Source organism: Phragmites australis, chromosome 9 (assembly GCF_958298935.1).
Source record: "Phragmites australis chromosome 9, lpPhrAust1.1, whole genome shotgun sequence".
Taxonomy (NCBI): Eukaryota; Viridiplantae; Streptophyta; class Magnoliopsida; order Poales; family Poaceae; genus Phragmites; species Phragmites australis.
In genome coordinates this window covers 5037179-5108839 of record NC_084929.1, presented here as the reverse complement: position 1 = coordinate 5108839, position 71661 = coordinate 5037179, and the positions used below count along the sequence as shown (strand labels likewise).

At 47.8% G+C, this 71661-nt stretch overlaps 3 protein-coding genes and 1 non-coding gene across 5 annotated transcripts in view; 3 read left to right on the top strand and 1 right to left on the bottom strand.

Annotated features, from left to right (window-relative positions):
• LOC133928513 (arginine--tRNA ligase, chloroplastic/mitochondrial-like) overlaps positions 1–976 on the bottom strand; it is a 6922-nt gene extending 5946 nt beyond the window's left edge. Inside the window, exons 1-3 of one of the 2 annotated variants that reach the window (XM_062374861.1) lie at positions 819–976; positions 200–312; positions 1–93 (exon numbers count right to left, since the gene is read on the bottom strand). The exon at positions 1–93 is cut by the window's left edge and continues 32 nt beyond it. In XM_062374861.1, coding sequence (XP_062230845.1) covers positions 1–93; positions 200–312; positions 819–906 — 294 coding nt within the window. In that variant the 5' untranslated portion in view covers positions 907–976. Of the gene's footprint in view, positions 94–199; positions 317–818 lie in introns of both variants that reach the window. The other variant, XM_062374862.1, reaches the window with a different exon arrangement.
• Positions 977–3632: 2656 nt separating this feature from the next.
• LOC133928512 (protein REVEILLE 6-like) lies at positions 3633–4913 on the top strand. The gene is made up of 4 exons (XM_062374860.1): positions 3633–3863; positions 3998–4404; positions 4499–4623; positions 4785–4913. The coding sequence occupies exons 1-4, from the start codon at positions 3763–3765 to the stop codon at positions 4827–4829; spliced, it is 678 nt and encodes a 225-aa protein (XP_062230844.1). The 5' UTR covers positions 3633–3762; the 3' UTR covers positions 4830–4913.
• Positions 4914–5586: 673 nt separating this feature from the next.
• LOC133929971 (small nucleolar RNA Z247) lies at positions 5587–5725 on the top strand. The gene has a single exon (XR_009911692.1). It is a non-coding gene; the product is annotated as a small nucleolar RNA Z247 (small nucleolar RNA).
• A 45800-nt stretch (positions 5726–51525) lies between these two features.
• On the top strand, positions 51526–52105 carry LOC133929682 (pathogenesis-related protein PRB1-2-like). Its single transcript, XM_062376468.1, has one exon. The coding sequence runs from the start codon at positions 51579–51581 to the stop codon at positions 52092–52094; it is 516 nt and encodes a 171-aa protein (XP_062232452.1). The 5' UTR covers positions 51526–51578; the 3' UTR covers positions 52095–52105.
• The last annotated feature ends 19556 nt before the right edge of the window (positions 52106–71661 follow it).

Below are 71661 nucleotides of genomic sequence, written 5' to 3'. Positions count from 1 at the left end.
TTCAACCATCGGTTCTACATCCACTTCAGGCACTGTTGTGCGGAGGGATGATGCGACCAACTTGGAGAGCTGTTGCTTGACGCTCCCAGCACCCTGCGCATCCCAACAACAGGCTTGTAAATTTCCATCACAAGCAATCAAGGAAAGCCTAAAATGCACGTGACACAATCATCTCCAGAGCCAGCAACCAGACACTGACCTCCACAGGTTCCTGCAACTTGGCGGGAACCGAAGTCGAGGTTTCGTCTCCCATGGTGGTCGCGCTGCAGGCGCTCCTCGGTAGCCTTGCGGAAGAAGCTGCTCTACAGTGACCTAGCTAGGTGGACAGAAGCACAATGAGCAAACAAGTTCAAATTAAGCAAAAAAGGATGCACTCTTGATTTAATTGAAGAGTGTAACAAGCGCAAAGTCCCTGACGAGGAGTCCCAATCCCACAGCTATAATCTGAACCTAGCATGCTCCATCAATTTATAAGCAACATGGGCCATAAACCGCACCTTTTTCACCGAAAATTCCACAATTTTTCTCAAGCCACGCCCAACACCAAGCTGACGCGGAGAGGCATGCAAATATTCAGACGCAGAGCGTCCCTAGAAATCCACTGCAACCACACGGTTCCTCCCGAATCCCAACATCAGCTGGCCCCAACCCAAAACCCCAAACCGCGGCACACCAAAACAAACCCTAAAATCCCCCTGTTTTCCCGAAGTAAAAAATCGGGCGTCGCGACCGCTGCCAGGGGGCGGGGCGCGGGCCGCGCGGCTAGAGCAGCGGATTTGGGGAGGGAAATGAGGAAGGGAAAAAGGCCGAGGGCTCACCGGAGCGCGGGGCGCGCGGAAGACGGAGGCGGAGGCGCGCGGGGGTAGGCGCCGCCACTGCAGTTGCTGCTGCCGCGAGAGCTCGCATCCTCCCCTCGCCTTGCCCCGTCAGTTAAATACTCTCTCTCTCTCTCTCTCTCTCTCTCCCAACGTTGGAGGCGAGCGGAGGGTTTCCTTATCGGGCCGCCTGGTCCGGTCCCGTCGTCGTGCGAGACGGGCGGGTCTTGGATTTGGGCCGGTCTCCGCTCGACCGTCGATTCCAACCGCATCGTGGGCCCGCCTCCGCTCGAGGTTCCTAGAGCCGTTGATTTCCAATCTGAGGCGTCGGATTGTGTTCCAATGGCTAGGATCGGACCAAGCTCCCACATTTGATGTCAGCGGGCTTTAGGGTTTGTTTGTTTGAGTTTCTGTTTTTAAGTTTTTTTGAAAAGCTGTGTTTTTGTTTTGTCTGAAAAGCTGTTTTTGAAATAGGTTGTTGGCTTCTACAACAAATTTTTGACTTCTTAGTACGTAGTTTCTCAGAAAAACGTCTCTCAGCGAGTTTCTTAGCTTTAATTTATTTTCCTAAGAAGCAGGCTTCTGGCTTCTCCAGAAACCACTTCTCCAGAATCCCCATTTATTCTGACTTCTGGCTTCTGACAGTAGCAGAAGTAGAACTAGAAGAAAAAACAAGCACGCCCTTAGTTATCGAGCTTCACTTATCTGACACATACTTGAGCTTATGTTGTCATACGCATTTTCGTGGTGAAACTTATCCATCTGGATTCGAGCCTCAAACTTGGTGTGAGTATTCTTATTTTTCTTAAGATTAAATCTCAAGAAGGAACAGTATACCCACTCGGGGGTGGTTTAATAATAAAGTGTGTGTTTACGCTATGTAAGGTTAGATCTATTTTAGACGTACGCTAGAACGCACTCAACGTGAGTGTGTATCCATGAGTGTAGTGTATGTGTGCCTTTGACCGTAAGGATGGTGATATAGGGGTAAATTAGCGTTTTTAAATACTATTCAGCTCAAATTAACAAATAAACGTAAATCAATTTCTATCTAAATGTGATCTAGATTTATCTGATATGGCTACTCTATCATAACAACAAATTTTTGCGCCTTCGATTCCAATTATAGCAACTAAACATTCAATTATAGGAAAGATAAATATGAAAGATAAAACAGAGTTATATAAAAGTGTGGAATGTAAATGAGTTAGAGAACACAAACTCGGCTCGATGACTTTTTCCATTAGTATTGGTGAGTTGGCTCTCACTACTACTCCATGTTAGATCCTCTCGTAAGAGCTAAGCTATCTAGTCGAATAACTCCTCGATTCTTACCATTAAAGCTCTCCACACACCAATGTGTCTCCCATCATGCACATTCGGATCTTCAATAAAATAGTACATCGCCACTCTAGCATGGGTCACTCCTCCCACTTACAATGTTTGCAACTGCTTCATAAACTTAGTTGAAAGGTCTCACAAGACTCACCGCCACCGAGCCATTTAAGTGTAGGCAAATACTAAGAGTAACAAAGTATAGATCACTTACTTGATCTAACTCTAGACTAATCGCTTAGCTAGATACACACGACCTAAACTAGCACTAGCCAAGTTATTAATCTTGAGTTAATTGCATTGATCTTCAATATCTTCATTTTGGTGGCAAGAGCTCTCAAATTTGTGTGGCAACACTCCCTTTAGCTCCAGCTACATTCAAATGGCAGGGGTGAAGTATTTATAGGATTAACTCTAAAAACTAGCTGTTAAAAAAATCTATCCAAAAATCCAATCAACATATGAAACGCACAGTATGATATAGTGACTGGCATCATATGATACGGTGGCCCCCTTCCAATGATCAGAAATTCAACTGTTAGGGCCTATCAGTATCTCACCATATGATCACCATATGATACAGTAACCTACCATATGATACGGTGACCTTTAATCTTCAAGTGGCCACTCTCTACAAACATAGTGTTGTGAGCACCGTCTTATTCCGCTGTATGATATGGTGACTCTCACCATATGGTACGATGACTTGATCTCCTCGGACACCACTTTAACAAACTCCTTGTCTCGTGGTACAGCGACATCATCGTATGATATAATGACCTATTTTTCAAAGAAGACTTGTCCAATTCAAACTAACTCAAGTCGTGGTTCTTCATCTGATCTATTAGAGTTAGCCAAACAATAGATCACATGTCTAAACAATAGATCCGCATATCTTCATGAAATTTTTCTTTAACCTTGATGTTCATCTCTTTGAGAAGTTCAAGATAGTGGATACTGAGGGAGGGAGAGAGAGGAGGAATGTGGAGGCTAGGGAGATTAGATCGGAAGGCACGGTTGCACTCCATGTGGGTTTAACAGGGAAGGATAATGTGTAGGATCGGTTTTTTTAAACTAAATATTTCAAAAGTTATTATTAATCAAAGTTTTAAAATTTTGATCGATTTTTTTTAAAACGATATGTATATGTAACACACCACGAATGCCGCAGAAAAGCCTAAAATCGTGTCTCCAATTCTATTGCGCCTAACCCTTGGTCCTCCTGGATGCATCGGCCCGCCTAACCACCCCACGCCCCCAACAAGGGCCAAGACAGCGACTTTAGCTCTCGATCGCCTAATTCCCCACGTTTTTTTTAGGGAATAATTCCCCACGTTGAGCACGCGCGTTGCACGCAGCCAGCTCGGTTCCAGTGCTCCACAGCCATGCATCGCCCTCGTCCCGCACGTGCTGCATTCCTGCAACGCGAAGGTCACTCGTGCTCCTATCCTGGTCGGCGCTCGTATATATATGGACTGCACACTGACAAGAACGAACTCGATCACAAGCCACGACTCGATCTCGTTATCTCGTACCTGCTCTGCTGCAAGAAAGCTAGAGAGAGAGAGAGAGAGAGAGAGAGAGAGAGAGAGAGAGAGAGAGCTACTGCGGGATGGCGGCGGGAAAGAAGCTCCGGAAGCCGTACACGATCACGAGGCCGCGGGAGAAGTGGACCGCCGACGAGCACGACCGCTTCCTCCACGCCCTGCTGCTGTGAGCACCGCCCTCACTCATTTCACATAGCTAGCTCAGCTCACTTCTGGACCTGCCTTTGATCCGATCGATCTTCCAGAATTCAGCTTACCGATCGACGAGACACTCACACGCCCTCCTTGTTTGGTTTGCAGGTTTGGCCGCGATTGGAAAAGGATCGAGCAGCTCGTCGTCACCAAGACGGCCACGCAGATACGCAGCCACGCCCAGAAGTATTTCCTCAAGGCTCAGAAGCTAGGCCTCGCGATGGCGCTGCCGCCGCCTCACCCTCGCCGTGCCCCCGTGCTTCCACGGCCACCCAGCTACCAAGACAACGCCGCTGCTGGTATGCCGCCGCCGCAGTGGTCATCCTCCGCAGCTCCGCCGCCGATGAACTCCATCGGCTGCACGGTTCCCTCCGGCGTGCAGCAGAGCGCGGACTGGGCGTGCGCCTCAGCTGGAGCTCGCTGGCCAGGCTGCAATGGCGAACCAAGTGAAGCCTGGATTGCTGACGCCATGTTCCAGGACGAGGACGAGACGATCCAGCTTCCGTTGTCGCCAGGCACTGACTACTGAACTATCACGTCACGTGCGGTTTCACCTGCTACGGTGATTGCGGGGTTTGTAGCTGGAAATTGATCTGCTTCTTGCTGCAGACGATCTGCGCTTCGCTCAGGTGTACAGGTTCGTCGGCGACGTCTTCGGCTCCGGCGCGCCGCGGCCGGTGGAGGCGCAGCTGCAGAGACTGCAGGAGGGCATGGATCCCGTCGTCGTCGAGGCGGTAAGCACCAGCTAGTTCCTCAGCCGTCCATCAGTACTGCAGCATCCTGTAACCATGCATGTCTTGGTCTAATCTGATGCATACATGTGCATGTTGCTAGCAGCCTTATCATCAGTTCTGTTCCCTGGCTAATTTGTTCTCTGTTGCTTAATTCTGAGCAGATATTACTGGTGCTAAGGAATCTTGAAGACAACATATGTGCTTAGGACTTTACCATGACATGGTTTCTTGACGGAGAATAAGTGGCACAGAATTGCAGGTCCATGTTAAGAGAATGAGTTGTACACGGTATCTGCATGACATCGTAACCATGTCAGTTTGGTTATTGTGTGAGATCTGCATGTTGGTTGCAGTTTGTTATAATCTGAGCTTGCCGTGTATAAATACAACAGCCTGCCCTCCTATTGCGGTGTGGCTTTCTCTCTAATTCTCTTTCATGGTATCCAGAGCCTCTCTTCTACCCAATGTTGACAACTAGTGCCAACACCTCTTCAACGGCGACGTCGTCCATCGTCTCTTCCACCGCATGCCTCCTTCCCACGCCCTCATTTGGGCACTTGGTGAATGTCAATCTCACGCGTGATAATTATCTCCTTTGGCAAACACATATGTTGCCGTATCTCAGGGGGCAACAACTCCTGGGATCTGTAGATGGTTTGCTCCCGGTGCCGCTAGAAACCATGGAGCAGAAGGTCATAGAAGAAACACGACGAGTTCCCAATCTAGAGTACAAGTCATGGATCATGCAAGATGAGTTAGTGCTCAGTACCCTCATTGCATCTCTATCTACTTAAGTTCTCTCCCAGATGTTGTTCATGTCCTCTGCAGTGGAGGTCTGGGCAGCACTACGACTTCAATATCCATCATCAGCTTGCAATGGTGTGCAAAAGCAACCTGTCCATGGCCGACTACTTCAACAACAAGGTCAAAGGGTATGCTGATGCGTTGGCGGCGGCTAGACAACCAGTCAAGGAAGATGAACTGGTGACGTACATCCTGACAGGGCTCGACAGTGAATATGATCCGCTTGTTACATCGATTATGATGCAGGCGGACTCGCTTGGGCCTGATGATCTTTATGCTCACATGCTGAGCTATGAGGTTGGACAACAACAACATAATGTGCAAGTCGACCTCTCTGGCCCATCGGCTAATGTGCTTGTCGGAGGATTAACTCCTGTCGCAGGGATCCCGAGAGACTCCTTTTTAGAGATTCGACCGGGGGATGATCCTGAATAAGTTCGTCGGAGAAATAAATGGAAGTAGAAATAAATGCAACGGCCGGTGGTGGGGGATGATCGACTTAGTGCAAAGGGAAGTAAATGCACCGGAGTTTAGACAGGTTCGGGCCGCACGGGGGCGTAATACCCTACTCCTGTATGGATGCAATAACTTTCCCTGAGGGGGATCCCTCAGGGATATATCTGGTTACAAGGATATACTGTCTACTAAGAGCTTGAGGCTCCTTGTTCTAGCTCTGCTCAGGCTTGCTTGCGATGTTTTCGCCTGGGTGTGGCACGGTCGACGGCTTGGGCTTGTCTCTTTTTTGTTTGTTCTCTCCTCCGATGTTTCGATGTTTCGATCGTTTTTTCGATTGTTTTCTTCTCTCTGTATGCCGATCCTTTTATGCACTCGCCGGCCGCAACATACCCGAACGGGAAGGAAGGGGCACAAGTTCCAAGACGCCACGACTGAGAAAGGCGTCATCATTTCCTCTGGACGAAGTGACAGGGGCGGTGGAAAAACGCGGCGCGCATCCGGTCACTCGTCACTGTGGACGCCCTGGCGACGAGCGCCGTTGAGAGGGCCCACCGAGCAGCCACAGAGGCACCCAGCGTGCCCGCCCTGTCTTGTTCCTCTGCCACGGCAGGGCGGCAGGCGGAACGTCTTGATCCTGGCAACATTATCCCGAGATACACCGGATGATACGGGACGGGACCCGTGTAATTAATGGCCCCACGCCTCCCTGCCAAAGCATGGCAGGGACTGACATTGCGGCGGGAGCAGTTGGGAATGTCAGGCCGCGCACGCCCATTAAATGCGGCCTTGGACCTCTTGACTGGTTGACACCTCATCGGCGGGCCCCTCGGGGGCCCTTCTGGATCGTCGGGGCACCGAGTACTCGGGGGGTACTGTTCATCTCCCTGAGCACTCTCGCACGAACCTTCGGGGAACCGAGTGCTCGGGGGCTGCCACGTGCAACCCCGAGTACTTTTGCACTGACCCTTCGGGGAACCGAGTGCTCGGGGGCTGCCACGTGCAACCCCGGGCACTATCTCTCGAGCACTTTCGCACTGACCCTCGGGGAACCGGGTGCTCAGGGGCTGCCGCGTGCAACCCCGAGCACTCTCTCCCGAGCACTTTCGCACTGACCCTCGGGGGCTGCCGCACGCAGCCCCCCGAGCGCTCTCTCCCGGAACTTAGCTCTTCTGATCGTCGGGGGACTAGGGTGCTCGGGGGCGACCGGGCACCTCCCCGAGCACTTTCTTCCCGGTACTTGGGCTCTGCGGTTCATCGGGGAACTGGGGTGCTCGGGGACCAGAGGTTGTGGCCCCGAGCACCTTCTCCCGGAACTTAGATTTTCCTCATCCCGCAGGAGGGACCTCGCGGGATGGTGACGCGTGGCGGACGGCTGGCCTGGCCTCGGGACTCAGGGACCCCCGGTTCCTGATACACCGACAGTGCTGCCCGAGGACGCGGAAGGAACAGAGGTGGTGGACACGGTGGCAACCATGGACGACACGCCTCTGGAACAACAATGCTGGTAGTGATGGTTCCTGGAGCAACGGTGACAAGGTGTGGCACCAGCTCTGTGGAAGAACAAATCATAATGCGCCCAGATGCTACTACCATTTTGACCACTCGTTCCAACCCGGTGGTGACAACAGAGTCACTGTTGTTGCCACAACAGGGTACATCGTCGACCCAGCATGGTACATGGACTCCGGTGCAACCGACCATATCACCGGAGAGCTCGACAAGATGACAATGTGCGAGAAGTATCATGGCAAGGACCAAGTTCATGCAGTGAATGGATCAGGTATGCTCATAGCTCATGTCAGTCAATCATGCATCACCACTCCTAAACGTACTTTACATCTCAATGATGTCTTACATGTACCACACACCACAAAAAAATCTTCTTTCCGTTCATAAACTTGCTTCTGACAACAATATCTACTTTGAGTTTCACCCAAAGTATTTTCTTATCAAGGACCGAGCAATGACGAAAGTTCTTCTTCACGGTACCAGTAGAGGTGGACTCTATCCTTTACTCCCACGTGATGTTCATCATGTCAAAGAAGCCTTGCCAGTAGCCAAGTTTGATCAACGCTTGTGGCATCGCTAGTTGGGGCACCCCTCTGACCAAGTAGTGCAGCAAGTAGTTAGTAGCAATAATCTTCCATGTGTTAGGGATTCGAATAAAGCTCTAGTATGTGATACTTGTCAACAGGCTAAGAGCTATCAATTGCCATATTTGCATTCATCTCATGTTTCCTTATTACCATTAGAACTTGTACACTTTGATGTTTGGGGTCCCGCCATCACCTCTGTGAATGGCAATAAATACTATGTTTCCTTCATTGATGATTTTAGTAGATTTACTTGGATTTATGTCTTGAAGCACAAGTCCGATGTTGAACGTGTCTTTATTCAATTCCAAGCACATGTTGAACGATTGCTGAATAGGAAAATTGTGTGTATGCAAACTGACTGGGGAGGCGAGTACCAAAAGCTACATCCCTTCTTTAATCATCACGGCATAGTCCATCATGTCTCTTGCCCCCACACTCATAAGCAAAATGGGCTAGATGAGTGGAAACATCGTTACATTGTAGAGGTCAGCCTATCCCTCCTCGCACAAGCATCCATGCCTCTACTGTTTTGGGACGAGGCATTCCAAATAGCTTGTTCTCTTATCAATCACCTACCCAGCAAGACTACCCAGTCTAAAACTCCCATGGGAAAACTATTCGATCACAAACCTGACTATCATCTGCTCAAGGCATTTGGCTGTGCCTGCTGGCCACACCTTTGACCATATAATGATCGAAAGTTTCAATTTCAGTCACAAAGGTGTGTGTTTCTGGGCTACAGTAGCATACACAAGGATTACGATTGTCTTCTCCCCTCTATTGGGCGCATTTACGTCTCACGTGATGTGATATTTGATGAAAATATATTTCCTTTCTATGAAACCAATCCGTCACCTACCACACCTATCAGTGAACATGTTCTTATTTTACCAATTCCATCCTTCTCTATTCCTCAGCCCAATACGGATGGAGGGGGTGATACTGATCACATGACCTCTGAGCATATCACTTCTATTTCTACTGCTAACAGACCTGATGCTTGTGTGGAGGCTCCTAGTGTTGTGCAGGATACAGGCGGAATCACTAAGTCAGTAATTCTGACGAAGCCAATGTTGACGACTCTGCGCCACTTGTTGTTGAACAACCTGGTCTCAATCCAGTATGAGAAGGAGGTACTGGACAGCAGGCTCCAGCGATTCAACAAGTCCCTACATCAGACAATGCACACCCTATGCACACCAGGCTTCGTGACAACATTATAGTACCCAAGAAGTACACAGATGGTACAATACCCTATGGAATTCCCAGGCGACAGCAAGCACATCTTTGTATAGTGGAACATGCAGATCATCTTGAAGCAGTGCAAGATGTAAATTGGAAACATGCTATGGATCATGAATATGAAGCATTATAGAAGAATCACACGTGGCAGCTAGTTCCATACTAGCATGGAATAAATTTTATTGATTCTAAATGGGTGTTCAAGCTGAAATGAAAGGCAGATGGGTCAATTGACAGATACAAGGCATGGCTAGTTGAAGAAGGTTTCAAGCAATGTCATGGTGTGGATTATGATGACACTTTTAGCCCTGTGGTGAAGCCAATCACAATCTGACTCATGCTGTCCTTGGCAGTTTCTAGAGGTTGGAGCTTGAGGCAACTAGATGTCTAGAACATGTTCCTCCATGGCGTTCTAGAAGAGAAGGTGTATATGAAACAACTTCCTAGGTGTGTTAGTAAAGAATTTTTGAACTACATATGCAAGCTCAACAAGGCTATATATGGGTTGAAACAAGCGCCGAGAGAGCATGGTTTTCCAAGCTCAGTTCCAAATTACAAGATCTTGGCTTCACTGCATCGAAAGCAAATATGTCACTGTTTATATACGGGAAAGGAACTATGATGATTTATTTTTTTGATCTACGTTGATGACATAATTGTCACAAGTTCATCAGATAGTGCTATGAGTGAGTTAATCTGCAATTTGAAAACCAAGTTTGCTATCAAAGATCTTGGTGAGCTACACTATTTTTTGGGCATTCAAGTTCAGAAGGAAGCTGATGGGATTATTTTGACACAGTCCAAATATGTATATGATGTGCTGCAACGAGTTGAAATGGAGAAGTGCAGGCTGATGAACACTCCTCTCTCAACTACTGAGAAGCTTTCCAAGTCAGAAGGGGAACTGTTAAGTCAGCCAGATGCAACTAAGTATCGTAACATAGTGGGAGCGCTACAATATTTGACGTTAACTTGACCAGATATTTCCTTTTCCGTAAATAAGGTGTGCCAATTTATGCAGTCACCCACAACACAACACTGGATAGCAGTGAAGTGAATCCTTTGATATCTGAAAGGAACTACAACAATAGGATTGAAGATACATTGCTCGGCATCAACTCTGCTCAGTGCCTTTTTAGATGTGAACTGGGCCGGCTGTCTCGATGATCGGCGGTCCACAAATGGGTTCGCAGTATTCTTTGGTGAGATGTTGATCTCGTGGTGCTCGCGCAAACAAGCCACGGTTTCTCAGTCAAGTACCGAGGTTGAATATAAAGCCCTTGCAAACATCACAGTAGAAGTAATCTGGGTTCAAACGCTATTGGGTGAGCTTGGTATATTTCAGCCTTGAGCACCATGCCTCTGGTGCGTCAATTTAGGTGCAACATACCTTTTGACCAATCCAGTATTCCACGCTAGAACCAAGCACATAGAAGTTGACTTCCATTTTGTGCGAGAGTGAGTTGCTCAGAAGGCGCTGGAAATTCGATTTATTCCATCTAAAGATCAGCTTGCCGATGGGTTTACTAAACCACTACCTGTCCAAGCTTTGATGAAGTTACAACACAATCTCAATTTGCTATCACCTGGTTGAGACTGAGGAGGTGTGTTAAGAGAATGAGTTGTACATGGTAGAATCGTAACCATGTCAGTTTGGTTGTTGCATGAGATCCTGCATGTTGGTTGCAGTTCGTTGTAATCTGAGCTTGTCGTGTATAAATACAACAGCCTGCCCTCATGTTGAGGTGTGGTTTCCTCTCCAATTCTCTTTCAGTCCACATGTCCTGGTGCACATATGTCTAATATCATCTGTCTATTTTTTTCCACCTGATATTCATCCACATGTTGATTCTCTAACATACCCATGATTTTTTCACATATACCTCTTTAGTCTAAATCTCAAGACAAATGAACAGTCTTATAAAGCATGCGTGGACAAATGCTAGTGGATTTTTCCTACCCTAACATGGTGACATGCAGAACTAAGCAGCATTATATATTGTTCACTTCAGAGATAGGTTGTACTTGTAGTATAGTTGTGTATATGTAATAAACTTGATTTGCATGTTTTAGCCAGCTTTGAAACTAGATTAGGTGTTCAACAAGTGTACTCACTACTCACAAGGCAATCACGTGGATGTACACAATTCTTGGGCTATATTTTTAGTTTGTTAATTTCTTGAAGCTATAGTTCTTAGAGTTAGTTTCTTGTAAAAACTTGTGAAAGGGAACCCATTTCTTGGTTGAAATATATTCTTGTCCTTGCAGAGATCTAACATGCTAGGGACTTTTTTTGAAGTCACACTTGTGTTTTAGGGTGTAATATTTCATGCTTAAGGGAGCACGTCGAATGATGCTACGATAAGTGATTGTCTGGTTTATGTCCTATATAACACTTAACAATGTGTTCAAAAATTTGATCACATCAAATTGTTGGTCTAAGGTTTAGCCTAATTTTAGCAAAAAGTAAAAGATATAAAGGCATGCTTTAGCATAATAAAAATTTATCATTAAATTACTTGCCTGACCTCCAAATCTTTTTCGGCAGCTCCGAATGAGAATTAACCTTTTGAAAAGAAAAAAACATGTTGAATGCAAGTTGTGTTCTCAAGTTGTCAACACTTATGTCCCTATTTTTTTTTCTTGGGACGTATCTAAGTGTTGAAAACAAATTGTTGCAATGGTGCTTGTATATGTTTGCAAGCGGTGTTTCGATTTGTTGAAAGCAGTACCTGAAAATAGTGCACAATTTAAATATTGGTGCAACAATGGCACATCATTTTGTTGACTTGCTCAAAGGATACAACTCTTGACTTGCTCTAAATCTCAACTTTACTCTAACCGATGGAAAGTACTTTGGCAGTACAGTAACAATACCTTTGTTCTCAAATTGTAAGTTGAGCGGTTTTGAGATTCCGCGCAACTTAATTAGAGTCTGTTTGGTAGAATTCCAGCTCTTGGATTCTTGTACAATCTGGAGTTTGCAAGCTCAAATATATGGATTTTAATACTTTTGTTTTTAACTTAAAATGTGAACAAGATGACTCATCCAAATACCTCTGATCTACTTACAGCTCCAGCTCAACAAATTTTTAGAGCTAAGGATACACAACTCTAAGAATTCGTAAAGTTGGATATGTCCCAAACAAGCCTTGATTGCTTGATATATCAATTTGCTAGAAATGGACTCAAAGATATTTTAGCATGGTTTTGACCTAGTATTGGCAAAAGAAGTTGCCGCACCATATAGTTCTAGTCGTGGGCATTAACACTGATGTTTCACACCGTAGAACCATTTGTGATGAGTTTAACACAGATGGTTTTCAGGAACAATCAGTGATGTTGTCAAATATAGTGTTTTCTGTAGTAGCACTACTTATGTTGAATAAGAGGTTATAATTGCCTTTTTTCAATTATGTATTATGGATATTTTTAGAGAATAGGAGGGGTAAGCCTCTACTGGTTATATAATATAAGAGAAAAAAGGTTTTTATACAAAAAATAAAGGAAGCGAAAGAAAAAAGAAAAAAAGAGAGTAAAAACAGATTAAGCGATTTGATTAAAAATCACGAATTACTGGGAAATAACTTATTTTCGCATGATGGATGAACATGTCGAATTCATGCTTGAACTTTCCTCACTGTCCAGATACTCCAGCACATCAATAACATCTACAAGAAAGAGACTGCAAGAGTATCTCTGAAGTATACCAAGATATTCATGGGTTCCACTTGCCGGGGCACTTGCAATCCAACTACGTTCCACTGCCAGCATTCCTGCACAAAAGAAGCAATGTAGGAAAAACGATGATCTACAATCTCTTCAGCTTGATTAGCGCAGAGCACACAATCACAAGATTGCAAGTTCATGTTCTTTCGGCGAAGGAGTTCCCGAGTATTCAACCTGTCCCTGAACAATAACCAGAAGAATACTGTTGGATATTAGCAATAATCATTTGGTGGGAAAAAAAATTTAACTAGAGAGGAATCACTCAATGTCAGAATAATTAATGTATCATGTGGAAATGGAGACAGAAGAAACACAGTATACACAGTATTCGGGTTACACTCGTAGCGGTGATCCCGCCGGGCAAGAGAAAAGAGAGCGGTGATCCCGCCGGACATCTCGCCGGACATCTCGTCGGCAGCCGTTTTGGGTCGTCCTCGATCTGGATTGCCGCCGTTCTGGGTCGTCCTTCCTCGTCCTCGGCCGTTCTTGCTCGACCCCCCCCCCCCCGCCCCGCCCTGTGGTCTACGCGCGTTCGCGGCGATCACGCACTTCCGCCCCTCCGCGGGCGCGCCCGTGCGTCGATCATGCAAATGATGAACTAACATTTCTAGGCGGTGCAAACCACGGCCCTGAAATCGGCTTCCGGAATCAATTTGATGGATGGAGTTTCTTCTTCCTCTAATCTGGCGACGTGTGATACTGGCGGTTGTTCCCCTTCGGCCGCAGATATCATACGTGCTGCTCGGTTGGCTGGTTTCTCCGAGGATGAGATCGTCCGAGCTGAAAGAGACGTTGAAGGTCCGCTTGCTGTTCGGATCGTCGAGACAGTAGCAAACCAACTCATCGCTGAAAGCGTGTTCTCGGACGGGGGAGCTGCTCATCGGAAGGATGGATTATCCCCAGATCTTTTATCCAAGGATGTTCCTTCTCTGGGTTTTTCGTCGAGACATTCCAGGACTCATGGATGTCGGGGGAGAGGCCGTGGCTGGCTTATGCGGCCATGGAAAGGGCCGTTGCCAAAATCGCGTCCCCGACCGGTGGTAGTCTTTGGTGAGTTCTTGCCGGCAAAGCTGAAGTCTGAGATCTCTTCCGAACGTCTAAATATTGATTGCCTTAGTGAATTCTCTGTTGGCAAGGATCCCGGTCAGAGATTAATTAGTGGATCGGCTACGGATGTTTCCTCTTTTGAGGCGTCTCACAAGGAAAGATTAGGGAGAAATTGGAAGGATGTGTTTGGTGACATATGGGAAAGAAATGGCTCCATTACAGGACGTTCTTCTCCGTCAGAACCATCTGGGCCAGTTCCACACCATCGTCGTGAGCTGAGGGGTTCTCGGAAGACGTATGCGCAGGTGCTCATGGCCGGACGCGAGGAGGATCAATTCCCTGGCCAGAAGGCTGGTGGATCCAAAGGTGCCTCCCATGTTTCCTCGTCGGTGCAGAACAAAGCAGTCAATATTCTTTTTGGTTGAGGAACTGCTCTTCATTCGTCGGCTTCGATCTTCAATTCCCTCTCCTCCGCCAATGCGGCTGGTGCTGTTGGTGGCTTCGGTGGAAAAGCAGGTCTTGGCTCCGGACAATTTGGCCCTTTCTCTTTTGGAGCTCATGTACAACATGCGTCAGCTGCAGGGTTTCTTAATCGTGCACGTGGTTCTGGCCGAGGACGTGGTAGAACTCAGTCTGCTCTTCCGTCCTCATCAACTGATGTTCCATCCTGGATGAATAAGTGTGCGGCTCCATCTTCTTCGTTGCAGACATCTGATGCTCTGGATGGTTCAGAAAAACTGAAAAAACCTTATTGCTTCCGGTGTAAAACCAAGGGGCATACTGTGGAGTTTTGCATTGCAACTTTATATTGTGAGATTTGCGACAAGAAGGATCATCTGCCAAACAAATATCCGTTGTTACGATTGCCAAAGCCAAACGTGACTCTATTTGGGTTCGGAGGAACCAAACTAGGCTTCTTCCATATATCCGACACCGGGCATAAAGGTATCACTCCTCAATCCTCTCCGACTGCTATTGTCTCTGTCACAGGCGGTCGGGTAACAGCGGATGTGATTCAGAGCGAGTTAAAAAATTTCATTCGCTCGGATTGGAACTGGGAGGCTATTCCTAAGGGGGCGGACACTTTTCTTGTGGCTTTTCCAACATTGGATGAGCTTCACAGGATGATCAAAGTTGAATTCCGTCTTAAAGCACATGGGGTAACACTCTCGTTTGGAGAATGGTTGCCGTCCGATGTGCCTTCCCCTCATTATCAATTGAACAGTGTCTGGGTGCATGTATCTGGAGTCCCACCTGCATACCGACACTATTTGGCCATTTGGGCTATTGGCACAGTGCTTGGCTCTCCGCAAGAAATTGACATGAAATGCTTACGGCAACGAGGCATTATCCGCATGAAGGTTGCGATGATGGATGCTAATTTGTTGCCGGTAAAAACGGACATTGTTTTCGGTCTTGATGGGTATGAAATCACTTTTACTCTTGAAGATCAAAGCTTTTTGGTAGAGGTTGGTGCTGATCCGCCTTTGGGGGGAGATTTCAATGATGATGATAATGACTTACTTGATGAAAGTGATGACCATACCAGCGGATCGAAAGAGCAGTCCAAAAAATCAAAAAAGAATGATTCAATGGCCTCAGACAATATTTCAAGCACTTCAGCTCCTATGCAGGTGGAAAAAAATATGAAAGCGTGTTCTCGACAGATGGAACAGGGGGCAGGCCTTCTACCTTGTTTATCATCACCCATGCCGAGTCACGTTGCGGTCACACCTTTCAACCCGAAACACAAAAGTTTCAATTAGAGTAAATGATGACGTCGGACCTTTTTTTCAAACGAAAAGAGGTCTCCGACAGGGTGATCCCCTTTCTCCTATTTTATTCAATATTGTAGCTGATATGCTTGCGATCCTTATCAAAAGGGCCAAAGCAGATGGCCAATTTAATAGAGTGGTGCCTCATCTCATTGATGATGGTATATCTATACTTCAATATGCAGATGATACAATTCTTTTTATGGATCATGATCTCGAAAAAGCCCGCAATATGAAGCTTCTGCTTTGTGCTTTTGAGCTTGTATCGGGTCTTAAGATCAATTTCCATAAGATTGAGTTGTTTTATTTTGGTGAGGCCCGCTTCATGTCCGATCAGTACACCGAGCTTTTTGGCTGTGGGATTGGTAACCTCCCTATGCGTTATTTAGGAATTCCTATTCATTATAGAAAATTGAGGGATGCGGATTGGAGAGGGGTCGAGGAAAGATTGGAAAAGAGACTTAGTAGTTGAAAAGGAAAGCATCTTTCAACTTGTGGGAGACTGACATTGATAAATTCGGTGCTCAATAGTCTTCCCATGTATATGATGTCCTTCTTTTCTTTACCGAGAGGAGTGCTAAAAAAACTTGACTACTTTAGATCTAGGTTCTATTGGCAAAGTGACGGTCAAAAGAAAAAAATACCGCCTTGCTAAATGGAACATTTTGTGCCGACCCAGAGATCAAGGAGGCCTGGGGATTCAGGATCTAGATACAAAAAATATTGCCTTACTCAGCAAATGGCTCTTTAAGTTGCTCACGTTTGATGGAATGTGGCAACAGCTGATTCGCAATAAATACCTAGGGTCTAAACCCTTATCGCAGGTCCAGTGGAAAACCGGGGATTCTCATTTCTGGGCTAGTCTAATGAAGGTGAAGCGGGATTTTCTACGCTTTGGAACCTTCTCCATCAAAGATGGCTCGCATATCAGATTTTGGGAAGATATTTGGTTGGGAAACTCACCTCTGCGAGAACAATATCCATGTATTTACAATATTGTAAGGAACAAACAGGATACTGTAGCAGAAGTACTTCAAACTTTCCCGCCAAATATTTCCTTTAGAAGAGACCTAATAGGGTAAAAATTAGTAGCTTGGGATGCCGTGCTTTCTCAAACCGCTAATATCGTGCTTACTCATGAGCAAGATGAGTTTCGCTGGAATCTAACACCGAGTGGGATGTTCTCGGTGAAATCTCATTATCTTGCCTTAGTGCATTGTGATATTCCAAATATTAACAACCAACTGTGGAAACTGAAGGTGCCTCTCAAAGTTAGAATCTTCCTTTGGTACTTATGTCAAGGTGTTGTTCTCACTAAAGACAATTTGGCTAGGCGGAATTGGCAAGGTAGTACGAGATGTTGTTTTTGTCACCATGAAGAGACAATTAAACATCTTTTTTTTACTACCGTCTTGCCCATACCGTTTGGTCTATTATACAATCGGCTTCAGGACTTTTCTGACCACGCTGCGTATCACATATGTTTGATACCTGGTTAAATGGTATTAGGAAGGACTTGAAACCGAAAGTCCTGCTAGGGGCGGCGGCTGTATGCTGGTCGCTTTGGTTATGCAGGAATGACATGGTTTTTGACAAAAGATGTATTTCATCTCCTTTGCAGTTTATCTACCTTCGTACACACTGGCTCCGTACCTGGGCAATTTTGCAGAAGCCAGAATCTCGGGTCACGGTTACGGAGGCTTGTCAGTATTTGGAGAGGGTGGTCAAGGATTGTTTTATTAAGGTGTATGGGTGGCGGCCTAGATGGTCAATCGGGGCGTCATAGCATCTCTTGTCTTTGTTCGTTTTAATGTCTTTTGTTTTGGCTGTGTGCACCTTTTGCAGAGGCCGGAAGGTTTCTCAGATTTATTGTATCACCTAGATGTAATTCTCTGAGATCAATAAAATCTTCCTTTATCGCAAAAAAGTGATGTGGAAATGGATCAAAGGCACAGTGTCCTCCTTCGGGACCCCAAAGGCCGTTGGGTGTTCGCACTACGAGGCGATATCCCAGCCTAGCTTTGAGTTCCCCTCGTGGGGTAAATAATGCGTGCCATGCCTTCTTTACAAGGTATTGTTTCGTTCGCAGACGCGAAGATGCCATCATTTCTGTCTGGAGCACCCACAGAGGCAGCGGCTCTTCGGGATCGACCGCTCTATCAGGATCACATGGAAGATCGCACGGAGGATGCAACGCTGGCAGAACCCAGGTGTGAACCCCTTCGGGCCCTAGCTTCGTTATGCTTTAGTTAGCTTGTAGGTCCGAAGCGTAAGTTTGTTATTTTGTAAAGACCTTCGCATCAAAGGTTTATGACGATGTGCAAACTTTATCTCTTAATGAAAAAGTATGTTTACATTTACTTTGCTATTTATATGCTTTCTTCGCATTTCAGCATTTTAAACGTACGGCAGGGCGAGGTTTTCGCCCTCCCCTCGAGCGGGAGAAAACTTTAACGTCGGGGCCTGGGCCAAAGAGTCGGCACTCTTTGCTAGACGTCCCTCCGTTGGCCATAGAACACAATGGCCCCTTCGCAGCCAGTGCAACTTGGCACAGGTTCAAGTGCCAAAATCCTTATAGGGGCTTCGAAGACTACTGGGCGGAGCGCGAGGCCATACAGTCCACCCGTAACATTCACACCAGGGCTTTTTGGGCAAACTTCGACAGCTCGGTGTTGACGGCTTGAAGGCTCGCTCGGCATCCGATTGGAGAGGACCTCTAGATTCCCAAAGAGGAGCCTATAGAAGAGTTGGAGCCCTCCGCTCCTTGCGCCTTCAAGGTATCTTTGTCTTCGAATTCACATTGATCTGAGGATTGGTCAGACAAAGATGTCGATCCCAAGGCACCCTTCGATGCCAAGCATGGATTTGCTTTTCAGTTAGCACGAAGCCATAGATATGCATAGGAGCTCATGCGTGATCCTTTAGATTCCGCAGGGAGCTCCCCGCCTTCATTGTAACTCGTAACTCTTTGTTACTTCATAAAACTCATGTTGTTGGTTATTGTTTGAAGTTATAGAGTCATAGCTTTGAAAAGACATCGGCCATGGGGGAGTACTTAGACCACGACCCCTTCATCATCGTAGGCGAGTCCTTAGGCTCTAGCCTCGAGGAGTCCTTAGACTGCTCGGCGGGGAGCCCTTAGGCTTTGACCCATCTTCTCCGCGAGAAGCCCTTAGGCTTCGATTCGAATTTGGTGGCAAGTCCTTAGACCGTGGCCTCGAGGAGTCCTTAGGCTGCTCGACGGGAATCCCTTAGGTTTCGCCCGTCTTCTCTATGGGAAGCCCTTAGGCTTCGTCCCGAATTCAGCAGCAAGTCCTTAGATTGTGGCCTCAAGGAGTCCTTAGACTGCTCGATGAGGATCCCTTAGGCTTCGACCTGTCTTCTCTGTGGGGAGCCCTTAGGCTTTGACCCGAATTCGGCGGTGAGTCATTAGACTGCAACGATGAGTCCTTAGACTGCTCGGTGGGGAGCCCTTAGGCTTCGGCCCATCTTCTCCTTAGAGAGCCCTTAGGCTTTGACCCGAAGTCGGTGGTGAGTCCTTAGACTCCAGCCTCATTATTATCCCATGCATGTAGAAAGAAACACTTCGGCACATTATAATGCACACACATGGGAAAAATTAAAACTTTAGTACGCTTAAGCCATGCCTGCACATGAAAGGCAAATATTTTGAAGCGCTCATGCAACATATGCATACGAAGAGTAAACATTCCGAAGCGCTCATGCAACTTATGCATACGAAAAGTAAATATTTTGAAGTGCTGATCTAATGCAGTCATGTGCGAAGAGTGAATGCTTTGATGCAACTTCACCATACATGTGACAAGTAAATACTTCGACACAGTTTCATCATGCAATGCACACATATGCAAAGAGAATGCTATGAGGCGTTTACTCTATTTGCACCTTCGTACAATGAATTCTTCAGCGTGTTCATATCATGCTCGCATACTTAACATAAACGTCTCGACATGCCTATAACATGTATGCGTATCAATGCAAATAAATCGGCGCGATTAAGCTAAGCCTGCCTACGAAAAATAAATACCCTAGCCTAGGTGTAGCCTGCAAAGGTTGGGGGTGGCACATGGTCTACTTAGAAGAGGATGAGGCTCTACGAAGTCCCGTGAAGGAGGCGGCTCTTACCGCCTTGTGGAGATGGCAACCTCGCTTAGCCCACGAAGATGGAGGGCGCTTAGGCCTATCGATGTCAGGTCGCCCCTGTCGAAGGTGGGCTGCATCTATTGCTTTGGCTCATTGGTGACTTCGCGCGCTGGTCTGAAGGTGGACAAAGCTCCTGCGTGAAGGTAAGCCTCAAGCGAAGGTGATCCACGAGCACACGGTAGCCCGGAGGCTGCAACTCCAATGCGAAGGTGGGCAATGCCACACCGAAGGTGGCCGTGTGAAGGGTATCTTGACAAAGGGTATCTTGATGAAGGGTGGGCCTATACCGTGTGGTCGTGGGTTCGATCCCCACGGATGGTGCCAAATGTTGGACCTAAATCATAGCATCGTGAACTAGTATTGTTTAGAGAGGGCTAGGATCAACCTCCCCTTTTCATGGCCCTCTCAGGGCCTTATATATACAAGGAGGGGAATGGGTAAATCCCCCTCTTACCCTTGGTGGCATATATGAATTACAACTTGTGCCCTTACAGAACCCTGGCCTGGCGCACTTCGTTATCGTCTCTGGCATTGAAACCCTAACTAGCAGGGCTCGATCTTTGGTGACAGGAGATCCTACGCCGATGTTGTGAGGCGTACTATGGTGGCAATGGGTTTTCCAGCGGCTTTGACGGCGGTAACGAAGGCTTCAACAGTGGTTATGGCAGCGACGAACAGATGAGTCAGGGAGGCGGCAACAAAGATCACATGGAGGTTCATGTGGTAGCCGCTTCCAAGGTGGTGGAGGATACCAGATAGGCGAGTCTGGCTATGGTGGCAGCAGAGGCAATGAAGGCTGACACTACCGTCTGCCGCATGTCTACAACCACCTTAACCATCGATCCAAGGGGCGTGGTGGCCGAGATGGCGATCGTTGTGACAGAGATGGTTGCCCTTACCATGCCGTGGGTAGGGGCCGTGACTTTGGCCGCGGTGACGGCCGTGGATGGCAGGGACTGCGGCGATGACCGTGGTGAAGGCATGGACTGTGGGGAAGGCTGAGGTGATGGCAGGGACCGCGGCGACAGCCATGGTGATGACAAAGGCAGGAACCGTGTTGATGTTCGCGATGATAGCCATGCTGACGGTGTGGCCACGGTCAGAGCTTCCGACGACCAAAAGGGAAAGGGAATAGATGATGTCCCTCGTATGGAGACCAACCTCAACAAATTTTGCTTCTCTTTTAGCAATAAGCTATGATGATATAATAATGCAACAAGGGATGTACACATCATAGGATGCAAAAGGCCAAAACTTTACCCATTTTTAAAAAACATATGATTGGGCTGGCTCTTCACATGGGCCTACACCTAGGCTATTGGGCCATTCCCCTAACATATATAAAAGTGCTGGAGAACGAAGAGCTTCACCTGATCATCTTTCATCGACTTTATCCGCCTTTGAGAACAGAACATTCTTTAGCCTCCATCTTTAGGTACATGACTACTTCTCTAGCTGCATCTATCTCTCGATGTTTATTTGATCTACTTCTCTAGCTGCATCTATCTCCAACAGCTATTATATTTCCTACCTTCTATTACTCTCCCTCTTCTTTCAAACCTACAGTCATCCTCTATGAATAGTGATAGAGATGAGAGTATCAGTAAATATGAGGTAGATGCATCACTGTAGCAGTGAGTACAGTTGCTGGAGACATTTGCTTGCTTTCCATTGACAAAAGGATGGCACGGTGACAGAGATCGGTATTTATGGTAGCTACTGGAGACAGGCCTAACAGTTTAGATCGAGATCTAACTGAGGTTTATGTTGAGAAACCGCTGCTACCGGGTGTAGTCCAACGATCTCTCAAGAAAACAATTACAAAAAGAGACACAAGAGTAGGGAAAAAGTTATCTATTCTTTGTGGGAACCATTGCACTACTTGTTCCAAGGACAATTGTAGTTCGAAGCCTTCTCGCTCCAAGTACAATCCGGACATCCGATGCTCATGTGAGATAGTTGCTGCCATCATCACTTAGCTCAATGAACTCCTTGTTCGTGATACCAGTCATCTACATATTTAATAACACAACCATTACTACTAGTAAAGTTGTATCTTGTTGCTAAATTGGATTACTGCAATTTTTTTAACATTTATACAAATTTTACTGAATTTAAATGCATAACAGACAATTTAAAACAGTAAACATAATAATTAATAGTATATAAACAAAAATAACAGAATTAAGTACTACATAATTGCTAAAATAGGTACAAAATTCGAATTTTAGGGTACTTTTATGTAAAAACAGAGCGTTTGGATAATTTTTAGAACATATAGGGTCTAAACGCAAAATTTCAAGGACTATGCTTAATTAAAGGAAAAAACAGGGGGCTAAATGAAAAACAATTTTTCCTTTTTTTCTTTATTCCCACCTTCCTACTTCTTTATTTGGGCTGGCCCATTAGCATTGAGTCGGCCTAGGGCACTACGGCCCGCCCTCCTCTTCTAAAACCAGGGCGGCTAATGTTTCCAAACCCTAGCAGCCATTCGGACCAGTGCCCATGCGGGGGCAGTGGAGGCCGGCGAGGTGGCGGGGTGATGTGCGTTTGCCCGATCTTCCGAAAGTAATATGATAGGTCGATTGGTGGAGTTTCGACATTGATGATCCAAATGCTCCAACCAAAACAGATCGAGAATCCTCGCAACCACTACACTACTACTCCATGGTTATCAACCATGCCAAGACGTGGTTGACCTCGCCAAGAAGGGTTTTCCTACAAGCGAATCGAGAACACAAGCAACAATAGGTAGGTGCAATCTGACTATTGCTAATTACCAATGAAGTACTCGAGTTTGGGGTTCAACAAACTGATAAACGGTGAAACTATTTAAAACAGAATATCTAAGCTAAACCGAACCTAAATTATAACGGCTACCGTATTTATAGAGGGACATGAGGGGATCAACCTAGGGTTGTGCAGCCGTGGAAAGAGGCGTGCACAACCTGGACTCTGACCTCGACACGATTACAAAACCCGACAGGGTCCAAAACGGTGACGCAGCACCTTATTCCTTCGACTCTGACTAAAATATAAGGAATATTTGGTCGAGCATAGATCCATTAGAAATGGCTCGACATAAGCTTTCCAGCAAGTCCAAGAACGCCTAAAATAGACTTCGTATTAGAGAGTTATGCCTATTTTACCGATGTGTTGTCTTGAGACTAGACTACGACCACGACTTCGACTAGAGCTTAGCCTCGAGTCCGAGTAGACTTGGCCTTCGAGGGGTGACGTTCGGGTAAGGTTGTAATGCTTCTCCCATACTCTTAAGTAATAAAATATCACAACAATTTAGTATTAATCTATCCAAGGAAACATGAACAGTGAGAAACGAGTTCACCTGGTGGTCTAATTGTCGTGCACGTGCTCTTGTAATTGGACCTTGTATGATTTGAGGATTATTGGCGGTATTGATCGTATCTGAAGAAGCCATGGGCTCATTATCCTCCCCCTCTTGAATTGGAGTCGTCCTCGGCTCAAGCTCGTCTTCTTCTCCCAAGTAGGGCTTCAAATCTGAAATGTTAAATGTGGGATTAACCCCAAAATCTACAGGTAGGTCCAATTTGTATACATTGTCATTGATTATAATTATCTTAAATGGTCTATCAGCTCTAGACATCAACTTTGATTTTCTTAGTTCTGGAAACCTATCCTTCCTCAAATGCAATCAAACTAAATCACCCAGTTAAAATTTTATTTCCTTCCTACCTTTACTTCCAGTAATCCTATACTTTTCAGAAATGCTCTCTATATTCTTTTTAGTTGTTTCATGCAACTTAAGAATAAATTCAGCACGTTTCTTAGCATCTAACTTAAGTCTTTCAAAAGTAGGCAAATGTAGTAAATCAATAGGAGTACGGGGATTAAATCCATACACTCCCTGGAACGGACTTACCTTGGTGGTTGAGTGTATCAACCTATTGTAAGCAAATTCAATATGCGGTAAACACTCTTCCCACATCCTCAAATTTTTCTTTAGAACAGCCCATAACATGGTTGATAATGTACGATTGATAACCTCTGTTTGACCGTCGATCTGGGGATAACACGTAGTAGAAAACAATAGATTTGTCCCCAATTTATTCCAAAGTGATCTCCAAAAGTGACTCAAAAACTTTGTCTCACGATCCGAGATGATAGTATTAGGCACTCCATATAGTCAAACGATTTCCTAAAAAACAAATCAACTATGTTTGTAGCATCATCTCTCTTGTGACAAGGTATAAAATGTGCCATTTTAGAAAATCTATCCACAACTACAAATATGCTATCCCTCCCCCTCATTGTCCTAGGCAGTCCTAAAACAAAATCTATAGAAATATCCTCCCATGGTGTACTAGGAACAGGAAGAGGCGTGTAAAGACCATGTGGATTCAAGCGAGACATAGCTTTATTGCAAGTGCTGCATCGGGACACATAGCGTTCGATATCTTGTCTCATCTTTGGTCAAAAGAAGTGGACGGCCAGGACATCTTCAGTCTTCTTTGCTTCAAAATGTGCCATCAATCATCCTCCATGCGCCTCCTGTAACAACAAAAGACGAACGGAGCTAGCTAGAATGCATATATCGGTGTATCAAGAACCGGGGGTCCCTGAGTCCCAAGGCCAGGCCAGCCGTCTGCCACGTGTCACCATCCCGCGAGGTCCCTCCCGCGGGATGAGGAAAATCTAAGTTCCGGGAGAAGGTGCTCGGGGCCACAGCCTCTGGTCCCCGAGGACCCCAGTTCCCCGATGACCCACCGAGTCCAAGTACCGGGAAGAAAGTGCTCAGGGAGATGCCCGGTCACCCCCGAGCACCCTAGTCCCCCGACGATCAGAAGAGCTGAGTTCCGGGAAAGAGTGCTCGGGGGGCCGCGTGCGGCAGCCCCCGAGCGCCCGGTTCCCCGAGGGTCAGTACAAAAGTGTTCGGGAGAGAGTGCTCGGGGTTGCACGTGGCAGCCCCCGAGCACTCGGTTCCCCGAAGGTTCGTGCAAGAGTGCTCGGGGAGGTAAACAGTACCCCCGAGCACTTGGTGCCTTGAGGACATAGAGGGGCCCGCCGATGAGGTGTCAGCCCGTCAGAGGTCCGAGACCGCATTTAATGGGCGTGCGCGGCCTGACATCCCCAACTGCTCCCGCCGCAGCGTCAGTCCCTGCCATGCTTTGGCAGAGAGGCGTGGGGCCATTAATTGCACGGGTCCCGTCCCGTATCATCCGGCATATCTCGGGATAACGTTGCCAGGACCGAGACGTTCCGCCTGCCGCCCTGCCGTCGCAGAGGAACAAGACAGGGCGGGCACGCCGGGTGCCTCTACGGCTGCCCGGTGGGCCCTCTCAACGGCGCCCGTTGCCAGGGCGTCCACAGTGGCGAGCGACCGGACGCGCGTCGCGTTTTTCCACCGCCCCTGTCACTTCACCCAGAGAAAATGATGACGCCTTTCTCAGTCACAGCGTCTTGAAACTTGTGCCCCTTCCTTCCCGTTCGGGGTATGTCATGGCCGGCGAGTGCATAAAAGAGTCGGCACACCAGAGAAAAAAAGAAAAAAAAAGAGAGAGGCAACTAAGTTGAACAAAAGAAGAGAGCCAACCGAGACACCCAGACGAAGAAGACGAACCACGCAACGAACCAAGCCAACAGACGAAGTTATCACAAGCAAGCCTGAGCAGAGCTCCGGCCGAAGAACAAGGAGTCTCAAGCTCTTAGTTAGACACTATACTCTTGTAACCAGATACACCCTCAGGGGACCCCCCTCAGGACAGTTATTGCATCCATACAGGAGTAGGGTATTACGCCCCCTTGCGGTCCGAACCTGTCTAAACTCCGGTGCATTTGCTTCCCTTTGCACTAGGTCGATACTCCCCGACCACCGGCCGTTGCATTTACTTCCACTTCCATTTATTTCTCCGACGAACTTATTCAGGATCATCCCCCCGGCCGAATCTCTAAAAAGGGGTCTCTCGGGATCCCTGCAACAGGAGTTAATCCTCCGACAGCTGGCACGCCAGGTAGGGGGGAACTTCCCTGAATCTGTTCGTTTGTTTTCTTCCACAGAAAAAATGGCTGGTGGGCACCGTCTCCAGCGTTCCGGCTCCACTTCCAGTGAGGAAATGCTGCCCGACGTCCCGGAGGTCCCAGTCGCGGCTGCATCCCAGCAGCCGCTATCTCCACGCGCGTTTTTCCCCTCCCAAGGGGACCAGGGCACTGGGCCCAGCAGGGCTGCCGCCGCCGCCGCCGGTGTACCGTCCGACCCCCAGCAGGTGGTCGAAGCTCCGGCCGCCAGGTCCGCCTTTGGACAGCGCTGGGCGCCTCTGCGGCGTAGGCTCGCCTTTAGCGAGGCCGGCCCGGGGAGTGCGCTGCTTGCGGCGCATGCTCTCCTCAGGCACCCGCCCGTCCAGGCAACACCGAACACTCCGGAAGGCCGGTGGATCCAAGACATCGTCGCCCTGGTCGGCACTGCTCGCCGCCAGGTGCTGGCCGGGAGTTCTCGCGCCACCACCCGGCGTGGCGCTGCCAGAACCGGCTCATCAACGGGCAACGTTCGCACGGGCCGGGGGGCCTCCAGGCGGAGCGCCACCCCCCTGGCCGCGTCCGAAGCCCAAGACCTCCGCTTGCGTCTCAACGAGAGGAGGGGCCACGAGGATGCGCGCGTCACTCTCGAGCGCCAGCGGGAAACAAGGCAGGAGGCCGAGGCAGAGGATCAGGCTTCCTCTTTCCCGGCCCACGATCGCCAGGAATCCCCGGCTCGCCGGCATTCACCACCAAGGACTACCGCCCGCGCCACTGGGTACGGCACCGGTTGCCGTGCCTTTACCACTGAGCTCCGTCGGGTCAAGTGGCCCTCCAAGTTCCGCCCTGAGCTGCCGGAGAAGTACGACGGGTCCATCGACCCCGTCGAGTTCCTCCAGATCTACAGTACAGCCGTCCAAGCAGCCGGAGGCAGCGAAAAGGTGATGGCAAATTATTTCCATGTGGCCTTGAGGGGCTCTGCCCGTTCTTGGCTCATAAACTTACCCCTAGGGTCTATTAGCTCCTGGGATGACCTCTGCCACTAGTTTGTGGCTAACTTTCAGGGCACGTTCACGCGCCCTGGCTTGGAGTGCGACGTCCACGCCATCAAGCAACAGGAGGGGGAGACGCTGCGGCGCTTTATTCAGCGCTTCAGCCAGGTCCGCAACACCATCCCGCGGGTAGCCCCCCACGCTGTCATCGTCGCCTTCCGGCAGGGCGTCCGCGACGAGCGGATGCTCGAAAAGCACTGCGGAGCTCTTTGCACTGGCCGATAAGTGTGCCAAGGCGGCGGAGGCCCGGGCGTGGCATGCTCCGCGCCCCACCGCCGACCAGCCAAGTTATTCCCGTTTCGACAGGCAGGAAAAGAAGAAGAGAAGGAAGCGCGAGGCCGCTCTAGTCGAGCCGGCCTAGGGCCCCGCTCATAGGCCGGCCCAAGAGCCCAACCACCGACAAGAACGCCGGGCGGTCGCTGACAGACGGCCCGCGCCCACAAGGGCCCCTGCCAGGGCCCCTCCTCGGGCCCCGCCCCCCGCGAGGGCCCCGGCACCAGCTAGGGCACCGGCTCCCGCAAGAGCCCCGGCACCCGGCCGGGCTCCTGCTCCAATGAGGGTCCCCGCTCACACGGGGCCCGAGCCAGGCAAATGGTGCCCCATACACCAGACCAGATGGCACGATCTCACGGAGTGTCGTACGGTCAAGGGTCTCATCGAGCAGCGCCAGAGGGAGCGTGACGAGTCCCGCAGAGGAGGCGATGCTGAGGCCGCCCCCGACAACGCTGAGCTCGGTTTCCAGGAGCCCGAGCATACCGTCGCTTTCATCGACGGAGGCGCCTACACGCCTTCCTCGCGCCATGGCATCATGGTCATGCGGCACGAGGTGTGCTCGGCAACCCCGAGCGAGGAGGCCGCCAGGCCCCTGAGGTGGTCGGATGCCCCGATCACGTTCAGCATGGCCGATCACCCCGCGAGTACTGCAGCCGTGGGGCGACTACCCCTGGTGGTGTCCCCCACCATCTGTAATGTCAAGGTCGGTAGAGTGCTGATCGATGTGGGTGCGGGCCTCAACCTCCTCTCCAAGGAGGCTTTTGAAAAACTGCAGGTGTCCTCCAGGCGCCTAAGGCCGTCGCTCCCATTCTGCGGAGTGACACCCAGGCACTCCCTGCCCCTCAGGCAGGTCGAGCTACCCGTGACTTTTGGGAGTCGGGACAACTTCCGCACGGAGAACGTCCTCTTCGATGTCGCGGAGCTGCCCCTCCCCTACAACGCCATCCTCGGGCGTCCGGCGCTCGCCAAGTTCATGATGGCCGCGCATTATGCGTATCTCATGATTAAGATGTCGGGCCCAGCAGGCCCCATCTCCGTGATTGCCGACTCCGGCGGCGCCGTCTCCTGCGCTGAGCAGTCCTACATGGCTCTGGTCTCAGCACGGGCCGAAGTTGAAGGCTGCGCAGGGGGCCCGGGACCCTCTTCATCCAAACCCCGACTCGCTGCCGACGCCTCTGTTCCTACGAAGGAGGTCGTGGTGGGCGAAGGCGCTACCCAGGTCGTCCGGATCGGCTGTGATCTGGGCAGCAAATAGGAAAGCGCGCTCGTCACCTTCCTCCAGGCCAACGCAGACGTGTTTGCATGGCAACCGTCCGACATGCCCGGGATCCCTAGGGAGGTGATCGAGCATCACTTGGCAGTGCGCCCGGACGCCCGCCTGGTGAAGCAGAAGGTCCGGCGGCAGGTGCCTGAGCGCCAGGAGTTCATCCGGGAGCAGGTCAGCAAGCTCCTTGACGCCGGATTTATTCGAGAGGTCCTCCACCCGAACTGGCTGTTAAATCCAGTCATCGTCCCGAAGGCCAACGGCAAGCTCTGCATGTGCGTGGACTACACTGACCTAAATAAGGCTTGCCCTAAAGATCCTTTTCCCTTGCCCCGCATTGATCAAATTGTAGATGCAACCGCGGGATGCGATCTTTTATGTTTTTTAGATGCAAACTCTGGGTATCACCAGATGCGCATGGCCGTAGAGGATGAAGAAAAAACTGCTTTTACCACCCCAGTGGGGACTTACTGTTATGTTTCAATGCCTTTTGGTTTGCGCAATGCTGGGTCTTCTTTCCAGCGCGCCATTCGTATTACCCTTGACTCGCAGGTTGGCCGCAACGTCGAGGCCTACATCGACGATCTCGTGGTCAAGTCCCGAGATCGTGCCACCCTGTTCGAAGACCTTGCCGAAACTTTCAACAGTCTCCGCACCACCCGCCTCAAGCTCAACCCTGAGAAGTGTGTCTTCGGGGTGCCGGCGGGCAAGCTCCTCGGTTTCTTGGTTTCTGGCCGAGGGATCGAGGCCAACCCAGAGAAGATCCGGGCCATCGAGCAGATGCGACCCCCGGTTCGACTCAAAGAGGTCCAGCGTCTCGCCGGCTGCATGGCGGCCCTCGAGCGCTTCATCTCCAAGCTCGGGGAGCGCGGGCTCCCCCTCTTCAAGCTTCTGAAGAAGACTGGTCATTTCGATTGGACGCCAGAGGCCGAGCAGGCCTTCCGCGATCTGAAGAAGTACCTCACCTCACCACCCGTGCTGGTGGCTCCCTCCGAAGGCGAGTCCCTACTGCTCTATGTATCGGCCACTCCTCAGGTCGTAAGCATGGTGTTGGTGGTGGAATGCGACGAGTGCGCGGGACCAGGTGCTGGGTCCCAGCTCCCGGCCGCCCCCGGGCACTCCCCAGCCCTCGTGGCTCCCCCCAGGTAGGGGGTCGAGCCCGAGCACTTGCCTCCCCCCGAGCAGGGGGTCTAGTCTGAGCACTCTGCTCCTCCCGACCAGGGAGTCGAGCCCGAGCACCCGGCTAACCCCGACCACGCCGCCGAGCCTGGGGGCTGCAACAGCCCCTCGGGTGAAGCCACCGTCCGGGCCCGCCGGGTACAGCGACCGGTGTACTTCATCAGTGAAGTCCTCCGGGAGGCCAAAACAAGGTATCCCCAGGCCCAGAAGATGCTCTACGCCGTGCTCATCGCTTCCTGGAAGCTGCGCCATTACTTTCAAGCGCACAAGGTCTCGGTGGTTACCACGTATCCGCTGGGACCCATCCTCCGGACCCGAGAAGGCACCGGGCGAGTTGTCAAGTGGGCGGTGGAGGTGGCGGAGTTCGACCTGCACTTTGTCAGTTGTCAGGCGATCAAAAGCCAAGCGCTCTCCGACTTCGTGGCAGAGTGGACACCCGTCCCCGAGGTCGTCCCAGAGGAGATTTCTGCGTATCCCGGGCACGGTGCGCCCGGATACTGGGTCATGCACTTCGACGGTTCCCTCACGCTGAAAGGCGCGGGGGCCAGAGTGGTTCTCACCTCCCCAACGGGTGAAGAACTCCAGTACATTATACAGTTGCAGTTTCGCGCATCCAACAACATGGCGGAATATGAAGGTCTCATCACTGGCCTCCGAGCTGTGGTGGGGCTCAGGATTCGTCGCCTCCTGGTCAAGGGAGACTCCCAGCTGGTGATCAACCAGGTGTCCAAAGAGTACCAGTGCACGGATCCTCAAATGGCGGCGTACGTGGCAGCAGTCAGGAAGCTGGAGAGGCGCTTCGATGGCCTTGAGTTGCGGTACATCCCTCGCCTTGACAATGCTCTAGCTGACGAGCTCTCCCACCTGGCCTCCTCCCATGCGCGCGTCCATGCCGGAGTCTTTGAAGAAAGACTCACACGGCCTTCCGTCCTGCCTGCCAAACAGGACGAAGGGGAAACCTCGAACCCAATTCAGGGGACCCCGGCGGTGCCCTCAGTGGGAAGCCCCGTCAGGGTGCCGCCGTCCGACGAGTGTGCTGCACTTGCTAAATGTTCTCAAGATACCTCGTGGATGTCCGACATCCGAGGGTACTTGAAGGAAAAGTCCCTTCCCGGGGATGAGGCATCTGCCAAAAGAGTAGCTCGGCAGTCCAGACGCTATGCCATAGTAGATGGGGATCTCTACCGGCGTAGCGCAGTAGGCATCCTCCTGAAATGCATCTCCCGGGTAGAAGGCAGCGAGCTCCTCGCTGAGATCCACGAGGGCGAGTGCGGTGGCCATTCATCGTTCCGCACGCTGGTCGGGAAGGCCTTCCGGCAAGGTTTCTACTGGCCTACAGCCCTCCAGGATGCTTCCGAGCTGGTTCGGCGCTGCAGAGCGTGCCAGTTCCACGCAAGGTAGATTCACCAGCTAGCTCAGGCTCTTCACACCATCCCCCTGTCATGGCCTTTCGCGGTCTGGGGGTTGGACATTCTGGGTCCATTCCCCCGAGCAATCGGGGGCTATGAGTACCTCTACGTCGCCATCGACAAGTTCACCAAGTGGCCGGAGGCGGTCCCAGTCATCAAGGTGACCAAGAACACGGCGCTCCAGTTTATCCGCGGCATCACCAGTCGCTTTGGCATCCCGAACCGGATCATCACCGACAACGGCACCCAATTCACGAGTGCCCTGTTCGGGGACTACTGCGAAGACCTCGGCATCAAGCTCTGCTTCGCCTCCGTCGCTCATCCTCGGAGTAACGGGCAAGTTGAGCGCGCCAACGCGGACATACTGAAGGGCCTCAAGACCCGGACCTATGACGTGCTCGCAAAGCACGGGAAGGGATGGGTCGACGAGCTGCCCGCCGTGCTATGGGCTAATCAGACCACGCCAAGCCGCGCCACCGGGGAGACTCCATTCTTCCTCGTCTACGGCGCTGAGGCAGTCCTCCCCTCCGAGCTCACTCTAGGCTCCCCTCGGGTGCTTGCATACTCTGAGGGCGAGCAGGAGCAGCAGAGACGCGACGACGTCGACTACCTGGAAGAGCGCCGGTGGCGTGCCGCCATCCGGGCGGCTCGGTACCAACAAAGCTTGCGGCGCTATCACCAGCGCCACATTCGGGCACAGTCCTTTGAGGTGGGGGATCTAGTTCTCCGACGCCTCCAGTCGCGCGAAGGAAAGAATAAGCTATCCCCTATGTGGGAGGGTCCCTTCACCGTGATCGGGGTCCCGCGAGAAGGTTCTTTCAGGTTGGCGGCAGAAGACGAACGACCACTTCCCAACCCATGGAACATCGAGCACCTGCGCAGGTTCTACCCGTAGATGGTCATGTTCGTGGCTCAGGTCAACCAGGCTGGGGGCTTCGCCCCCGCCCAAGTTGACCGGGGGCTACCACTAGCTGGGTAAGTCACCCAACCTTGTAAAATTTGTCAATTCAATGTAAATGTTAATGTGTAATCGTCGTGTCAAATTCATTTTTCTGGATTCCATACGTTTAATCTGTCTGGTGAGATGCTCGATTGTGCGAGAAAAAGTTCGCTCTCTCATTTTCCCCGCTGATAAAAGAATCCCAATCGGTATGCACGCGGGCAGTTACCGCTGACTTACGTCCGATGTGGTAGGCTGTGGTGTTTGGTGTCGTGACAGGCTCCCGGGCACTACCGAGTTCCTGGACGCTCTGGGTAATCCTATCACTCGAGCTGTTCGAGTAGTCCGGAGCTTAGGCCCCAGGGGCAGGCTGTTGGTGCTCGGTCTGGTCTGTCATACCCGGGCACCACCAAACCATAGGACCTCTGGGTTATTGCCTCTGCCTACTCTTGCCCGTCAGTCTGGGTATTCAAGAGGTCTCGGGTCGAAAACGAGAGCAGTCTATAACAAGTACCGCACTGACAGAGCGCACCAAGCAAAGAAATTCCCTATTCTCTCTTAAGTCACAGGTCGACAATCAAAGCAAAAGCAGTTTGACCGCGAGGGCCTTGATGACCAGGTCGCTGATCGGCCCCAAGGGTCCTCGGATGGTCCCACCACTTAGGCATGAGTGGTCGAGGTCACCCGACCCCGGGCTCCTCGCGTGCCCCTTGACGCTCGGGCGCCCCGGCTGAAGGAACCAAGCCCCCGAGCACCCCGAGCTTGGAGCGCACGCCCCTCCTGGATCGGTCGGTCAAAAGGTTGACAGTTGTCCGGTGAGTGGTTAAATTTAGAGGAATTTACATCCAATATTATTCTGTTCCCGAGTCATCCTCGGGGCCCCTCGTATGCTAATCTCCCGGTGAGATGATCTCCTTGCACACAAAACCCTGCCGTGTGTCTACTTTTTCCTAGAACGACAGAACGGTCCGTGGAAAGGTGTACTGTACGTGCGGTAATGTCCGACCGAAGTCCTTCGTGGTGGTCGTGGTGTTCGGTCCGCTTTTAAGGGCCCCGAGCACTACCGAGTCCCCGGGTGCCCTCGGTAATCCTATCGCTCGAGCCACTCGAGTAGTCCGGAGCCTAGGCCTCAGGGGCGGGCTGTCGGTGCTCGGTTCGGTCCGTCTTAAGCCCGGGCACCACCGAATCATGAGGATTCTTGGTCGCATTCCCGCCCGTGCGTGTCTCCGGTCTGCTGACTGAGTGGTCGCGAGGTGAAAAAGTGTTCACCGGTCATGTCGTGTTCCGTGCTGGATCGATCCATCTCCCGAGCAAGGAAGTTCGTGTCTTTGCCTTCTGACTTAGACGATGTGGACTCGCGAGGGCTCGGGAGCTGAACGCGCCAAGAACGACAATCGGGACGACTCCGTCCTCAGGGACGGAAAGGTCGGGAACGGCCCGACTAAGTACTCCCCGGGACCCCAAGGCAAAACATCAGAGGAAACGCTAAGTACTCAAGAGCACCGGAGTTGCGAGCCCAAAGAAAATCTCCCATTATATTTACAAAGGGGATACAAGTATTTCTAAGGGATCACTCCCATATTTACATCCAGCCAAGACAAAAACAAAAGAAGAGAAAACTACTACAAAAGCCTAATCGAAGGCAGAGTCAGCATCGGAGTCGTCTCCCCCGGGAGCTGGCGGCGGCGGCACTTCCCGCCTGAAGCCAGCTGCCACCTCGGCAGCGGTGCTCCGAACTGCTTCCCGGGCGGCCTCTCCCAAGGCTTCGACTACTCCTTCCCGCGCTGGCTCCAGCGGAAAGTTCGAGTCTCTGCTCTGGTAGCAGGCCAGGACGTGCTCGGCCACCGCGTGGGCCAACCCGCGCCCTTCCTGGGCGGCAAGCTCCTGGACGGCCCAGGGCAGCACCTCAAGGCGCTCGCAGATCTGTTGAAGCCCCACGACTTGTCGTCCGAGGCCATCGCTCTTCTCGTTCGCGACGAGTCGCCCAAGGCCGGCCTTCTCCACAGCCCGCCGCATCCGCTGGAGTACGTCCTCCATCATCTACTGCAGGTTGACCCGCGAGACAAAGGCAGTCTCGAGCTTCTCCTTCGCGGCCCGCAGCTGCTCCTCGAGTTCCTGGCCCCCGACCGCGCCAGAAGAACCGCCGTCGGTTGCGGAGCCGGCGGCTTGCTTTGTCTACGCCACCAGTTCGGACAAGGCGCGCTCACGGGCGGTCAGCTCCACCTTGTGTTTAGCGTTCTCCTCCTCCCTGGTGGCAGTGGCCGTCGCTGCCGCGGCAGCCTCCCCCTCCCGGCGGGCCAGCAAGTCCTCCCGGGCGCCCAGATCGGCCGCCGTGATCTCGCTCTCGACCTCCCGGATGGAGAGGTCCTCCTCCCACCGGCGGATGTCTTCTTTAATCTTCCTGAGGTCTTCTTCCCAACGTTGGAGGCTGGCGCGCGTCTGATCGGCCTCGCCCTCTCGGCGGGTCAGCTCAGCCCGGAGCTCCTCCGCAGCCTTCTCGCGGACTGCGACCGCCTCCTCCCTCTCCTGCGCCTGCCCCGCCCTGGCAAGGGCTTCGGCAGCCTGCTGCCGCGACGCCTCAGCCAGGCTGGCGGCGTCTTCTCGCTCCCTCGCGGCTTCGGCGCGGGCAGCCTTCAGAACCTCTCGCTCCCGCGCAACCTCCGCGCGGGTATCTTCCAGAAGCTTCAGATCCCGCGCGGCCACCGCGCGGGCCTCGTCCTGGGCGCTCGCAAGCTGCGCCCTCTCCAAGACCAGCCGGGCGCACTCTGCTTCAAGCTGCCCCTCCTTCGCGTCCACCGCCGCGTCAAGCCGCTCGACCGCCACCTGGACGCCCTTGATCGCGGCCAGAAAAGGGTCGGCAGGCCGGCCGGGCGCCGATGGAACGTTGGTTTCCCCGTGATCCGCCTCCGGGGGGTCCGGGGTCCCCAAGGGTCGCCACACCATCATCCTCCCCGGGCTCGGCATGCCAGGGGTAGGTTGGACCGCCGCCGGGCGCTCGGGCCACGGCCGCGTTCCTGCCTCGGCCGCCGCATCCGCCGGCCCCGGCAAGGCCGCTCCTTCCATCACCATCCACCCCAGGCTCTGCATACCCGAGGTAGGTTCCACTAGCGCCGAAGGTTCGGGCGACGGCTCCGTCCTTCCCTCGGCCGCCGCTTCCGCCGTCCTCCCCTCGGCCGTCGCATCCGCTGCCCCCCCCCCCGCCATCGTTGCATCCGCCTGCCTCGGCTCGGCCGGCGGGATTGGCTCTGGCGCCGGTGCCGGCGCTCCTTCGATCGCGGTGGCGCCCGTGGGCGACCTTCGGGAGATAGACGAAGTTTAAAATCAAAGCCAAGTTCGGGCAAAGAGCGCCCAAGAATGAGCGAGGGATGAAACTTACTCGATCGTAGTCCTTCGGTACTGCCATTTGGCCGCTGGGAGCCTGAAGTCCGGGTCCGGCGGGGCCGGCCAGGAATCCTCCTGTCTCCTCTTCCGCCGAGGGCTCGGTGGGGCCGCCGCGCGGTTCCCGGGCGCTGAGTCAGGCCCCATCCTCACAAGGCGTGGTTCCAGGACCGGGAACGCTGTTGCTGCCGATGGCGACGGTGGGGAGTCTAGCACTGGGATGTAGACTCAGGGGCGCTTCCCCCGATCCCCCGGCGCCGCCGCTGCTGCGCTGTCGGCGGTGCCCTCCTCTCCGGTACGGCGGCTGCTGCCCGCAGCGGCTCCACCACCGGCCTGCGGCTCGCTGCACACGGCGCCCGGGCCACTGGCCCGCACCGGGCTGCCCGCGGTCTCCTCGCTGGCCAGCTCGTCCAAACCAGGGAGCTTGGGGGCCTCAGGGCTCCGGCTCCTCGGCCGGTCGACGAGCCCCTGGGCGTCGAACTCCGGCAGCTTCGCCAAGATCGCCGCGCGCTCGGGGTTAGCGCAGAGCGCCATCTCCGGCCACAGGAGCACCGCCCGGCTCGTGTCCTCCACGCCGGTCACCACTCGGGTCATGCCTCTCAACTCCGCTGGGCCCAGATCCCAGCTAGCGTCGATTTGGGTCCGGGTAATGTCTTCGGGCCCGGTGTAGAGCCAGCACGGCCGGTCCCGCTCCCGCAGGGGCGCCAGGCAGCGGCGCAAGAAATTCGCCACCACCATTACCGAAGTCAGCCTGGAGTTCCGTAGGAATCTGATGCGTTCGAACACCGGCTCCAACCTCACATCTTCCGGCAGCGGCACCTCCCACGTCAACTTCCGGGGCTCCGCCGTCGCTTCCGGTAGAACGAGACGATCATGGGGGTCGACGTCGACGAAGAACCAGTCCCGCCGCCACTCCTCCCATTTACTGCGCAGCACCTGGGGGATGTACTGCTCCCCCAAGCCGTCTCGCAGCCGAAGATTGCAGCACCCCGCGACGTCCACCGTGGAGTACCCCCTCTTCTTCCCGACCGGCCGCAGGACGAAGAAATGTCGGAGAAGCGTCATCGAAGGCACCACCCCCACGAACATCTCGCAGAGGTGCGCGAACACCGCCAGCACCACGACGGAGTTGGGGCTCAAGTGCACCAGTTGGATGCCGTAGGTGTCGAGGACTTGGAGGAAGAAAGTTGAGAATGGCGGCACCAGTCCCGCCGCCACAAAAGAAGTGAACAAGACGATTCGCCCGGGAACGGTCGTCGCCGGTGGGAAGTTCGCCGGCGTCACCACCGCGGCTCCCTGCTGGCCCTCGGGGACTAGCAGCTTCCTGATCTTCTCCACCGCCTCTTCATTCTTCAAGCGAGATTCCGGTAGCACGCTGTCCGAAGTCCTGTCACGACGGCCTCCTCCGGCCCTCGGCATCTCGACGGGAGGGAAAGTTTTTTTGGTGGTGGAGAGGAAGGAGGAGAAGCGCTCCGATCGCCTGAAGGATTTCTAAGGGCTCCGGGGCACGAAGGAGACAAGAGCAAGATCGCAAGAAGGCGTAAAGAGGGGGGCGAATCGATCCCCTCCCCCTTTTATATCTCAAAGTTCAAACGTTTCCTGCCAACAGTGCATTCGGCGGGACGGTTCCCTCGGTCGACGCAACTGCCAGGCGAATCTCCTGCTGGTCGTGCGGCGTCAACGGCTGCCAGGCGTATTTTCCTCGATCTGCGCGGCAGCCGCGCGTGACGCCCGTATCGTTGTCATGCCCTTCGGGAGTTGTGTGGACGCGTGTCCGCTTGTCTCCCCGTTGGGTCGTACCAGAGGCCCGGGTCTAAAAGGCCATCTTTCGAAAGCCTGCCATGTGGCGTCCACGCCAGCCTCGGCCTCGTCTGCGACGAAGGGCCCATCCGCATTCTCCGTGCCGTCGCCTGCCAATAGGCCCGGGGGCTACTATCGGTGTATCAGGAACCGGGGGTCCCTGAGTCCCGAGGCCAGGCCAGCCGTCCGCCACGTGTCACCATCCCGCGAGGTCCCTCCCGCGGGATGAGGAAAATCTAAGTTCTGAGAGAAGGTGCTCGGGGCCACAGCCTCTAGTCCCCGAGCACCCCAGTTCCCCGATGACCCGCTGAGTCCAAGTACCCTAGTCCCCCGACGATCAGAAGAGCTGAGTTTCGGGAAAGAGTGCTCGGGGGGCCGCGTGCGGCAGCCCCCGAGCGCCGGGTTCCCCGAGGGTTAGTACAAAAGTGTTCGGGAGAGAGTGCTCGGGGTTGCACGTGGCAGCCCCCGAGCACTCGGTTCCCCGAAGGTTCGTGCGAGAGTGCTCGGGAGAGAGTGCTCGGGGAGGTAAACAGTACCCCCGAGCACTCGGTGCCTCGATGACACAGAGGGGCCCGCCGATGAGGTGTCAGCCCGTCAGAGGTCCGAGACCGCATTTAATGGGCATGCGCGGCCTGACATCCCCAACTGCTCCCGCCGCAGCGTCAGTCCCTGCCATGCTTTGGCAGAGAGGCGTGGGGCCATTAATTGCACGGGTCCCGTCCCGTATCATCCGGCATATCTCGGGATAACGTTGCCAGGACCGAGACGTTCCGCCTGCCGCCCTGCCGTGGCAGAGGAACAAGACAGGGTGGGCACGCCGGGTGCCTCTGCGGCTGCCCGGTGGGCCCTCCCAACGGCGCCTGTTGCCAGGGCGTCCATAGTGGCGAGCGACCGGACGCGCGCCGCGTTTTTCCACCGCCCCTGTCACTTCGCCCAGAGAAAATGATGACGCTTTTCTCAGTCACGGCGTCTTGAAACTTGTACCCCTTCCTTCCCGTTCGGGGTATGTCATGGCCGGCGAGTGCATAAAAGAGTCGGCACACCAGAGAAAAAAAGAAAAAAAAAGAGAGAGGCAACTAAGTTGAACAAAAGAAGAGAGCCAACCGAGACACCCAGACGAAGAAGACGAACCACGCAACGAACCAATCAATTCAATCAATGGGACAGCAATGGTGCTGAAATCTCGCATAAAGCGCCGATAGAAACCCACAAGACCATGAAAGCTTCTTACTTGAGTAACAGTATTAGGGGTTGACCAGCTCTTTATGGCTTCAATTTTTGCTTCATCCACTTCTATTCCATGTGGATTAACAACATAGCTAAGAAAATAGACTTGATCCATGCAAAAGATGCACTTTTCGAGGTTACCGACCAAACGTGCATCTCTCAAAGCATTAAAAATAGCACGTAGATGATCAAAGTGTGACTCATGTGACTAGCTATAAATCAAGATATCATCAAAGTATACCATCACAAATCTTCGAATGAAAGCATGTAAAACTTCGTTTATCAATCGCATGAAAGTATTAAGTGCATTAGTTAACCCAAAAGGTATTACTAACCACTCATACAAGCCAAACTTAGTTTTCAACGTAGTTTTCTATTCATCTCCAAGTTTCATCCTAATTTGGTGGTATCCACTTCGCAAGTCAATTTTAGTGAAAATTATAGAACCACTCAACTCATCAAACATAGCATCTAACCTAGGGATATGGTGACAATATCTTATAGTAATATTATTTATAGCTCTACAATCAACATACATACACAAACTATCGTCTTTCTTAGGAACCAAAAGAACAGGAACAACACAAGAACTAAGACTTTCTCGTATGTACCTGAGATCCAAAAGGTCTTGGACTTGTCGCTGAATTTCCTTGGTCTCTTCCGGGTTGGTCCTATATGCAGCACGGTTTAGCAAAGTTGCTCCCGAAATCAAATCAATCTGATGTTCTATCCCTCGAATTGGTGGTAGTCCCGGGGGAAATTTAGCTGGAAATACATCCAAAAACTCCTGCAAAAGGTTAGCAATAGCAGGAGGCAAAGAGCTAGATATATTCTCGAGTGAAACTAAGGTCTCTTTGCATCAAAGCATAACATGGCAGCTTAGTAGCATAAATTTCAGCAAGATCAGATTTAGTAGCAAGCATAACAAACCGTTTCAGTCTAATTCCATCAGACTGAGAAGTTGTTGTTGCCTTCTCCTTTTTGGGTAGAAAAACTTTTTCAGCTACTTGCTGATTTTCAGATTCATTTTCAAACTCTTTTCTCTTATTTTCAGCTATCGCTTGTTCATATTTCACAATTTCAGCACGGGTTAAAGGCAGAAAAATTATTTTCTTTTCTTTATGCATAAGGGTGTACTTATTACTTCTACCACGATGTGTTGCATCAATATTAAACACCCTTGATCGTCCTAACAAAAATGAACATGCTTGCATGGGCACTATATCGAAATCAACACAATCATGGTATGAACCAATAGAAAAATGTACCCTAGCTGTTTGCATTACCTTCACCTTACCACTGTTGTTGAACCATTGAATATGATAAGGGTGAGGATGATTCTTATCGGCAAGGCAAGCTTCTTAATTATATTTGAATTTACCAAGTTGTTGCAGCTTCCTCCATCAATAATAACTCAAACATGATAATCCTTGACTATGAGGAATATCTGAAACAAATTGTGGCATTGTAGCTATTCCGCTTGCTCCATTTGAGTGCTTAACACTCGCTGCACAATGAGGGTTCGATAATCCTCTGTGGCAGTGGCATCGAACACTTCCTCATGGTTGATATCCGTCTCACATCCATCCTCGTCACCTGCATGGTTAGCTGCAAGAGCATATTCATCATCAACATCATTAGTACTTACATATCCACCGTCTTCTATTAGAATGTATGCGCGCTGACTTGGACAATCCTTGATGACATGACCCATTCCCTTACATCGGTGGCAAATAATCCCAGTCGTGCGACCAGTCGAGGCAATCTAAGAAGAGCTCTTTACTAGACCCTGCACACTTACGGGTTTGCTTACCTCGGGAGCGTGTGACGGTATCGAAGGTACTGTTGAACGCGCCCTACTCGATAAGGGGTAGCAGACCGTGTAGCTGAACGCGAGGCTATTTTGACTTGACCCGGTGTTGATTTGGAAGTAGTTGTGCTTCCAAAATTGCTCCTTGACCTCTGTTGACGTCCCTGTAATTCTTTTTCTGCCAAACACACAAGTTGGAACAATCTAGGAATACTATCATATTCTTTGTAATCAACTATGTCCTAAATTTCACGCCTTAACTCTCCATAAAAACGTGCCATTGTAGTCTCTTCATCCTCAATAATATCATAATGCAGCATACTAATTTGAAGCTCCCGATAATATTCTTCTACGTATCTATCACCTTGGTTTAAGCGCTGCAATTTCTTACGCAAATCTCGTTTAAAAGAGGGTGGAACAAATCTGCTACGCATAACAACCTTTGAAGCATTTCATGTAGTAGGCGCTAATCCATTAATGCATACCCTATTCCACCAGATGATTGCAAAATTTTTAAATTCACTAGTGGCTTGCCTAACTCTATGCATTTCAGGAACTAAATGAGCATTAAACTTTTGTTCTACCGTCATCTCCCAATCTAAATACCTTTCAGCATCATAAGCACCTTCAAAAAATGGTATAGTAAACTTAAACTTAGCAAATGGATCATCATTAATATGTGGGTTATGTTGCTGAAAATTATTACCTCTCATACCTTGACGGTTGAAGTTCAATCAGTTCCTTTATCGTTCATCAAAGGCGTCACGTTCTTGTCTCAAAATTTCATCATCCATGACGGGCTCCTCTTGTTCATAGGCTACACCATGAGGATCCACTCGACCATTGTTCGGCGGCAGATTAACCAATCGATCAAAGCGTGCATTGAGCATTGCAATGCTTTCATCGAGTCGCTGCAATGCGGTATTGGTTTCCGCAAGCTTCTTGTAAATATCGTCATTAATAGTTTGTCAATGATCATCCAACAATATTGTGAGTTCTTCCCTCAAAACACACTCATGTGCATTCGATGCTTCTCCTACCATGGTTAGTCAAAGATAGAAAACAACAAAAGATAAATTATCCCTATCAACTACTAGGTGGTAGAGGTGGAGTCATACATTCTCAAGCGTCTTACCACACTCTTGCAAGTGTTCTTACCAATCACTGCAGTTGGCACAACCGGTGGCTGGTTCGTGATACCTTATCGGGTGTGAGTGAGATAGTTGCAAGGGAAGATACTGTTCTGATCGAGAGAAGGTGTAGCTTGGATAGGCAATATTGAGTAGCAAGGAATAGCAGTTAATGAAATCAGATTAGCAAAGCTGAATAAAAGTCCACAGTACTCGTCACAGTTGCTAGCCCGATCACGTTCCTAAAACTAGCTCAAGTAAGACAAAGACTATATCAGACACAAGCACAAATGAACAAAATTCACAATACAAACTGATTTTTTTTTAATTCTCTCTTTTTTTCTCCCTTTTTGCACTCTTTGCTTTTTTTTGGCACTATTTGCTTTTTGCTTTTTTTCGAATGTGACACAAACTCAAAACTATTCTACTGACTTTTCTAAGTCGAAAGAGGTATATGGGTCACAAACTTTTTCCAAAGAGCAGGGGTATAAAGGTAATAAAAAGATACTCTCTCTCTGAACTTTGACCACCTTTGTTTCGGCTATGGTGGTCGGATCCGAGAAGGTGGACGACTCTAACTAAGTGGTCGGATCTGAGAAGGTGGGCGAATCCGACTAGGTGGTTGGACCCGAGTGGGTGGTCAGAGTGCCTAGTCAAACCCCGAGTGGGTGGTCGGAGTGACTGATCAGAACCCCGAGTGGGTGGTCGGAGTGACTAGTGGTCGAACTCGAGTAGATGGTTGACTCGACTAGTGGTCGAAACCGAGTAGATTGTCGAATTCGAGTAGGTGATTAAACACAACTAGTGATCGACCCTGAGTTGATGATCGAACCTGACTTCTGGTCAAAAAGAAGTAGATAGTCGAGCTCACGAATTCTACCAACGTTAGTGATAGTATTGATAATGTACACCAGATATTTTTTAGACCTTCAATTTAGGTTGGTTTGTAAGACCGCAGGAGGTCCAAAAAAGATTCATATGTTAAGTGAAAATTAATGTACACTGGATATTTTTTTCTTAATAGAAAGGTACCAAGGAATATTCAGTCTAGTTTCTAGGCTAATAGGTGCTTTTAATGTTCCCACTCCATACGAGTCTGTTATAAAAAATCTAATTAGTGGGCGCCTGCCACAAAAGCTAGTGGTTTTAGGTCGGTTTGTTTGCTATTTCTATTTTTGTTTTTTAAAAAGCTATTTTTTGACAATATGTTATTGGTTTTTATAATAAAGTTTTGCCTTTTCGATACATAACTTCTTAGAATAGCTATACTCAGCGAGTTTCTCAGCTTTTAGTTTATTTTTTCTGAAAGCAGGCTTCTGACTTCTCTAGGAACTATTTCTCAGCAACCCTGTTTATTTAGTTTCTGGCTTCTAGCTTTTGGCAGCAGAGAGACATGAAGCAAAAGTACGAAACAAACATGACCTTAGTTGAAACTTTCCAGCCAAAATTTTCAATTGAATCTTTTCTGGAGTTTAAATTCACTAGTTGAAACTTGTTCAAGTTGTTTTAACTAGAACCATTTACCATTGTCCAAACTTCGTTGATGAAACTTTTCCAGTTGAAACTTCTATTTGAATCTTTTAGGACGGAGTGGAAGTCTTCACTTGTGTAGGTTTAACCGGTGGTTAGCTTCCTAGCGGTCACCCGCGCATAGTTGGTTCATAGCATTTTGTATACAACAATATATATTGTAGTGGAACAAAATAAATGGCTACACAACCCGAATAAGCTCCTGTTCTGAAGGTTTTGTCACAACAACGTTTCTTCTAGTTCATTGCTTTGTTCCACTAGACTGAAGGTTTCTTCTAGTGTTCCATAGATCGGTGTTATTGTTCTACTAATTTAATGTCAGTGTTACTGTATGATCGAAATGGTCTTTCTACCCCCAAAAGCTAGCTAATGAGGCGAAGAGCTTCCTTCTTTTTAAGTTAGATGTATTGTCCTTCCACAACCAATGTGGGATAACTTTAACAGTTATACTTGGTGAGAGATGATCTGTTGTTTCAAGGGAGATATTCCCCTAGTTCACAACACTATATAAAGTAAAAATAAACCAACAAGAGTTTATCTATCTTGTTGATTATTCAAAGAAATTATGGATAGAACAATTCATATAGTGGAAAATGAAAGACAAAAATAAGGATCGAACCAACATAAACAAAGAAAGAACAAGAAATGAAGAAAAGTACTTGAGATTAAATCCTAAGTTTGCTCCTTGTGTTCCATCACAGCCGTTGATTTCCAGTCTTATCCCATCCAACGGAAGGTACAACCCAGCCAGCCTCAATCCCTATCGTGGCCTCTGCCCGCCGCATTAGCAATCCCCCTCCACCACCGCCGCTCTCGCTACCCCACCCCCCGGAGGCCGCCGTCTGAGCGCTCCTCCACCCAAGGTTGTTGACCATCGGGTCTTCAGTTGTGCTTCGCCACCAGCCGCTCCACAGTGGAGCTCGACCAACGCCGAGCGTGCGAGCCCTCAACATCGCTTCCTCCCACTGCTCTCACCTACATCTAAGGTGCCGGCCACAGCTCTGCCCCAAGCGGCCATCCATTGATCCACCAGAGAAGCACACCAGTGCAGTGCACAACCGAACAAAAAAGGCCACCCGTCTTCTTCAACCCTATCTGCGGCCCCACAACCTCGTCCTCTGCCCGGTCTCTAGCTCCGCCCCACCCTCGTCAGCCTGCCATCTGGATCCTTAGCATCTCTGTTCCCGCCACAGCCTCGCTGGCCCGCTGGCCCGCCACCCCTTCCTTGCCATCTCAGGCACCGCTGACGGTCGTCGGGAAGCCGATGTTGCCATTCTTGCCACCGTCAATGTAGAGTACACCAGCGAGGCCACCAACCAATCACATCGATGTGTGACGGTTTGTCTTCTCAAGGCTACAGGTGTGTACTTCTATCGTGCTCTGCCTTTCCAGTCTTTGCTTCATTGTGCTTCATGCCTCTGGTTTGTGCTTGCATAGGATCAAAATAGCTACTGCTTTTATACTTCCTACTCGGTAGATTGAGCCTCTTTGTTCTTTACCTGCTCCATATGTTCATTTAATTTGGTCGCCAGTAGAAAAATGGTGAAAACCTACAGGCTGAAGCATTATACCCCGTTTACATCTTGGTCTTGTGCTCATTGAGGTAATTATCAATTCTTGCTATCCGTTTCTTCAATTGATTTGCAGGCTGTAGATAAATTGTGTGTGCTTTTACCTTTTCTAATGTTAGTTGGCAAAAATTAGTACGAAATATTTGCAACTACTATAGGTGTGTTTCTCTTCTTATGTCAGCCAATCCCTTATATGCTACTGAACATGTGGGTCTAGGCCCACATGTCAATGACACATAAGGGAAATGGGTGAATTTTCTGTAGCACAAGAGGAATTTATTCTTAATTGAGACCCGCCTTTGTGTGGCTGTGAGCCACCGTGGCGACAAACTCGATGCCGTTGGTGTTACTACCTCGAGAGCCCTGCTTATAAGAGGAGGCTTAAGTTTGAAGATGAACCTATGAGTCGGAAGAAGAGAGAGCAAAGAGAGATATCCTCTGTATAATGGGGAAAACCCCTAGGGTTCTCTCTCTCCTACCCTTTGAGAGTTTATGTATAGAGAGAATGGGCAAGGGAAATTACCAACTTGCCTTTAAGATATTATGTTACAACCATATGCATAGAGGGGTATTTTAGGCATTTCATCTCTTTACATACTATGTGGTGGCTAAGATACTATGATAGCTATAGTAATTCCACAGTGCATCGTCTAAATATATTCAGGCTAGGACGTTCCCCCAATAGTACCCCCTCATCCGCTGGCTCTGAGGTTTCGAGGGGCGAGCGGATGATCAGATAACTAGCTCCACCCCCACCTTAGTGTTAGGATACCCCGAACAACTTCTTGTCCTTGTAAAACTGTAAGCGGCAGCGATGATGTCCGATGGAGGTAACATGGTCCGGATCCTGTTATGATGCTCGACAGAGGTGAGGCTGGCTGGTGTGTCGGAGTGAAGCTGGAGGCGAAGTCAACGACGAAGCTGAGGGGCGTGACGGAGATAGGGCTATTCGGAGTCCCTGGCGGCGGAAGCCGGAGGCAGATTTGATGGTGAGGCTGAGGGAGGTAGCCCGTTAACCCCTCAGCGGTAGATGCCGGAGGTGGAGTCAACGGTGAGGCTGAGGAAGTCAACCTGCTATCCCCTCAGCGGTGGACGCCGGAAGTGGAGTCGACGGCGAGGCTGAGGAGTGTGACGGAGGCAGAGCTATCCAATGAAGTCGATCTCGATTCTCGCACTAGTCCTGTAATTCTTTGATAATGATGTATTTTCACAGAGTTAGCAAAATTCTGCAACTTGTGCAAGATCGATCAAGCCTTTTGGAGCTAGCAAAATTCTGCAATCTGTGCATGATTGATCAAGCCTTTTGGCTCCGTGACTCTCCGGGAACTCTCGCGTTTATTGGCCATGAGCGGGCGGAGGGCGCCTTCTATTAGCGCTATCATTATGATGGCTTTAGCCAAGGCAGGGAAGCCTCTAAGACGGTTATACCACATGTGACTATATGTATATGTACATAGGTATGCATGTATGTATGTGCACATGTATGTATTTATGATGTATGAATGTATGTGTATGTATGTATGATGTATGAATAAAATTGTATTGTCCTGACTTCACCTTTTGCCTTACAATTTTGGTGGCACCAGCACTTTGTTTGTCTTCCCTTTCTCGGCCTCCTCGCATCCTGCGGCTGCTAGCGGTTGGAGGGTGCGATTCTTTAGGGGTGCTTGGTCGAGTTGGGTATGAGCAAGGCTGAATTCTTTAGGGGTGCTTGGTCGATTCTTTAGGGGTGCTTGGTGCTTGGTCGAGTTGGGTATGAGCAAGGCTCTTGGTTTGATGCGACCTCAATCGGTACTCAGCCTGCGCCTTTGAGTTACCAGGGGGTCCACACCTCTCCCACATGAGGAGGGTTCACACCTCGTCGGCATGGAGACTATACCTTCAAGGTGCCGGCGGGGTCATACATCTCCGGTACGTAGGCTAGGTCTTAAAGATGTTGGAGGGTTCATGGCTCAGCGGCATGGAGGCTAGGCATGGAGGCTATGCCTTCAAGATGCTGGTGGGTCCATACATCTTCGGCACGAAGGCTATGCCTTCAAGGTGCTAATGGGTCCATGCATTTTCGACGCGGAGGCTGTGCCTTCAAGATATCGGAGGGTTCATGGCTCAGCGACACGGAGGCTATACCTTCAAGATGCCGGTGGGTCCATGCATCTCCGACACAGAGGCTATGTCTTTCAGGTGCCGGAGGGTGATGTTTACCAGCTACGGTACCTAGGCATAGATATGCCTTCCAGGTGCCAAAGGGTGATGTTTACCAGCTACGACACATAGGCATAGATATACCTTCTAGGTGCCGGAGGGTGATGTTTACCAGCTACGACACCTAGGCATAGATATGCCTTCCAGGTGTTGGAGTGTGATGTTTACCAGCTACGACACCTAGGCATAGATATGCCTTCCAGGTACCGGAAGGTGATGTTTACCAGCTACGGCACCTAGGCATAGATATGCCTTCCAGGTGCCAGAGGGTGATGTTTACCCGCTATGATACCTAGGTATAGATATGCCTTCCAGGTGTTGGAGGGTTTTATATTGCTGTGCACTATGTGACACTGCTTGAGCATATATATAACTTAAGCTAAGTTTTGTATCTTACTGTCATTAGTGACTAGCTAATATTAGCATAAGTTATGACTAGACCGGATGACTATTCTTAGCGCATGCCAAATTAAGGTATAATTTTAAGTTTTGATCTTTACTAATGTTTGCGACTAGCTGATCGTAGCAAAATGCCGTGGCCCAGAGAAAGAGAGGGGATAAAAAAGGTGGCGGGCTGGGCTGGATCGGGCCGAAACAGAGAGAGGAGACGAGAAGAGAAGTGGGCTTCAGTCCATTAACTCAAAAGGCTTTTTCTTATCCTTTTCTATTGCCCTCATGTATATACACATGTATATTTATAGATACAACGTATATACCACATATATATAATATTAGCTTCACAAAAACAATCAATCAATCAAGCAATCAAATATGTATACATATATATATATATATATATATATATATATAAACATTATTTTATAGGAAAATAGCCCTCAATGTATATATTTATTTATGCATATAACAAACATACTCACATATATGTGTACATGCATAAAAAACACACATCCACATTTAGGAATTTTATTTAGTTTTGCAAAACCCCTTTATTTTCTTTGATTTTTTTATTTTCTTGATTTTAAGAATTTGGGCTATTACATGGGTCGAGACTGATGTCCACATTAGTGATGTCTCGACCCGTCACTAATGAGTCAACATTAGTGACGCGTTCAGAGTGACAAATGTGGCACCCATCACTAATGAGAGTTATCACTCATCACTAATGAGGCTATTCCTTATGATCATTGCGGGAAGACTTGTCATACATAAAAGTTGGCTGAGTATCGTTTATGACCTGTTGCTCGTGCTCATAGTGCAACTTCCGCCAGCTCCGAGAGGTTATATGTTTATATGATAGATGAATGTGATAGTTGATTTAGTAGATGAAATAATGTTGGATGAGATGAATGATGAGATGAGATGAATGTAGATGAGATGTCTCTTGCAATAGAGTTATAAATTGGTTTTGAGTGGATGAATAGAGTTATATATAGAAAATAGAGAGAAGAGAATAGACATTTAGGTCTTACGGTTAGGTTGTCTAGCCATGTTTACCTTGTGAGAACTTGAGTTAGTTTGAAGAGAAGAGAATAGACATTTATTTGAAATTGATGATACTTTACATTTTTCATATTATTTAATTAGTTTTCAAATTTTCTTATAAAAAGTTTCCTTTCATTTCATTTTGTATAGATCTAGAGGAATTCTAATGGATTAGAGCTTCTATCGTACTTCTCCATCATGCCGAGTACGAATCTATTCGACCAACATACTGCTCAGAGATCGGGTGTGAAAGCCTGACAACCGGTATCTACCGTGGTGCTTCTTTGGTTAACGGATACATAGTTCCAACCCTCAGGAACCGTATTAGCATGATTCCTAGAACTTGGCCAAGCCCTTCTAGGAGATCTATCTCAATGTTCTACCCTGTTGTGACGGTCTTAGCTTTCATGGCATAGATCTTGTACAAAGTGATCGCTGGGAGGCGTTGCCTGGCGCGCTCTTTGGTCATGAACGTGTATACTTTTGTGACATGATCTAGCCTCTCTCCATTGGCCTGGGGAAACTTGTTCAAAACTGTTTTGGCATGAGCTACCTATCCGAGTGGTAGACCTCATTGAGCTGGATGCTCTACCCATTGTTGTGCATCAGAGATAACCCCAGCAATGTCCTCCAATTACCACGCCCTTTCTGGAGCACTCAACATCCCTCGAGGTGGATTGGAGAGTAGATTTTTTATGCCTTGTAGGTACTGGGCAGTATTGGAAATAAACTAGCCTATGTTACCTTGTTGGCCTAATGATCCAATGATCATTCGACCATGTGGCGTCTGGTGATTCCCGCGATGTTCATGCTCATCCCGAATGTATGCTGGTGTGGGATGCCTTGATGGTCTCGACTCTTCTTGTCATATCTCATTACCATTATTACTTGTATTAGGTTTCTCATGGCCAGAGCTAACCACCGCTGGGCCTTCCTGCTGATCAACAGAGAGTGCATTGACACCGTAGTCTTGTATGCCTTTGTCTATAGATGCTCAAACTCTAAGAAGTGAGGTTCATCCTCCAAAATCTGCTGCTCTATATTGGCAACCACTTGGTGGTGAAGACAAATTGAGGCCATAGTCATAGTCGGGTTTTTCTAATCTACCAATTGTATGATCACATTATCTTGACCTTTGAGCTCTAGGGCTCTATGGCTGAATTTTGCCATCGAAATTTGAGGAACCTCCATCAACTCGTCGGGCTTCACATAGATATCGGGTCCAAAGTCGTCATAGAACCCATCATTAAAGTAGCCCATTGTCAGAGACTTGATGCGCTTACTTGATGAATACATGTCTTGTCATATCCCCACAGACGATGCCAGCTGTCGATGATTGGTAAAATCAATTATGCATATACTTATTTAAAATAGGGATACCTCGTCATCAACTGTGCGTATCAAAGAGTAGGACACGAGATTTTATACAGCTACATGTCTCCATTAGGACAAGAATCCTACGTCATTTGTTGTTTTGATTAATCTCAAGGGAAGATAATTACAATAGGGGGTGTTTAAATCTACTCCTATAAATCTCGGTGAGTTCTTTCATGTTCTAAATCTTGAAACTTTTTTTTTTGATAAATCTAATCAAGGTCTGAATCTCTTGTTGGTTTCAATGGGTTGGTTTTGTCTGACCTCATATTACTTTTGTTTGGCCTCTCTTTCTGGAGTGTCCTAGCTTCAGCATATCTTGGTTTCCCCCCCCCCCTTCTTGATGTACTCTCTCCCCTCCTTATACAGCCGGGTCAAAGAAGCGTACCATACTTAGAGTCTCAAGTGTAATTTTCTTGAATTGTGATATCTAAATGGTTTTTTCCTAATCTGAGGATAGTTAATCTCATTACTACAGAATATGCCTTATATGCTTGCTTATCACTACTAGTTCCTTACTATCTAACAGTAATAGAGTATCACTGCCAGCTCGTATCAAGGACCGGCACTAAAATTCCATTCGAAAAGAACCTGCAGTGAAACTTGATTATCACTACCGACTCTAGCTACGAACCGACATTGATACTATCACTGTCGGTCCTTGTTATGAACCAGCAGTAAAACTTGATTATCATTGTCGGCTTTAGCCATGAACCAGCAGTGATAGTTCATCAAGTATCACTGCCGGTTCGTGTTACGAACCGGCAGTGATAATAGATGACAGCGAAGTCGAGCGGGCTGATCGAGTGGCTAGCGTGGTCGGGAGGTGTGGTCATGAGGGGCATGGTCGGTGTGGTCGTGAGGAGGTCGAGCCAGTTGGGCGCTGGTCGAGTGGGCCAGGAGCAGCTCATAACACTGGTCGTGAGGGGTCTGTGTTCATGCAGTGATAATGATAGATAACTTATCTTAAAAAATTCATAATTTTTTCATATGAATTTGGATGGGGACAAACTTTATATGAAAATTGTAGTCCTCGAAGAGATCTACAATTTTGTAGTTGAACACTTTTTTATTTGAAGTCATTTGGATGCACAAATAATTATTTGAAATTTTAGACATAAGAGATCAAAATGATTACATATGTTATTGTTATCACTAGTACTTATGTGGTGGGATGGTAAATATATATTGTGTGAGCTGAGAAGTCCTAAGTTCGAGTGCTATGAACTGTATGCGTGTGTATTTCGTGTGACTTGTGACAGCGTGGGCGTAGAGGACCGACTATCACTGCCAGCTGAAGCCTTTAACCGGCAATGATAACCCTCTTCATTATTGGTCTCCAGACTGACAGTAATAGTCGGAGACTATCACTATCCGTTGCCCACGTTCAGCTCTAAAACCGACAGTGAAAATAGTTTTAGAGCTAGATAAACTGTATTTTTAGTAATTTCTTAATTATTAATTATTAAATTCGCATCAGGGAGATAATTGAAGATGAGTGGCATTAAAGAGATAAGTGAGATTGCAGAGATCCCGGTCTTGCACAGTGGCTTGAAAGGATTATCCCTTTAATTCTTTTGTCTCGTATGATTTTCTTCTAAGGCATCAACCACATGCAAATGCCACTAGCTGTTTGGTTGGTCAAGCACGCTAGCGAGCAACATGCATGCATGTACGTATGACCCAAATAAGTAATTTTCCTGAACCCAAAGCTTTTTAGGCTATACGCCATGCACGTTCTAACGCGCAGCTGCCCAGATCAGGTGAAGTAAAACTCCCCCAAAGCGCTGCCCCTTTTGCAAGTATTACTCCACGGATAAAGTCTTTCTAAGCAAGTATAATCCTGCCGGTCAAGTTCATGGACTTCTTTCCCCTCTCCTCAGACAAAACGATCAATGCAATTGATCTGTTGTTTTTTTAAGTCAATTAGTACACGTTCTAGGGACAAGTCCTCGAGCTAGCTACTATTATAAATACCAGGCCAGTGGCCACCACTCAAATAGCAATTTGTTATAATCACACACATTCAGATAGTGTACAAGTGCAAATATTACCAAAGCTTGACAACAATGGAGGCAGTCTCATCGAAGATGGCGTGGCTCGCTCTTGCGTTCGCCGTGGCGGCTGCGGCCTCCGTCACGCCGCCGTGCGCGGCCCAGAACTCGCCGCAGGACTTCGTGAACCAGCACAACACGCCGCGCGCGAACGTGAGCGTCGGGCCGGTGTCGTGGAGCGACACGGTGGCGGCCTACGCGCAGGGCTACGCGGCGCAGCGCGCGGGCGACTGCAAGCTGGTGCACTCGGGCGGGCCGTACGGGGAGAACCTCTTCTGGGGCTCCGCCGGCTACGCCTGGGCGGCGGCGGACGCCGTAGGCTCGTGGGTGGCGGAGAAGCAGTACTACAACTACGGCACCAACACCTGCTCGGCGCCCGCGGGGAGGACGTGCGGGCACTACACGCAGGTGGTGTGGCGCACGTCCACCGCCGTCGGGTGCGCCCGCGTCGTCTGCAGCAACAACGGCGGCGTCTTCATCATCTGCAACTACTACACGCCGGGAAACGTGATCGGACAGAGCCCTTACTAGCGAGCTACGCTACGTACAGGGCCGGTCCTGATATTTCGGTGATCTGAGACGAGATTAAAAATAAGGCCCCATTAAATATAAATTTTAAAATATTTATACAGTACAGTAGCTCAAAACAATAATGTTATATTATATATATCAAAAAAATAGCAGTTACATGCATCATATAAAAAAAATAGCATACCCCAATACATAATAACATAAACAGATAAAATAAGATACAGACGAGACATGAGTATATGATTATATGAGAGGGTAAAATAAAAACATACTTCTGAGTCAAGTCTCCTTATTTTTTAGCACCAAGATTAGCAATCACAACTCCATCATCCAACTTGAAAATACAAGCCAGCTTATCATAGATCTAAAACAAATATAAGAATATGATTATACATGTTAGAGACAATAAATGTATCTAAGCTTACAAAGTAAAATAACATATGAATGTAATTTTACCTGTGGAGATCATCTAAAACAATTTCTTCTAACATTTACAGAAGCGAAGTCACTAATGATGGTATTAATATCAATTTCATCTAGCAAATTCTTCTCAATACATAAGGTCACCAAACCAGTTAGCCTTTCTTGAGACATTACTGACCTCAAATAGTTCTTCAATAAAGTACTAAAAAGATCACCAATTAGACGACTAACACGAGTAATTATCTCCCCGTTGCAAATTGAAACAAATTAATAATAGTTATGTCAGGAGTTATGTATACTTTAGTAATTGATCGCGGATTCACGGACAAAACGACTGTCAGACTCACACTCACCGCAGTCCGCAGACGGTTCACGAATAAATTTTTCCAATCCACCGCAGACGGCAACGAGCCAGCGACCAGCGACGGAGTACACTCTAATATATCTAGACATAAATGATACATATGTTTAGAATCAAATAATGCAGAAGATGTAAATTTTAGTAGTTAATTAACTAAAATTTTATTTTTCGTCGTACCTGAGCAATTCGCCCAATCGGCAAACGGCAATCTTCCCCGGAGACAGAGGCACAGAGCAACAAAATCTCGGAGGCTCGGACGGACTCAGGTCTCAGGATTCTAGGTCTCGCCGTGACGCGGTCCACGCGGAGTCTCGGTCTCGCCGACGGCCGACACGGTCACACGAAGTCAGGACTCACGATTTCACGAATCACGAAGACACGAACACGCCGTCTCGTCGAGACGTCGACCCGACGACCCGTCCGCCCGTTCGGCCAATCGGCGTCGGCCGTTCGGCCCGTTCCCGTACTCGGGTGTCGGGTCTGGCCTCTGGGCGTCTCGGCGTCTCCGCCACTCCGCCAGGCGCCAGACGCCAGTCGGCCGTCTGCCCGTCTACGTGACTCCGTCTCCCTCTCGGCTCTCGCGCTCGGCGCTTCGGCAGTTCGGCCGTTCGGCGGACGGCGGCTCGCGTTCGTGTCCTCGCGTCCTCGCCGACTCCGCAGACCGCAGGGCGCAGGGAGATGCCGAGACGACTGACGAGATGGACGGCCAGACGGGTCACGGGTGCGTCAGCTTTTGGCCTGCGGCGGCTGGGCTCATAAATGGGCCCCTGGATTGTGGGGGCCCAGGGCGGCTGCCCCGCTCGCCCCCCCCCCCCCCCCAGGGCCGGGCCTGGCTACGTACGTACTTCCAATTGATCGGACGCATGCATGCAGCAGCAACGTACAGCCATGCATGTTTCGTACTGATGCGAATATTATGCATTTTGCATGTCAAAATATGTATCGCTTGGAAAACGATATGATGTGATATATATATGTATCAATAAAATTCTGTGGTGTTGTGGACACTGCTGTGTTTGTCTGTCCATTTCCGATCATAAAATCACAACCAGCCGTGCCCGTTTACAACTGGCAATATACTAGTACAAATCCACACTTTTCATGAGGTTCGTCAGTTTCACTAGGGAATAGGCCCGAAACACAGTAGGGAGACGAGTCTGTAAAGCTATTTATCGGCATTCCACAGCGGAAAAATAACGGGAAAAAACGATTACTAACCAGTGAACGTTCACAACATCCTTTTCTAGTGACTCACTAAAAATTGTTGCCACAGTTTTAAAAATACACTACTATAAAATTTATTTAGTGAGACACCCCTGTATAGACGTACAGAGCTGTCTGTATAAAAGGCACCACAGACAACTCTAAACTAGAACTATATGAAAAAATAACAACGAACAGTTCGAACAAAGTAGGACAATATGGAACTATAGGGATCGATGACGTCCTAAGAAGGAGGGGGTGAATTAGGACATTTAAAACTATTTCGATTTCAAAAATAACATAACATAAATTTATATTAATTTCTATCTAAATGTGCTTTAAGTTTATCTTATTTGTCTAGTCTACCGATCAAAACGCTTGCAACCTATCTAAGAAGGTAAATTACAAGTAAGTAAATACGGAAACGTAAATAAGATAGAGAGAGCAAACTCGGCACAAGGATTTTTTTTCGTAGTATCGATGGCATGAATATCACCCCTAGTCCACGTTGGAGCTCCACAAAGGATATGCTCTCACTCGGCACCCGGTCACGGCTCTTGAGCCACCAAGTCATAAAGACAAGGCCGCCACCCGGATGAGCCATCAAACCACCAAGGCAAGGTTTCACCACTAGCCTCTCTTCCGATTCCTCGCCACTGTGATCACTTCGGAGCTTGAGCCACAGAGGCAAGGGTCCCCGTACCCCCACACAATCACCTTGCCACTGCTCCACACCAAGTCGGAGGGTCAACAAGCTTGCCGGTGAGTCACCAATACTCCAAGATACCAGCGTACCAAGAGGTACACTGTTGGATCACTACTTGATCCACTCTCTAGGCAGCAATCACCTAGTAACTCACTCTCTAGGCCTATAAGCACTAATCACTCACTAATCTTATACTTAATCGCCTTGGATGACCACTTTAAGCACTTTGGTGGCTTGAATGTCTTCTCAAGTGTATATGAACTTCTCTGTACTCCAGCACACTCAAATAACTGAGTGGAGGGGTATTTATAGCCTCAAACTTACGCACTAGTCGTTAACCCAACGGCTCTAAAAAGCTGTTAACACCAGATGATCTGGTGAGAACAGTAGTACTAACACTGGATCATCCGATGAGTACACTCTCACAAACTAGCCGTTGGAACCCCACTTAAACCTCTGTGAACACCGAACACTCCGGTGTATACTCCATCTTCATCACTGAACTTTCCGGTGAGTATACCTTAGCCATCTGAGCCAACATCTTCTTTGTGTAAATTGCTCCGATATATTCTCCGGTGCACATCACTTCATCACCGGACCATACAGTGCGTTATCCTCAGCCAGCTGAGCCAATGCAACCCTCTCTGGAAAATATGCTCCGGTGTACAAATCTTCAGAGCACAGGATCTTCTGGTGAGATCACTGCATTCTCCCCTTTGTCAATAATGCTCTGGTGCATTCCTTTGGTGAGTTCAAATTAATCATCGGACTATCCAATAGGTTCTTCTTCTTCTTTGTCTTTGCACTATTCATTGTCCGGTGCACTTCTCTTCATCACCGGACCTTCCGGCGTGTTGACCTTCAATCTTCAACAGCTGCAACCTTCTCTGGTGGAAATGCTCCGGTGTGTATCCTCCTCTAAGAACCGGATCATCCGATGAGGTCAAATGCCTCTGGACACAATGCTCCGGTGTGTTCAACCATGTGAACACTGGACCATCCGGTGTAGTCATTTCTCCTGCGACTTTTTCCAATTCAACCAAACATTATCTTGGTTTCGGTGGCTTCTTCATGTATTGCATCCATGATACTTAATGGCATATATTCTTGATAAACATGTTAGTCCCAATGACTATATTGTCATTAATCACTAAAATCACAATTATGGTCTAATAGAGCTATTTTCGCTACAGGAACCATGTATACTGTTACTTTTATCCAGACGGTTCCAAATTAGAACCGGCCATCTGTACTATAGGCAATAATAACATAGAAGGTTCTAGTATGGAACTGTTTGTACAAATGGAACAGACGGTTCCTTTAACTTGGAACCGTCTGTACTATAGCGTCCTACTCTGAGGAGTGTATCTCTTATATAGATTATTTTCATACAATGATAAGTAATCAGTGATAGGGAAATGATAAGGAAGCTCCGTACACTATTACAGAACAAGCCTTATATGCTGACCAATCACTCTCGATTCCTTACGAGCTGACAGTGATGGAGTATCAATGCCGGTTAGTATTAAAGACATGCACTAAAAGTCCATTCATAAAGAACCGACAGTGATAATTGACTATCACTGCCGAATCTAGCCACGAACCAGCAGTGAAACTTAAGTATCACTGGCAGTTCTAGCTACGAACCGGCAGTGGTAGTTCGTTAAGTATCATTGCCGGTTCATGTTACGAACCGACAATGATAACACGAACCGGTAGTGATAATGGATGACTGTTTATCTTAAAAAAATTCATAATTTTTTCATACAAAGTCGGATGGGGATAAACTTTATATAAAAATTATAGCCCTACATGAGATCTATAACTTTGTAGTTGATTTTTTTAAATTTGAGGTTATTTAAATGGCCAAATAATCATAACAAAGTGTTATGAAAAGTATTGCCACGAGCAAACCAGTCGACCACCGTGGTTGAGAACCCGACCATAGGGCTGACTACTCGAGCATACCACTATCTGCTCGGATAATGGATGACAACTTATCTTAAAAAATTTACAACTTTTTTATACGAAGTCGGATGGGTACAAACTTTATATGAAAATTGTAGCTTCCGACGAGATATACAACTATGTAGTTGAATTTTTTTTAATTTGAGATCATTTAAATATCCAAATAATCATAACAAAGTTTCAGGAAATAAGGATCAAAAGGAAAGCATATCCTAGTGTTATCACTGGTACTTATACGGTGGGATGGTAATGATGTATCACGTGAGCTGAGAGTTTTCAGGTTCGAGTGCCCTGAATCGCATGCGCACATATTTCACATGAAAAATCGTGTGACTTGTGACTTGCGACAGCGCGATGGTGCCTGGCCAAAAATTGTCGATTTGGGGACCAACTATCACTGCTGGTTGAAGCCTTCAGCCAACAGTGATAGTCGGCTGCACTGATATTTCCTGGGCCGACAGTGATAGTCAGGGACTATTCTGTAGCAGTGGCACAAGGTTAGAGGTCGCGGATTCGACTTCTAGGAAACACATGCATGGTATTTCATGTGAAATAACAGCACATACATAATAACATAGGGGTTAGTATGGGTGGGATATTATTTTGTTTAGCCTCAGAAAAGTTGTCTTAGTACAAACAGTTCCAGTCTCTACTAATTATTTAGAAAGACAGTTCAAAAACCATATATATAAATCTGATTTGTACCTACTCTTTAGTATAAATGGTTTGAAAAAACATCCCACACAGGGTTTTTGAACCGTCTCTACAAATCATTTTGTAGTAGTGATAGCTGAGCTAGGTTTAAGGAATTGTTAAATTAACTTGGTTAAGAAATTGTTGCCTAGTAGTAAAAAATTGTTGAACTAGATTTTAGAACTTGTTGTTGACCAGTTTCAAGAGTGAACCAGATTTCAAAAATTGTTTCCGTATTTTCAAAATTTGTTGAGGTGTGTTGACTAGGTAGGGATTCAAAAGAATGCCTTACAATATACATTTCCGTGGTTTCCCACTACGGAGAGAACATATGTATTTTAGATATTTGTTATTTTATTTTTCGTATTTTCCCTATTCTATAACGTTATCCAAAAAATTGCAGTGGAAAAGAGAGATAAAAAAGGGATTGTCTATATATATCATTGGCATCAATATTTTTTTTTCATTTTGCCTACTTTTCTTTCAAAATTTTCTAAAGCCTAATTCAACAATTGAAAACATATCACAAATTTCTGAAGGGAAACACTATTCATCACCTGAACATTTCTTGTCTCTCAGTCACCTAAATTTTTTCAATGGTTTCTTTTCAAGTGGCCAATGGTTTATAGTATTTCTTTTCACTCGAGAAAAATACTGAAGAGTATTAAAACAATTGATCACTCGCGAATGTCCATCGGCAAACATTGAGAATATTGTCGTGAAAGAGAAGGCAAAACCAAACAAACCGGGGTAATACATCAAAACAAACACAAGTGCTTGAGGGTATACAACTAGGTCATGGCAAGATCGACATCATCGTCCATTCATCATTGCACATACAAAGAACTCACAAAAATCACAAAATCCAAGAAAACAAGTAAAAGATGCAAAGGTACCAATAGAGAGATTAAACTTGAAAGGGAGGAATAAGAGACGGAGGGAGGATCTTCTTCAACTCAATTCTTCGTTACTTCAAGATGAGTCAAGAGGAATGATTAGTTGATTACAATGTAGGTTTCTCTCAAATCACCGTGAACATCACCATGAACACCACAAAAAGGATCTAAACACTAAGCCTATCCTCTCTTCTTTTTTCTCTCCTCTCCACACACCAAACCGTCACTTCAAATCTGAAAAAAAAAACCAAGAGCTCGAAGGCTCACAACACCTGCCCCTCCAAATATATATAGACAATTTTAGACATCCCAAAATGCCCACAACATCACACACATACTTAGGGTCTGTTTGTTTTAGCTTCAGATTGTAGTTTTCAGCTTTTACAATCCGAAGCTGAAACAAACAGACAGCTTTTGGTTATAGCTTTTTAAAATCTGCTGGTTGAATTGTGGGAATCTGAGAAGCTGGTTTTTCTCAGCTTTTGATAGATTGTGAAAGTCCATTTACTAAATTATCCATCAAAGTTTTTTAGAATCTACAATCTAAAAGCTTTTCACAATCCAGCTTTTTACAATCTAGCTTTTCACTATCCAGCTTCTATAAGCTGCTTTTCAGAATCTCCAGCTGAAACAAACAGGCCCTTACCCCTTCACTTCGGGCAAAAACAACCATCTCTTTATCCATAGATCTGACGCTCCCGGTGTCTTCTCCACTATTTGTAGCTTCAACGCAAGATTTGCGATGATGCCACATGCACCGCCATCCATCAATTTCTTGTATTCTTTTCAAAGTGTGACTTCCCACTTTATTCCACCTAAAGCAAGTATTCATGATGTCGACCATATAACCTTACCCCGCGATCGTGACCGCTGGCAAGTCTCTCTAGCTCCGGCTCTAGGGCTGCATTGTCAATTGCATCAACCTCTTGCTCACTTTGATTTGGTCAACATGTCATCTTCATCAACCACACATGATTTCTCAATATCTTCATGTGTACGGTGTGAATCACTCATGACTTCACCTGGCATCCCGATTGTTCAACCCTAAGCCACCCAATTAGTCTCAATCCTCCTCTCCCATTACTATAAAAACTATTTTTCGGGATACCCAGGGTGCCTTTCCATAGGTGGCAGTTGGCGGGGGCCCCTGCAGTTTCGAGCCGCTTGTGAGGCTTCGGTAATGGGATGATTACCACAGGCATGCCACATAATTAGCCGTTTGTGATAATGGATGTCATCTTATCTTAAAAAATTCATAATATTTTCATACAAAGTCGGATGGGGATAAACTTTATATGAAAATTCTAGCCCTCGATGAGATCTACAACTTTGTAGTTGAATGTTTTTCATTTTACGTCATTTAGATGTCCAAATAATCATTTAAAATTTCAGATAGAAAAGATCAAAAGGATTGCATATGGTATTAGTAACACTAGTATTTATGTGGTGGGATGATAAGAACGTATCACGCGAGCTAAGACTTGCGACGGCGCGGCCGCTGGGGGTGCCTAGTCGGGCAAAAAAAATTCGGTTTGTTTCGGGGACTGACTACCACAGGCGGTTCCTTAAGTGAACCGCATCTAGTAATTAGTTTTCATAGACGGTTGTTTTTGTGCATGTGGAAATCGTTCATTTCCACAGACCTTCGACCAGAGGTGGATGGCTAAACGTCTCTGTAAATGGGTTACCACCCGTCTTTGAAAACTGTTTCTGTAGTAGTGACCGTTGACCGACATGTTGACTTCATTGATCCACACAACATGAGACAAGAAATACGTATATTTCCTTCTCCTCCAACAATTCCATCACCCTCACCAACTTTGGTTAGTCACAAATAATAACTATGCATGCAATAACTAGACATGCTTATACAATCCCCACGATCCCGCATTTCAATTCAAATCCAAATCACTAGCAGTGTCAATTGCTCACCACATCACGTTGAACCAAGGCACAACTCCGTTTGGTTCCTGAATTCCATACATTGTTGTCATATTTCTGGTCATTTTGGTGCCTATACAACCAGCTGAACTCATCTACAGTCGACAATACACTACTAGAAGCACCCATTTTCCCTGGGTTTTTTAATATTTGGGAACAGGAAAAAATTGATTGGAAACGATCTTCCCTAAAGTGATTTGTAGGCAATGGCACTACCGGGATAAAGAAAAACCACATGAAGAAGAATTAAACGTAGCAAAAGAGTTGATGCACACGTGACCATTGTGGAAAGTTCTTTCCTTGGCTTCCCGTTTCAATGGAAAAAATATGTGAAAATTAGAATTATTTTGTTATTTATTTTTCGTTCTTTTTCCCTGCTCATTATATTCATCCTCCATAATTAGCACTGACAAAATTAGATAGAAAAATCTCACGCCAAGGAAAATATGCACAAGCAAGTAATTATTGTCATTATGAATATACACATATTCATGTACAAGAAAGCAAATGGGCTCCGTATAATAACCCAAATTATATTCAAATTTGAACTTTAAAGTTTTAATTTTAAAAGCATAAACTAAGGATTCAAATTTATAACATGGCTCAATATCAATAGATTGGTTTTGAAATCCAAGACTCATGCTGCGTGGAGCTCATCGAGATGATCAAACTGACTACTTGTTTGACCAATTTGGAGATCAAATTCAGAAGATACGAGCTCTAGAAATTCCACGGTTGCAATTATTTCTGGAAACCAAAAGAAGAAAAAGAAAGGAACGGCCACAATCTGTTCTTTATGATTCACAACTACAAAAACCATATATTTGATAGACCATCACAAACCGTTCCAAAAAACCGTTGATTACAATTCAGTTAATGGGACCGTCTGTGACAAGTCAAGCGCTAAGAATCACCTGTGATAAAGGTTTATCATGAACGGGTTCATTTCAAAACCATTTGAGATAGTATCCCAGGTGGTTTGTAAAGAAAACAGTTTGTGATATCATAACTTTATTACAAACGGTTCTGTTATAGTACCGTTAGGGATAAATCCAAGACGGTTCGAAAAGTGAAACGTTTGTCATAAACGTTTGTGAAACGTTTGTGATAAGCATGAGAGCAAACGGTTCTGTTATAGTACTGTTAATGAACGAGCTGAATGAGGCCGACGATGCTGTTTTAAGCTGGCTGCAGTGATTTTAGCCAATTAGGTGGAAGGATACTTCATTTTTTGGTGGGATCTTATAGAACCATTTGCTTTCCAAAGTGAGTAATTATTTAGCTTTGATCTAGCTAGCTTTAATTTGATGTTTAGATCTAATTTGATAGTTTTTTGTGGATGGATTAATGGAGATATATAGTTGAAGATGATTTTAGCCTAATAAATTAATCATTTCTCTTGCTGGATGGATTTCATGCATTTAGCTTTGATTTGAAGTTTAGATCTACTTTATTAGTTTCTGCTGGATGGATTCATGGAGATGGTTTAGATTTAACCAACACCAATTTTATACAAATTTGGTTTGATCAATTCATTTCTCTATTTAGATTCATCTAAATATAATCTAATGAATTTTAATGAGATCATTTTAGCTTAATTAACTATTCATTTCCTAATTAGATGAATTTAATTTAATATAATGAAGCAATTAAAGGGGAAGAAACGTTTTATTCATGTTTTAGACCAGTCAACCATTCTCGTCATTGAGTTAACCTTTGTCGTTGTCAACTGAAATCAATTCCTCGTAGTTTCTTGTGATATGGATTTCAGCTTTCAAGGTAAATCGGACTAAAAGCCGATTACTAATGGTCAACACCAACAGTTTTTCTGTGGTGTACTCAGGTAGATATTAACGATGAATAATGGATAGTTATTATATTTGGGTACCTTAGGATTTTATGTAATTCTCGGGAGATATCTTTATATCTGTGAAGGGGATCCTTAGAAGAAGAAAACTACCCGTAGATACCTAAAGCGTCACATAACGGGAAGATTTATCTCTAATAATCGGTAGGAGTCCAGAGGACGTGCGACACCCCCGTATATATACGGAGCCAAGGTGCCCTGCGGAGGACAAGTCGGAGAGCACCACAAGCGATACAAGCCAAGATAAGTCCACATAAGCCAAGGAGGAAGTCACCGACTAGGTTTAGATCCATCTATGCTAGCTACACTCCCTTGTAACAGGCTCAGATCAATACAAGATAAACATGATGTAAGGTTATTATCCCCAAGGGGGCCCAAACCAGTCTAAAAACTCTTGTGTGTTCCTCTTGTGATTCGTCTACTCAAAGCATCCTCTAATTCTTCAACAAGTTCATTGGATCAGTGGTTCACCAATCGTCGACAGCTGGTGTCGTCTGTGGGGATCATGAAAATAGGTGTTGAAGAGTCTACATGCGACATGTTGTCGACATCATCCAAAGCTTCATTGAAATCCAGTTTTTCAGATAAGGGTTTCCACGACAACTTTACCTCTCTTTCCGATGAATCGGTGATCGATCGGGTGGATTTCAACGATGAATTTTTTGACGACGATTCAAATGACGAGGTAAGTCAATTTATGGATCAATGCACCAAAGATTATGGCATCGAGTTTGAACCACTCGATTTCCAAGACAACTATGAATGTTCAATTCACAACAAGTCAGGATCAATCCCCGTAGTTCCTAGCAACATGGACTGTCAAGATACCAACCCGGAACAATCCGATGAAGCATCCATGATGGATCTAGACACCTCTAGTAGAGATTACCCCTGAGAAATTTTCACTATTGGAGATAGGGATGATGATTTGGGTCATCATGACGATGACCCTGCAAACGGTCAGGGCCGTCCAGCCCTGGTGGCAGGTAATGGTCAGCCTCAGGCGGACACACCACCTCCGGTCCTTATCGGGGCCCCGATCAAACAATCTCCCAATTATTAACAAGGGGTTGACTGCTTTAAATCCATGACTGCTAAGAGTATCCTCCTTCTACAAGAGGCCTCATGCGCCCTTCGACCACGAATCTGGCTACCCCAGCCGATAAAGATTGGGTGAACTCAGTGGTCGACTTAACAAAGGAGATCATCATCCAGATCGAGAACTCTCATCAGGCTCTAGCGAGAAATAATGCTAATCGGGGTAGACTAGGCAATCCCTTGTCGCTAGACACGTCAGACCCGGAGAGGCGTAACCCCAGGAACAAGGCTTCCTGGGATAACAACCGAGCAAACAATCACCGTCAGACCTCACTGGTCAAAGGCCATCTGATCAATGACTTGCATCAGGTCATCGATGACCGATGAAGATGCTCGAGGGCTTTTGAAGAGGCTTCTTCTACCCATCATCGATCTAATTGGGAAATATCCCGACATCGACCAAATCAGGACCGATCTCCGATCACCGTGGGAAAGACTCTCGGGAATGCTGGAATCAAGCAAGGCACCATCAACGGATGTCTGGCCTTCTCTCCAGATCTACGAAACGTAAGCTAGCTGGCAAGGTTCCGCCCGGGGACGATCGAGAAATACAATGGAAGCACAAATCCCATTGAGTTTCTCCAGATCTATACCATGACCATCCAATGGCGAATTAGCTCCCTACAACCCTTGAAGTGGCAGCCAGGACATGATTGACTAATCTATCGTCAGGGATAATCTACTCATGGGAGTAGCTTTGCAATGTGTTCCGAGCTAACTTCTAGGGTACCTACGTTCACCCCGGTATGAAAAACGATCTCCACCATTGTGAGCAGATGGGGAACGAAACCTTGTGCGAGTTCGTGCGATGCTTCACCAACACCCAGAATACCATCCCCAAGATTAGCAACTACGATGTCATCCAGACATTCACTCAAGGGGTTAAGAGCCAGCGTTGCGTTGAAGACATTGCCAGAAAGGAGCCCGAAACGGTTAAGGAGCTCATGCAGATCATCGATAAGTCTGCTAAGGCCAAGGATGCACTCCTCTACATTAAGAAAAAGACTCAGGGCATCAAGCGTCTTCAAACCGGGCTCGGCGGTGATAAGGTCCAAAGCAAGTGGAAGAAGAACACCAAGGGAGGTAAGGGCAAGAAAGCTAAATCTAACGAAGTTTTTGCAGATCTGCCCAACATCTATCTCGACCAGCGCTATAGTCCTTCCCAGAGTAGAAACTTTACACCAGGCTCCGTGCGAACGAGACAGAAAGCCTTGGTGTGATTTCCACCAAACTGACAACCACAACATCTATGAGTGCCACCTCTAGAAGAAATTGGTCAAAGTGGAGGTCGAAAAAGCGGCTAAGGGAAAGAAGATCCACATCATGACCCAAAGCAAAGACTTTGACTCAGATGGCAGTGAGGTCGATACGGACCCAATGTCTTTCCAGCCAGGCGAGAGGACGATCGATCACATGTTCGGTGGTTCTGCATCCTACAAGTCCAAGCGGTAGTACAAGACGGTGGTCTAAGAAGTCCTAGCCACCATCCCTAAGGGTCATCAAGCCATGAAGTGGTCGGACACTGAAATCTCCTTCTATAAAGCAGACTGCCTTGATAACTTCGTACGACTAGACTGCTTCCCGATAGTGGTCGAGCCTATGATAAATAACTGTAGGGTTACCCAAGTCCTTATCAATGGAGGGAGTTCCCTAAAAATCCTCTTCGCTAACACACTCAGAGGAATGCAGATCTCCCAGTCTGTGATTAAATTGGTATCGTACCTGGATCATCGGGTACTCCTATTGGCCACATATCGCTACCTGTTACCTTCGAGAAGCATGACAATTTCCAAACAAAGAAAATTTTGTTCGACGTGGTCGATTTCGAAATGGCATACAATGCCATCTTAGGAAGACCTATTCTTGCCAAATTCATGCCAGCCACGCATTACGCTTATCAGTGCGTTAAGATCCCAGGACCCGAGGGAGTCATCACCATCCGGGGCTACACGAAAGCAGACTTACGTTGTGAAAAACAAAGTTTAGACGTAGCATCAACCCGACAAGGAGGTGAAGAACATGAGGCCTAAGGCCGCCGTGAAGTCTCACGGCAAAGTCAAATCAGTTCCTTTGGACCCAATGAAGCCATCTAGGACCGTTCAGATTGGCTCCAAACTGGATCCCAAATAGGAACTCGTGCTCATCACCTTCCTCCGGACAAACGCTGATGTGTTCACCTGGCAACCATCAGACATGCCCGGGATCCCCAAGGAGGTGATTGAGCATAAACTAGCTATCTGGCCTGACGCGAAGCCGGTCAAACAAAAACTCCGACAATTCACACCTGATCGGAAAGAAGCCATTAAGGAGGAAATCAAAAGGCTAACTAAGGCACGTTTTATTAGAGATGTGGATCATCCTAATTGACTTGCAAATCCTGTTATGGTCAAAAAGTCAAACAACAAATGGCGAATGTGTGTTGACTTCATGGATCTCAACAAAGTCTGTCCTAAGGATGCTTTCTCTCTACTACGAATAGATCAGATAGTTGACTCCACCTCTGGCTGCGACTATCTAAGCCTTCTTGATGCCTATTCAGGTTATCACCAGATTAGTATGCATCTAGAGGCTGAGGAGAAAACCTCCTTTATCACTCCATTTGGTGTTTATTGCTATGTTAAAATGCCCTTTGGATTGAAGAATGCCGGTGCCACATACAACACAAGGAATGCAAATAAGACTCCATGATCAGATCAGCTAGAAAGTAGAGGCCTACGTTGATGATCTTGTCATCAAAATAAAAAAGAAGGAACATCTCATCCTCGACCTACAAGAAACGTTCAACAACCTAGTGTCATGCTGAATCCGAGAAGTGCGCATTTGGAGTTGATGCGGGGAAATTACTTGGATATCTAGTGTTTTACCGGGGAATATAAGTCAATCCCGAGAAGATCTAAGCTATTGAAGAGATGCAACCCCCTAAGTCAGTGCGAGAAGTTCAGAGACTAACTGGATGCATGGTGGCCCTTAGCGGATTATTTTCTGGCTCAGAGATCGAGGGCTTCCTTTCATCAAGTTGTTAAGACAACCTGACAAGTTTGAATAGTCAAAAGAAGCAGATGAGGCATTCAACAATTCTTTCGTCCCCCCTGTGCTAGTCGCTCCCAACCCTAATGAAGATTTGCTCTTATACATCGTGGCCGGACCACGTGCTGCAAGTGGGGTATTGGTGGTAGAAAGAGAAGCGCAAGACAAACGAGAGAAAAGCCAGCGACCGTTATACTACGTCAATGAAGTGATCCACGGTCCTAAAGAACGCTATCCACAAGTGCAGAAGCTGTTATATGCGACACTGATGACCTCTCGTAAGTTATGACATTACTTCCAGGCTCACAAGATCACCATACCATCAATATTACTACTGGAAAAAATCCTGCATAACAACGATGCAATCAGCTGAATCACCAAGTGGCCAGTTGAACTCGGTGAATTCAATGTTCATTTCGTGCCTCAAACAGCAATCAAGTAACAAGCACTTGCTGACTTCGTGGTTGAATGGACAGAACCAGATCAACTCTAGGATGACCGCGATAATTTATCAGATGTATGGACCTTATTCTTCAACGGGTCACTCACGCTTCAAGGCATGGGGTCTGGGATTATACTGATCTCTCCAATAGGAGAAAGCCTACAATATGCTTTGCAGATTGATTTTCTAACGAATAATGTAGCCGAATATAAGGGTCTGCTCACCGGACTCTGAGTAGCTTCTACTCTTGGCATCTGTCGCCTACTTGTGACAAGGGATCCACAATTGGTGGTGAAACAAGTTAGCAAGGAGTATCAAACCTTGGATAAGACCATGACGGACTACCTCACGGTGGTGAGGAAGCTGGAAAAGAAATTTGTCGGACTCGAGGTCAAGTATATCCCAAGGAAGGACAACTGCCTCGCTGATAGTCTTTCTTGCACGACATCCTCACGGTCTCCAAAACAACCCAGGATTTTCATAGAGAAACTCTTGAAGTCATCTGCGAAATCATCAGAGGATGTAACCGAAGGAGTGGTGGTCTACGAGACCTATAACTAGCTCGGGAGCTTGCTAGGGATTGACGCCCCAAAAGGGGTTGCAAGAGAACTCGTAGCTCAGCTCAAAAGTTAAGTTTCATGGATGACCGCAATCCGCAGGTACCTTCAATATCGAATTGTGCACGAGGATGATGCACTATTCGAGCAAATTTTCCATCGATCCAGGATGTATACCCTGATGGACGATGTCGTCTATCAAAGAGGCACTCACGGAGTACTCATGAAGTGCATCTCTTAGAAGCAGCGTAGGGAACTATTCAAAGAAATCCATAGAGAGATGTGTGGAGCTCACGCTTCCTTCTGAACCCTGGTCGGAAAGGCATTCAGACAAGGTTTCTATTGGCGTACGACTCACCATGATGCAAGCGAGTTAGTAGAAAAGTGCACGAGCTATAAATTTCACAACAGAATAGTACATCAACCCGCTCATGCCATACAGACGATCCTTTTGTCGTGGCCATTCGCGACTTGGGGGCTGAATATTCTAAGGCCCTTCCCGGTAGCACAGGGGCTTCAAGTTCCTATTCGTTGTAATTGACATCTTCATCAAGTGGATTGAAACTGAGCCAGTCAGAAAAATTGCGTCAGCATCCACCTAGAAATTTATCATGAAAAACGTCATGACAAGATTCAGCATCCTGAGTAGGATCTTTACCAATATCGACACTCAGTTCTCCAGCATGTCGTTCATCGACTACTGCGAGGAACTCATCACTATAGTCTGCTGTGGCACACCCACAAAGTAATGGACAGGTCGAGTGGGCAGGCGGCCTAGTACTACAAGAAATTAAAACCCGCGTCTTCAACCATTTATCTGCCTACGCTAAAGCATGGGCTTCCGAGTTGCCTAACGTACTTTGTGCACTTCGAACAACATCTAGCAGGGCAACTGGTGAAAAACGCCTTTCTTCCTAGTTTACGGGGTTGAAGCAATGCTGCCCTATGAACTAATAATCAAATCTTCCTGAGTCAAACTATACGCCAATAAGGACCAAATCCCGAGAAGACAAGATGACATCAATGTTCTTGAGGAAAAAAGGACACAAGTGCTGATAAGATCAGCATGGTACCAGCAAGCTCTCCGACGCTACTAGGACCAGAACATCTGCAAAAGATCTTTTGAACTCGAAGATCTGGTTCTACGACTTGTACAAAGTAAGAAAAATAGCAACAAGCTATCTCCGAAGTGGGAATGTCTCTATAGGGTGGTCAAATCCAATCGATCAGGGTCGTATAGGTTAGCTATGGAGGAAGGTCAAGTCCTTAAAAATTCAAGGAATATCGATCAGCTTTGTAAGTTCTATGTGTAAGTACTTAGAATACATTTTGTAATATTCGTTATCATATTATTAATATACATCTTTTCACCGATGCTCGAACGAATACCTTAAAAAAACTGAGATAAGCCGCAATTCGGGAACTTATACCCACACACACACTTGGTTTTTTGGACTGCCCATCTAAAGATCCTTCCCCAATAGCTAGTCAGGGGCTTCATGTATACTAGGAGTACAAAACTTATCGCACATCTTTTTTCTAATAATAAGGGAAGAAATTTTCTTTTAGGGACTACAGAGAACCTTATCAGGTCCCCGAGTTGCTTGAAAACTTAGACGTTTTTGCTTGGAGTCGAGCCTAACGTCATCGTGACAAACATCCCAACAAGAAATTCCGCAAACCTCAAAACTATTTGAAATAAATGTTGGACACTTGTTAAAACATCCTTGTATTCAAAAGAAAGTTCACAGTCATACACATGTATTCTAGTAGAAATAAGAATCTTTCATTTAACATTAATTTTTTAGCTCTTTTATAGATAAGCTAATGGAGAGATGATTACAAAAAGTCCTAAAAGAGCTACCCAGCAAAGAGAAAGGAGAGACTATCCTAACTCTCCTGCCCAATGAGAGGTCAAGGTTAGCAACATCCCAACTCCCAGCTGAACTCGCTGGTGTCGCAGCCCGAGATCATCGACACCTCTGACGATGACGATTTGGGAGAGGCATTGACTTCCCACCGCCGATCGCTGCTCTATGACGACGGTTTGGGGGAGGTATTGGCTCTTACCCACCATCATTGGGGCTATCGCCTTGGCTACTCCCTCTAGCCATCATCGCCGGAATAACACGAGGATGGAGAGGATGAAGCGAGGGGCACCTTGCCATCTTTAATGGAGACGTTGCCAGCTGCCTTCCTCTTCTCCGCCTCAGCCTCCGCTTCTTCCTCCTCAATTTCCACCTCCAAAAGGTCCCAGTCCACCTCATCTTGGACCTGAGGCGTTGGGGGCTTGCCGTCTTTAACAAGGATGTCGCGAGTCACAGCCCTTTCTTCACCCTCCTCGTCGGAGGAGACATCAGTGACCTCTACCACTGAACCAGATTCTATGGAAGACGATGGAGGGGTGAGGGGTGTGTACTCGGGGGAAGAAGGTGAGTAGTCGGGAGAAGAGGGTGTGCACTCAGGAGGAGGAGAATCCATAATCGAACTGAAGTTTGGTGCACCTGAGATCCGGTGCCCGAAGGTTTATATAGACTAACGGGACAAGAGGTTTAATTCTGGGCGCGACTGCATTATGAGTCACGGGCACCCAAGCGACACTTGTTCATCAAAACTACATCTTTTCAGCTGACCAATACGGACAAAGAGATGGACTTTGATGCAATCATTTACATTTTGGGTTTTACAGTGCATGGGAGCAGTCAAAAGGATGGAGCAACGATCCCTTTGTATTCATGACAAAGAATCTTTTTCACCATCACGCAAACTTTCTGCTGCCACGGTTCAACTTCCGAGTCTAGCCAGCGACGAGTCCTATCTCCCTTATACTTGGCAAGGACGTGATAATTTTTTAGACTGACTAGAAAACCTACCAGGATGAGACAAAGAATCCAGTACTCTTAAGAACTCGGAGGCGTGCGAAATCCCGAGTAGGTGATCTTAGAACCCAGGAAACTCGGTTAGATGTTTCATCCTAATCGGAAATCCGAGTCTACTCGATGACACAATCAGATAAAAAGCTTATCTTTGCTAGCTATGCATTTGAACCGTTGAAGCCTCATTTCACGTACTAATAGGGGGCTTGACGATGAATAATGGATAGTTACCATATCCGGGTATCCCAGGATTTTCTGTAATTCTCGGAGCATATCTTTATCTCTAAGAAGGGGATTCATGGAAGAAAGAAATCACATGTGGATACCCAAGGCGTTCCATAGCCGGGAAGATTTATCTCCAAGAATCGGAATGAGGAGTCCAGATGACGTACAACACCCCCGTATATATACGAAGCCAAGGGCCCTATGGAGGATAAGTCATTAGAGAGCACCACAAGCAATACAAGCCGAGACAAGTCCACAGAAGCAAGTCGCCTAGTAGATTTAGATCCATCTAGTCTAGCTACACTTCTTTGTAACAGGTTCATATCAATACAAGATAAACATGATATACAGTTATTATTTTTAGGGAGAGCCGAACCTGTCTAAAACCCCTGTGTATTCTCTTATGATTCGTGTACTCAAAACTTCTCCTAATTCTTTAACAAATTTGTTAGATCGACGGTTCACCAATCATCGACATATATTGTTAGTCACGTTTTTTTTTCTTTATAGAACATCAAAAACATCAAGCGCAGGACCCATGCGAGATTCTTGGTGAGACAAGTCGTGCGCAAGAGTGAGAGATAAATCAAGAGAGAACGTGCGTGGAACTGGAGCCCCGGCTAGACTTGTTTTTTGGGACCCAAGCTAGATTCTTAGTGAGATAGTATGTGAGAGACTAAGAGGATAAACATTGTTGGCCACGTTTTTGTCTTTCTAGAAGATCAAAAACATCACTTGCGCGGGACCCATGGCAGATTCTTTGCTAGACCCAGCCATGCGCAAGAGTGAGAGAAAGATCGAAAGAGATTCTTGGCTAGATTTTTTGCAAGGGACCCAAGCTAGATTCGTGGTGTGAGGGGATGGACTATCCATGGGGCCCGCATGCGACTTGTGCTTCCCACTGGAGCAGAAACCATGCATCGCAACGCGGACCCCTTTTTTGTCTAATCTGGATGGCTTCGAATCATTGGTGAATATCAGGTCTAAAGGAATCTCTTCCGGTGGTTGACTTGACTGCTCTCAGACTGTGATCTGCCTAAGTGCCTACAAGGTGCTCTCCAATCTCAACCAAGGATTCCACGAAGCCAGCTCCCGACGCCTTGTCCTCCCCAAGTCCCCAACTGCGGCAAACACTCGCAGGCGACATGGCGGAGGCCATAGCCATATCACTCTCCGCTAAACTCAGCGTAGTACTGTCCCGCAGCGCCGTCTTGGGCATCTCGCGCCTCTTAGGTGTCCGTTCCGACATCGCCGCTGCCAAGCGGGACCTCGACCTCCTCCGCG

What these genes read in the sequence shown, in the direction of transcription:
- LOC133928512 (XM_062374860.1), top strand. Translation starts at nt 3,763, where the DNA reads ATGGCGGCGGGAAAGAAGCTCCGGAAGCCGTACACGATCACGAGGCCG. An exon ending in TTCCTCCACGCCCTGCTGCT is followed by an intron (nt 3,864 to 3,997) that starts GTGAGCACCGCC and finishes TTTGGTTTGCAG; the next exon opens with GTTTGGCCGCGATTGGAAAA. An exon ending in ATCCCGTCGTCGTCGAGGCG is followed by an intron (nt 4,624 to 4,784) that starts GTAAGCACCAGC and finishes AATTCTGAGCAG; the next exon opens with ATATTACTGGTGCTAAGGAA.
- LOC133929682 (XM_062376468.1), top strand. Translation starts at nt 51,579, where the DNA reads ATGGAGGCAGTCTCATCGAAGATGGCGTGGCTCGCTCTTGCGTTCGCC.